The following is a 72089-nucleotide window of genomic DNA, read 5'->3' on the forward strand; positions in this document are numbered from 1 at the left end:
ATGATTTATATTATTCTTTAACACACTCTCAAATGAAAGCCATTTGAACTTGAAACTTGTACAGACTCACACTACTTTGTGCTTAATTTTTATAAAATAAAATGAAGATGGCGAAATTCGAAATCATGATCGCTTGGTCATCAAGGTTTTGATACCATGTCAAAGAACCATCTCAACCCAATATATGATTTATATTATTCTCTAACAAACATATAATACAATTTTGAATGGTAAAGACATTTTTTTGGGTAGAAACTTTCTTTCTTAAAATCCTAATGTCTCATGTTAAAGAAGACAACCATTTGTAACAAAGAAGAAACATTTCATGTCCCAAGAAACAAAAAACCATACATAAAACAACACAACCATTCATTCCCATGAAAACTAGAAATGGGCATTTTGAAATGAGAATACATGAAGTTGAAATTAGCATCATAGCTGGAAAATCAGTTAAACCTAAAAATAAAGCATAGCGAATTTTGCTGACAATATCAAGGTCAACACGAGAAACAAATCAGATAACATTGTAATATAAGGTGCAACTAAAGTGAAAGCAAGCAAACCATATATCTTAACACTACAAGATTTAATAGTTTTACTAACAGAATTTTCTGTTAGTATTTACACTAATAGTCTGTTTGTGATTATTTTATTGATGGGATCATGGACAAAAAATTCCATCAACAAAATGCTCATCGGTAATCTCTGGTATGTGAGTGAGTCCATTGTTAATAAATTTACCGATGGCTTTAAAGATAGGACATGTGTGTCAAAAAAAATTACCCGTTTCATTCCATCGATAATTTCCTTGGTAAAATTTAGCATATCACCAACAATTGAACGATATGTAATTCCATCGATAAAATTACATATCACTGATAGAATGCCATCGGTAATTCCGTTGATGAGTCAATAGTTGTAGTGGTATTTACAATAATTCTTTTTCAACTCTCTGGAATATACCGACAAACTTATTCCATCGGTGAGTTAATAGTAGCAATGGCATTTGCTATAATTCCTTTTCAACTTTTTGAAATATACACGAACATATTCCATCAGTGAGTTAACAATAGCAATGACATTTGATATAATTCTTTTCAAATTCTTTGGAATATACCGACAGGCTTCTTCCATTAATAATACCATCTTTAATTATTTAAAAATATATTGAAAAAGGTATAAAAATAATTAAAAATAATATAAAAATCAAATATATATATATATATATATATATATATATATATAAATAAATTATCTTAAAAAAATCAAATATTCATTATAAATTTAAATATTTGTACATTTGAATACAATAAAACTAAAATAGAGGCGGCATTGGAGAAGGAGGAGGCAAGTTGTCGCTAAGATCGTGTGGCCACTTAGATGCAAAAAGCTCTACTTACTTTTTTTTTATAAATATCTTTTCAAGGTATGATCAAATTAAAATGGCCATAGAAGATTGGAAAAAGACTACAATTTTTAAGCTATTATAGAAGAAGAATCTTAGAGTCTTGTATAAGGATTATCAAGAAACCTTTGATAAAATCAGCAGCACCTCCTAAACCTACCTCTCTTGTTACCACCAGTCCTTGGAAACCTCTTATCTTATACCTAACAGTGAATGAAATAGCTATGAGTTATGTGTTAGGGAAGAATGACGATATTGGAATAAAAAATTAGGTTATTTACTACATCATGAAGAAGTTTATGGATTAAAAAGCTTGTTACTGTATGCTTGAAAAGTTGTGTTGTGGTTTAGTATAGAGTGCTACAAGGCTAGATTAGTACGTTTTGCACCACACCACTTAGCTTATCTCCAAGATGGATCTTTTTAGCAATATATTTGAGAAACCATACATGTCAAGTCGTATAACATGGTGGTAAGTTTTGTTATACAAATACAAAATTAACTAAATGACTAGCAAGGTTTTAATAGGAAGCACAATTATTGATCATCTATCTAATAATTCCATCAAAAATTAAGAATATTTAAACTTTGACTTTCCATGTGAAGATGTGCTAGCAATTAAGAAGGAAAAAAGGAAAGATTGGTGGATGATATACTTTGACAGATCAGTGAATGCATATGACAACAACTTATAGGCTATTATAATTTTCCTAGATGATAAATAGTATCCCATCTCAATCAAGTTGTAATTTGGTTGCATTAATAACATAACTGAGTATGAAATATACATCCATTGTTTAGAAGTGGCATTGGAAATGAAAGTAAAAAAGTTAGATGTGCATAAGGATTCAATATTGATAATATGTCTAGTGAAGGGAGAATGACAAACCAAACATGAAAATCTGTGGCCATATTAGAAACACTACTAGAAATTCGCTTAATACCAATGTCTTTACCAACATAATACTTCTGTCGGTAATTTGAAGTCACAATTACCGATGGAATTTTTTCCATTCATCATTTCATCGGTATATACCGACAGACACATTCGGTTGGTAGTTACCAACGGAATTATGGATGAAACGTTCAGAATTATAAAAAAAAAAAGGCGGTTTGCTGGAAGTGGAGGTTTTGGCAGGTGATTTTTATTGACAGAATCATTAAGGGATTCAAAACGGTAGCTCTGTACGGTGACATGCCTTGTTTACTGTCAGAACAGCCGGCGCAATCACAAACAGAATAATTTTGTCAGTGAATCCGTCGGATAAAGTTTATATATGCCCACTCTATCGACCCTCTCCTCCCCTATTTCTCCATCTTCTTTCCCATCCCAACTCTCTCCAACTGCAAACAACCAGCCCCCCCCCCAAAAAAAAATCTCCCTCTTCTTAGCACAACAAGTTATACTTCTTGAAGTTTTGTGGTTAAAACATCCATGTTTCAATTTACCAACGGTTTTATCAGTTTTTGTAAGTAATTCTATTTTTTAAAATTTTAACATTTAAATGTTAATTTTATTATTTTTTTAGTATATGTATTTTGTTATTAGATGTACATGTTTTATTGTTATTTCTCAAACAAACTTGTAGTATATGAATGTATAATTTTATACTTGTTATGGTTTGTTTTATATTTTATAAGATTGTATATGTTTGTAAATTGTTGAAACTTTATTGAATTACATGTGTTGTTTTGAAATAATTAATAACTTGTTTAATGGGTCTGTTTCAATTTTTATCAATGGTATTGTGTTGTAATTTTTGTAAATTTATATGTATTAATTTGTATGAACATTGATAATTGATAATGAATATTTAATATTTATGAGAAGTTGTAATTGGTTTATTGGATAATCTCGAGGTAAACCAATATTTTTGCAAGTTTATTTACCTAACATAGTTAATTAATGCATGTTGTTATCATAATTTTATAGATGTTTGATATAAGTCATGGATGATCATTCATGGATGTATTGAGATTCACCCCAAGAATTACGGAGGATGGATTATTGTAACGAGGTTTAGGGCTTTATTAATTTCGCAACATCTATTCCCAAAAATTTTACTGGAAGTGGTATTAGGTGTCCATGCAGGAAGTGTCAAAATTAAAAGTATTTGCATCCAGATGTTGTAATGATGCATCTTCTACACAAAGGGTTTATGGAGAACTACCAGTGTTGGTATGCCTACGGAGAAGTATTTGTTAGTAAGAAGAGAATGAGAGAAAGGGTGGTTGGGTCAACTTCTGGTGCTAGTAACGTGCATAAAGCGACAAATGACAACACTAATCCTTACAAGAATATGGTTAGGGATACAATGAGAATGAATCAAGGTAATGTCAGTCAATGTCCAATTGTAGAAGAAGAACCTAATGCAGATGCAGCTAGGTTTTTTGATTTGTTGAAAGATTTTAACGAACTATAATAGGATGGTTGCACAAACCATAATAAATTATCAGCTATAGCACATGTGTTCACCATCAAGTCAAATCATTGATTGAGTGAGGTCGGGTATGAAAAAATTATTGAATGGGCGAGAAGCATTTTACCTGAAGGGAACGGGTTGAAAGTGAACTTCTATGCTACAAAGTCCATGATGAAATCCCTCGGTTTAGGATACCAGAAAATTGACATGTGCTCTAACTTCTGCATGTTATACTACCTTGAAAATGCTGAGATGACCGAATGCATGACATGCAAGCATTCCTATTACAAACCTAGAACTGGTAGGGAAAAGACTCTAGTGGCATATAAAAAACTTAGATACTTCCCAATCACACCTAGATTGCAAAGGTTATTCATGTCACAAAGGACTACTGAGCACATGATATGGCACCAATCACATGATGTGGTTGATGGAGTGATGGTGCATCCTTCTAACAGTGAAGCGTGGAAACACTTTAACAGTATGCATCCACACTTTCTGATGGAGATTCCATTATTTCAATAGAGTCAGATATCCAGACATCTTGAATGGATACCTCAAATCAATGCATGGTTTGACAGATTTGAGGTTGGTGTTGATTTATAATTTCCAGCTTATTTCTAATAAATTATTATTTTTATTTAAAATTAATTATTTATACACATGAAAAATTCGACTGGGACATTGCACATGATACTGTTGTGAGGAGGGTGTGGGAAAATCATGCGGCAACTAGGTAACATAAAAAACAATACAATATTTTTTTAGAAAAAAATTATGTTTCAAAATCTAATTTCATGTCATAGAAGTAGGCTACGTGATTTTTGGTATGAAGTATAAAAAAATACAAAAAAACCCGCGAGAGATAATGGTCTCCAAAGCTGGAACGACGTGGCGGTTTGGAGAGATTTTAAACCAATATACATCCCAAAAAATATATGACCGCTCTATCTTGAGCATGTGACGTCTGAGCGATTCACACGATGCTTACAATCTGGAGCTAACAACCAGAATCAGCCAATTCATGGCTGGGTGACAACGCACACCGACGATTCCGTTTCGTTTGCTGCACATGGAAAGGGATGGTAAGATTAATTTAAATGAAATATATTGTTAAATTAATTTGTTGTTAATTATTTTTTTTAATTATAGGCTATGTCTCTTGGACGTTAGTCAAGCCTGATGGAGCTGTTTGTTGAGACGCACATGCGAAGTCAAGACCGCCAAAAGGAGGCGCAACAGTTCGTTGTTAACCATGCTTAACACTTTGTAGTATGTTTGTTCAACCATTTTATTTTGTAAGTTATTATTTTTATTGAATTGAATATGATGATTACTTTTTTCACTGGTTGAGGGAGAGATATAAGGACGATCCTTTGACCCATCCAGAATTTAATTTGGATTTGTGGATGGAGGTTGGATCGTCCAGTGGACCTGATAAAAATCAGTTTTACAGGATCTCCAACACTATGGCCGAGAACTCGCGGGCGGCCTGTAGTGTCTCAATCGTTGGAAGCTCTCAATTAGTGTCGAGCACCTAATCTAAGGAGTTCATGGCTTTGAAGCAAAACACGACTCAGCTCACTAAAAAATACAACTACCTATCGGCGAAGTATACTGAACTCAAAGTGAATCATGAACAGCTTCGTCAAATAATTATGAACATGGTATCACAAAGTGGTGATCCATGTGCGCCTCCTCCTTTTTGGTCGTATAACAACCAACCTCCTCCTCCAGCTCCACCATTATGTTAATTTGTAATAAATATTATTTAATTTTAATAGTTAATTTAATTTTTTTTTGAAACACATTTAGTTTGTAATGAATATTATTTAACTTTATTTTTTTTATGTTTAATAAAAATTTTATTTGCATAATTGGTTTTTTTACTATTAATTTATATAATTTTATATTTATGTATTCTAAATAATTTTTTAAAAAAATATTTAAAAAATACTCATTAAGGGTGTTACCGACAGAATGTATTCGTCGCCATTTGAAAGAGAGCAGTGAAATGTCAATCTTAGGGATGAATTTACATACAAAATTAATCCGTCGACATTTCACAGTAGCTTAGTGGAAATTTCACAATCACCAACGAGGTTACCGACATAAATAGTCTGTCGGTATTTCACACACTCACCGACAGAATAAATTCGCCGGTATATTTCAAACATGAACCTTTTTTTTTGTGTGCAATTTCCGTCTATAAAACCGTCAAAATTTTTTTACCGACCGATTTAACGATGGAATGAGGTGTTACCGACGAAAGGAAAGCCGACCAACAGTTTTCGTCGATGATGTCATTAGTAAAAAAATTATTGACAAACTATGAATCACATACTGATGGAATATGTCCGTCGGTAAAACTGTGAAATACCTTTCTAAGCTACTAGAAAACATTAAAGAAATAAAGTTTATGCATTTGGAAAGCGATAAAAACCAATTCATAGATACTCTAGCAATGTTGACTTCCATGACCTAGATTAATTGCGCAACTCAAATACAACCTATGTGCATAGAAATAAAAAAAAACTCCCCTGTTTATTGTTGTTCAATAGAAAAAGAGTTAGACAAGAAGCCTTAGTATTATGATATAAAGAAATTTATTTAGTGTTGAGAATACCCCATGGGAGCATCCAAGTTGGACCAAAAGACATTGGGAAGATTGTCAATAGACTATTACCTAAAAAAAGGAGATCTCGTATAAAAAATCATTTGATGAAACTTTGTTAAGATGTTTGACTATGAAAGAGGTTAAGAAAGCACTGCATGAACTACATGAAGGGATTTGTCCTACATATGTAAGTGGACACATGATAACCAGGAAGATATAAATTGTCATATATTTTTGGATGATCATAGATAAAGACTATGTGGATTATGTAAGAAAGTGTCATAAGTGTCAGATACATGTAAGTGGGCTATTTTTGTAATTTTTGAATTGGATTTGATTTATTTGAATTTTTGTTATGTTGTAACATGTAATGGTGAATGAAAATATAATAAAAATGATTTTATGTTGTTTTTTTTTATGGATGTTTTTTTTAGGACCGCAAAGATAAATAATAATTTAATTTTTTGATTTGCTCACGGTCAAGAATTATGAACTTACACGTAAGTCGTATTTCTAATATCTGATGAAAAGATAATTTTTAAAACTTCTTTAACACATCAAAGGCACGAAGCAACTTTTTTCTAGTACCACAACCAGTTCCTTACCCGTGAATCTCTAACAAGACCAATACATCTGGGTTTCCTAGTAACCCTTAATGAAATACTAGGTGGCGACTCCCAATGAACCAATCAAGCAAGCAAAACAAAAGGTCGTTAGTAGACGCCGCGTGGATGACATGCAATATCCTAAATAAATCCTAACATATGATGAATACATTAAAACAACAAAAAAGATCTCTATAAAAAAAAACTATAAAACACTTAAATATACAAGAAAATTATAAATAATATAAAAATATTTTAATGAATTAACCTAAATTATAAATGGGTTAAAACATGTAGGTTTACTTACTAGGTGTAGCGAAGGTGTATAAAAAATGGAACGAAAAGAGGGATGTTAACATTATGTAGCAATTTAGGGTGGTTGGATTTGTGAGAAAATAGAGGAAGAGGGCTACTATTATTGTACATGGTGGACAGTTGAGGTTCTGAATGTTTATGGTGTATGCTGGGGCCGGAAACTATGAGGCTAGTGTTTGTGCTCATTAATTACTACTTCGGGGGAATATGTTGATTTTATTTTTGCAGGAGACATTTCTATTGGATGAGAAGGAGATGACAATGGAAGGCGATGGATATTTTATTGCTAGAATATGCAGCATAGTGATCGTTAATTTTATGTTATTTCTTATTGGTTTCTCCTGTAACAGTTTTCCGTTTGTCTTCTTTGTTCTGTCCCACCATTGGGGTTGGTTTTTGCATTCATTAGGCTTGTGTTTATGTGGCTTATCAATAAATAAATAATTATTATTATTATTATAAAGAACAAAGAAAATAGGGAGGGGCTGCTGATTCGGTAAAGGTGATTATTTTAAGTTAGATTTAATTTTTATAAAAAAAAAATAAATTGGTTTTTTTAAACCGAAACCAGTTCAAACCAACTAGTTTTGGTTAAGTTCGGTTATTTTATAACAAAAATCAGTTTAAACCGACCAGTTTGGTTAGGTTAGATTTGGTTTGACTTGGTATTTTTTTTGTTTGGCCAATTTGTTTTGTTTGGCTCAGTTGTTTTTTCAAGATCTGGTTATCTTCTTAGCTTTTAAGGATAATAAAGTAATTTCACTACCTATAATAACATAAATTTACAAAATTATTGAGATCAATTAAGAAATGATATTTTGATTCTTTAAAAAAGACAAATCTGCTTCTATAGCCAAGGCAATTATTTAGTGCATTGAAGAATGAAATTATCAATACACTAGTTGAATGGAATCTGCAGTATTTCTCCAAACAAGAAAAAGCAATGTCCTTTTAGTTTTATTTTTTAACCTGTAATAAGCTAGCACGTGGGGATGCCGCGAAGCCCAATTAGTAAGCTAAAATCAACACAAAGTCTAAAGACAAAAAGAAGTGGTTTAACCTTCTTTGAACTAATTATTACCAACCCTGCAATATTGAAACTTTGAAGAGAAAGAGGGGGGAAGCTGCAACAAACTAACTCTTGGCTTTTGTCCTTTTTACCATGTTGGAAAAATCCAGCCTCCCGACGAAGCATCCTAAGTTGCGGTATGCATGTATTTTCGAGCTCAGGGTTTCTGCTAAAGGTAAGTCCTTGAAACTCTTACACAGTGCTTGAAAATCCCTCTCAAGCCATTAGTCAACCCTTTATAGCTGTTGCTTACCACATGAATTATTACACAATTCTTTCAAGGTTACTGCTATACGTAATCTTAGATATAAAATACTAATCCCCTCAAGCAAGGATGCTAAAATTGCGGTTCCCACGACGTGCCGTGCCATCTCAGATACTGTTGCTTCTTCCACACTATATTAATAATAGCAATAAATTGATTACTGAAGTACATTTCTTGCAAGACCAGCCATGTAATTCTGTGAGAATAGTATAATAAAGAGTACAAACCAAGTATAAAGAATTCGAGTAAATTAACAAGTAGACAAAATAACATAGACATCCACTCAGATACTAAAAGAATCATAAACAAATATACTGAAAGTAAGAAACAGTTGATCCCTCTATATATGAAGTATGAATAAATCTGAATTAGGATTTCCCAATTTCAAAATTAACAAGTATAGAATCACACAACTAATTTCATAGATCCGTTCCAGCACTAGAGATTGGATTTTTTTAAGAAGAAGAAGAAGAAGAAGACATAAGGTGGTTACATTAATGAACATGAATAATACAAAGAGGGTATCTAATAAAAATTACAACCTCAATGGTGCAGTGGGTTTGGACCAGTTGGAACAAGTCGTTTTTCAACGCCATAAAGTGGATCAACGTCCTCACCTCTGGCTGGGTCGGGGTGCATCGACATATGCCTCTGGTGATGCTGGTGCCTGCTCATAATAGCAGCCAAGTCAACATTGCTAATCAACACTTTTCTATTGCTCAATGTGCGAGGAGATACATGTACGCTGTTACTGTTGTGGATGATGTTATTGCTGTTGAGGAAGAAATAGCACCAGCCGTGGAAGAAGAAGAGGAAAAGAAAGAGCCAAGCAATGATACTAAAGGAATATTGAGGGATTTTCATGGTTATATTCATGATGAACAGGCTGGTTCAAGATGAAATGTGATGGCATGGATAGAGAAGAGACTTTATTATTGAAGAGATAGAAAGAACTGCAATTAGATTGACAGCTTGAATGTGCTGCTATAGCTAGAGTAGCAGCACAATAAATGTTGAAAAAGGTTGACATCGGACTGTGCTTGCTTCCATGAGACAAACGGTTTATGCTAATTTATTTCTTTGAGAGAGAGAAGGAAGGAGAGAGGTCCAGTAGAAGCGGAGACGAAGCAGAATTGTCGAGCATTCTTCATCCAATGGAACTCCCTTTGCGTTCAAGGAACCAAGGGTCATTAAAAGCACAGATTGTCAAACCTTGAGTTATTTATTGGAAGGAGTAAGTAGTATATTTATAAAAAGGATGTCTTACTAATACTATATTACATTTATACACCTACTAATACATAATCTAGACTTACGCCCGATCTGTACAAGAAAAAGGTAAAATATATCCATGTATATCCTTGAAAGTGGAGGTGTTGACAATCTGGCTTTTAGTTTGACGGTACACTTGATCACTAATTATCGTATAAGGATGTGTTTATGCTCAAATTTATACACATATATGTATATGCAAATTGCCCTCTCAAATATTGGCAGAATATTTCCCCTGCCTCTCCTTTAATATACATCTAACCACTCATGTCGCTAGCCCACATCCTCCTCACCCTTTGAAGCATGGAATGAGTCTACTTTTTTTATATGATTGTACACGATCCATTTTGAAATTAACTTGCTAATCAGAGAGCGATTTGGTATTTGATAAAACCATCTCAGAAAACACGGTTTATGCTGATGTTTTAGGACGTAGATGTATATGCAATCCTGGAGCCAGCTTGATTATATATGATACAATTAACTATTTATTGGATTTAGATTATACTATAGTACATATCTTGGATTTGGCCATAGAATATCTCCTCTTTACCTGATAAGAAAATGAAACTTATTTTAATTTGTGTATGGATATTTTTAATTTTATCCAAAACTCACGTTACGCGGCAGTCCAAGTTGCAGGTTTTCAGGCATCAAATCCAGTCGTGATGGCTGCCTTAAGAAACACACTATTGAACCAGGAGAACCCCTCCCCTTCCCCTTCTAAAATATTAAAATAATACAAAGACAACTCAACGCATAAATTTGAATTCAGGAGATGCATCATGGATTTGTGTTTTGTCTGTATATATATATCCATAGCAATATAGAATGCATTAATGTGTGCTGAGTTGACCTTCAGCGCTATGATTATCAAAAGTATCCCACCTTTGATTAATTGAATATTCAACTATCTATAGAATGCTCGGAAAAGAGATTGTTATTACATGATGAGTTGCATACAGAATAGAAATTAATTTGATTGGTAAATTAGTACCCGATCTCATTCTAAGAGGATATCTTGCGGGACTTCAAATTAAGACCTCTATTACCTGCCTTGTCCTCCTACACCTAATTACTAGAATAAGAACCCGTCATGTGCAATCCAAGCTTTATAATTTATTTCTTTTTATATTTTTAATGTCTTTTTAAAATAAAAACACTTTATAATATTACCGCTAATCACTATATCAAACACACGTCAGAATTAGAGTAAAGGATTAAAAAAAAGGGGGGGTTGTAAAGTTTGATGACTTTTACACAATGTAAACGCAGTACTAATTAATTAATTAGTAACAAAATCTCATTTTTACGCTTGGTCATAGGTATGCATGTTCTATTCTACTACAACTTTAAAAAAATACATTGGGCTGCCAAGTCTATGGGGGCAGGGGCAGCCCTATTCAACGACAACGACGACGACTTCAAAGCTTAAAGCTCCATCCCTTGATGTTGTTCACATGACTCCATGCAAGAAGAGGAGGACAAAGATCCATAATGGTCGTGTGTGTTCGCATTAGCTCCAATGGCAGGTTGAGACAAATCCCAAAGGTCGTGAGACTTGCATATCTTCCGGAAGTGGTAATGACAAGGAAATTGGAATGCCTTTTTTTCAAATGGAGAAAGGAAGCCCTTTCTGGATAGCAGATCTCCCCTCGTTTCCTCAATCGTGTCCACTTTCCATCTACAAGCTATGGATAGTGGACAGCACTTGCCTTCGGATTTAAAAAGTGTCAAAAGAGTAGTTGGCCATCACAAGAAAAAAGAAAGATCATTACCAAATATGCATCAAAAGTCCACCCGTGCAATTTAAATGAAGGTGTGCTGATGTGCTAATTGATGTATGAATGCTAAGGATAGGTGAAGAAACTTGTTTTTTTTTTTTTTTTTCATGATTGAGATATTTATTATCATAAATTAGATTATAAAATATATCTAAATTTAAATTTAATGGTTGATGTTTAATTATCTTTAAGAAAAACTTCTTATAATTTAAGTTAAAATTCTTTCTCTGTATATTTTACATTATGCATCTTATTTTTTCATAATTGATTTTTTTTTTTTTGGCTTCTAAGTTGTTTTTAGTTAGTTTAGATCATAAACAAAATCTACCTTTTAATTACTTATTATTTAAATTATATATTAGTTGATTATGTTAGATTAGTATATTTAGTACATCTTAACTTGGAATGCTTTAATCTAAATTGAAGTAGTTTATCTTGATTAAGTAGTGAAGTTCTAATACTTGTATATCTATAGGACGGTACCTTTACTTTCTATAATACAAATAATTAATTTTAAAGGTTTAAATTTGATCAACTTCGATACTCATCAAATTTTTAAAGGTGTTTATCATATGGCAACCCAACATAAAAAAAACAACAACAAAAATTTAGATTTGCTTTTCTCTTTTATTTTCTTTTTTATTTTTGGTGTGTTTATGCATGTTTTACCTAGTTTAGTCGATTCTATTTGTGTTTTTTCTTTACATGTGTGATTTCTTTTAGTTTAGGAATGAGTGCTTGTTTTCAATAAAAACATTCAGCCAGAATTTTTCTTTAAGACCTAAATATTTGATTTTATCTTTTGATCTCCTCATAGTTGATGAGAATATATGTATTATGGGTTTGAACTAGTTGAATTTGATGAAGGTATAAGCTGATTAAATGAGTTTACTTTTAATATCTAAAACTTTATTGGTTTACAAATTGACTTTATTAGTATGTTATGCTAACTTAGTATATGATTTTATCTTTTATGAGCTTTTGAGCCTCTAACATTATTATTTCATGAGTGTTATTCATTCAAAGGTTATGTATTTTCATAACTTGCTTAATATCTTGTAGAAACTATTTATACATTACATGTGTGAGTGAATAGGATAAAGGCATGTAGGAATGTAACCATTTGAACCCAAAAATCCAACCTAAAGCATGTTATTTTATTTATCTTTCCCTTGCTTTTCATATGTTTTATGAGCCTTAACTTTTCATATGTTTTCTTTTCCTTGGCCAAAGACTAGGAGAATATGTGTGATGTTCATATGGGTTTATGGTTGAAAATTTTGAAAAAAAAATGGTTATGTGATGCAATTTAATGTTGAATTTGAGTATAATTAGTTTTGGTTGAATCAAGTACATAAAAAAAATAACAAAAAAGAAAAACAACTATAAGAAAAAAAGGCCAAAATATGATGGTGCTAGAAGAAATAAAATAAAATATTCCCATGTTTTTTTATTTGAAAAATATAAGTGTTGATTAAATTAGTTTATCATGCATATTTAATTATAATGAATCAATTGCACATTTTGATCTTAATGCTATCACATGATTAAATCTTATGTGTTTAATAAAAGTTATTATATGATCATGGTTAATTGATGCACGGATATTTTAGGTTAAGTATAAAGGATATATAGAAAAAAAAAACTTGATTATTTATTATTACAAATTAGATTAGAAAACATATTTAAATTTAATTATTGATGTTTAATTATCCTTAAGGAATACTTCTTATAATTGATGTTAAAACAATTTCTCTCTATATTTTGCATTTTGCATCTTACTTTTCATATTTGATTTCATTTTATTTCTTAGCTTGATAAGTTGTTTTTAAATAGTTTAGATTATAAATAAAATCCCCTTTTTCATTTTTTGTCATTTAAATTTTATATTGGCTGACTCTATCAAATTAGTATATTTAGTAGATCTTGATTTTGTTTACTTTAATCTAAATTTAAATAGCTTGTCTTGATTAAGTAACGAAGTTCTAATACTTATATCTCTATAGGACAATACCTTTACTTTCTATACTATAAATCATTAATTTTAAAGGTTTAAATTTACATTACTTCGACACTCATCACCTTATTATTTGGCTTCTAGTATGAAAAATATTTTACATTTGTTGTTTTAACTCATCCTCTTTGACTTGAACACTCAATGCACACCTAACCATAAGTAACTCACTCTCAACCAGATACTCTACCTCATCATCACTAGTGTTCTTAAGTGGTGTTATTTTTTCATCATTGTTGTTGTTTTTAGTTTTCGCACCCCTACAATCACACAAGATCATAACTATTTTGTGTGAACATTGAGAAGCTATATAACATATTCCTAAATAATGAGAAAATTTTAATATCATGATTAAAAGGTGGTTGTTCTTCAAATTTACCTCTAATGTTAGTGGAGACTTTTTTTTTCTCTCTTTGGTGTTTTCGATGTACTCTTCTAGGTAATCTGATTGTCCTACTTCTAGTTCAGCATCTATGAAGAAAATTAACCAAAATTTTGACTTAACTTTGAATTCCCCTTCATTTTAAGTTGTCATTTTACTTTTATATCCATATGCACCATGTCTTCATGATTACACTCAAACATGTGTCACTCTATTTGTGTTTCACTCATAATTACGCTTTTCTCGATGTTATTCTCAAACTCTCTTGTCTTTTACCACTCTTAAATCCCCTCTTTAGTTTTTTTTATTAAACAAACTAAAAATCAATAAAAAAAAATTAGATCATAGAGTTCAAACCACTAAATTTAAAATTAGAAAGACAAACTACAAATGAAAAGGAACTAAGGAATTTAGGAATAACTCAACAAACCCATAATTAATATGGACTTCTGATTTGTGATTTTTTTTTTTTTTTGGAATAGATCTCAATCTGGTAGATTTTTTTTTTTATTTCAACAAATCACAATCTAGTAGGTATTTAAAAAAAAATCAATGAAATTGTAAATTGGAAATGTAAGAAAAACCTAATTCTTGACCATGATAATTTTAAATATTGGGATATTTATTGTTAAAGATCAACTTTGTCTTTTTTAAAACTTTGCATGATATCTTCCTTTTTTTCTTGACCATGATTGACATAGGCCAATTATAATCTTTATCACTTTTTGTTTGAATCTCTATTATGCTATGTGATACTTCTTTATATTAGTTCCTTTTTTTCCTTGATTATCATTTAAATCCCCAATCTTTATTATTTTTTATTTGCATTTTTTATTGTTTTTTTTTAATTATTTTTATAAAACTTGTCATACAAAATAAAATAAGTGAAAGTGTAAAAAAAAATCAATAACTGACCATAAAATTGATTGAATTGCATTTAGAATATTGTTTTTGGATTTGTATTTAAAAAAAAAAAAACGTTAGATAATGGGATAAAAAAGGATTCTGACCCAACCGATGACCGTTAGGTGAAATGTTCAACCTACTGAGTATATGGAGGATTGTTCAACCTACTGAGTATATGGAGGATGGATGAGAGTAAAACATATAGCTTTATGTTATAAAAAGTAAACACAGCTTTTTACGAACATAAAAGTCAAATCCAATCAAAATCCAATTGATCAGCGACGCCCCCTCTCGTAAAAAGTTTAAAGAGTGAATTAGCAGTTGATGGACAGACCTGCAAAATCTCAAGAAGAACAGAATCCATCTCGTCACTTTCAATTTTAAAACGAGATCATCTGTCGTATTTCAGCACTTACAAAACAACTAATTTTAAAAGAAACTAACCAATTTATTTGACTCATCGATCGGATAACCAAAGACACAACTAAGATCAATGATCTTCAAGTATACCGTTTCATCAACTGTTTTAATTTTTTTATTTTAATAACGTGGATATCCGTATCAGCTTGCGTGTATTTCAATTAATCTTATGAGTTCTGAAGTTAATGACCATATAAATTTCTAATGGTCATGAAATTTATAAAATTCAAACTAATAATTTTTAAAAAACAAATTAAAAATTTAATCAGTTAAACTATACTACTTAGAATTAACTGAATTAACTATTGTAACTTTAAATTGTTCCGGTGGTTGTGGCAGCTGCGGCAACGCATCTGCCTCCAGTACTTTATTGGCAATACCGGGTTGTTCTTCCACGAAGGTAGTGTTAATTTTACCTTGTCTTGAACGAGCTCATTTAACCTAGCCCTGTAATACATGACATCATGTTACTTTCCCATCCTTAGAAGCTTCATGGATCCTTCTTTTCAACTTGTGGTGCTGAAAACAAGCCATATCGAAAAGCCCGCACCTATAAAATGAAATGAAGATATCACAAAAATAATAAACTCATAGATTAATTAGGTTAATCACATCTCTGACTGAATATCATACAAGTAACGTTGGACAAGTCGTCGCAGGAAGGTGTTGTATATCAGACCGAATTACGTGGAGTCAAGATAATAAATAAGGAACCTACAGACAGCAGCATGCTTATCCCGCGAAATTGCATCCATTATTAGCATGTTGTCACTACACAAGGATAGCCCCTCCCCAGTTACAACCGCTTGTTTTTTTAATATTGCACAAAGCCGGTAAGTAATACAATGGTAATGTTTTACCACAAGTTGGGTTTTCTGCGCAGTAGAAATAATACCTTTTTAAAAAAAAAGGTATTATGGTTTTTATTTAAATTTTATATGGAAAATTGCATAAACATCAAGTTTTTTTTTTCTTTGAATAATTACTTCAAAGTTAAGTTGTCGTAAATCACAAATCGTTTAAGTATTTAACCTCTAATGGTAATTCACATAAACCACCAGTAAAAAGTTTCTTAAACTCTTTTAGAAGAGATTGATTGTGATGCTTTTGAGCGCTAAAACCAGAAAAATATAAATTTTTCTCCTGAATAATATCATGTATATTATTTGAAAATAATTTTAAAAATTTATTCAATCAAATCCTTGCTTAATTTTTTCCAAGTCTAGAATTATAATTATGTATAAATTATATTTTAATCGTTAATTTCTAAAACTTATTTACAATTAAGTCACACTTGACTAATCTTCCCATTTTTAATTTTTTATTTTTATGTGTGTGGCCCATTGGACTCTCTAATAAGTTGACCCAAATATAAACTATAATCTTAAATAAAATAAGATTAAATTAATTAATTTACTAACAATTCAATAATTGATTGATTTATATTTAAAAGATTAAGTAAAATATCTAGCAACCTGTCATGGTCGTTCAAATATTAGAAAAGTCATAAATGGTTTGACTTTACATTTCAATTACTAGTTTCTTAGTACTATTATTATCCTTTTATTAATAATATTTTGATTTAAACATTATAGCATGGAGTGTGTCTATAAACCTCTATGTAAATCTATATGAATTTCAAATTAAATAGTATGTTATGCAAGTAAATGTAATATTTACACTAAGAGAATATAATAGATTTTGGAAATTTGAAATAAAATGTTTATGTTTTAGTTTAAAATAAAACTATGAAAAATGGCTGAAAAACTAGAAAAAATATAGAAACACGAATAAAAACTAAGTGAAAGAAATATATCCGAAAAGAAATGTTGTGGAATATAATTTAAAAAATTTAAGCACTACTTAGGTTAAATTTGGTATAATCAAGCTTTTGGATATGAAACATATTGCTCAGGAAACATAAAAGAAAACACATAGTGGGAATCAATAAAATTTCTCCCCATATATTTGTATGTGTGGTTGCCTTATAATGGAGAAAGAAGAATGAAAATTCTTCATTTCTTTTAGCTTGATTTTAGGAAAACTTGAAAGAAACCAAGGAATTAAGAGAACGCTTGTGAGATTTTGTGAGTTTAAACACCTAAACACTTGAATCAAGAGAGGTTAGTGAGAGGAAAGTAAGATTTTAGTGAGAAGCAAAGAAAAGTGAAGAAATAAGGAGAAAGCTTGAAGAAGTTTTGTTTGGTTAGCATTTGGAGTTTATATTGTTGTTTTATAAGTAGTTCCACACTTGAATTATCAAGTTTGATGGAAGTTTACATCAATTTTGAATAAATATGATATATTATAGATTAGGGTTTTTAATTTGAAAATTTAGGGTTGTGTTAAATTAGTTGTTAGGAATGTTAGTATATGTAAAAAGAATTGTACTAAAGGTAAAAGTTGATTTTATATAGATAAAAAAAACATGGAGAAATATTGAGGGTAGTGGTTGGCCAAGAGTAGAAAAAAAAGAAGGAAGTTATTATTTTGATGAATAGGGCTTTTGAATTTTAAAATTTATCAAACAATATACGAATCCTTTTATTTATGAAAGGGTCACAACCCATCTTTCTTTCTAATGTGATTTGGGGTGCAACCATGATAAGAACTTGGAAATGCTTCTTTACAGCGACTAGACAAAGTCACGGTGGCTTCTTGGTGGTCGGTTGGTGGTCTTGGCAATGTGTGGTTGTGCTAATTGCTTAAGGCAAAGCTAGAGGACGAAATGGTAATGGTGTTGGTTTCTTGTGGCAGAGGAAGAAAGAAGAAAAAAATCTACATCAGGGAGAGAGAGGACCTCGCAGTGGCTGCCCCTATTGCCAATGAGGATTTGGGTTCGTGAGGAGGCTGAGCATCCATCTGTTGGTGGAGGAGAAAGGTTTATGTGGGGTCTTCAACGGATGAAGACACGGTGGTGGGAGAAAGCGAGAAGAAATATGCAGAAACTGGAGAAAGCTAGTTTTTTTGTTGACTTTGGACCCGATCTTCTCCTCCCTCAACCATGAAATACACCTCTATTTATAGGAGATCGAAGAGGGTAATCCTGTCTACATAGAAAAAAATTTCTTACCCTGATTCTGTTGGGAAAGATCCCAACCGTTGGCTCAAAGTGTGCATCGTGAGTTGTCAAATCTATAGAAAAAGACTACCTGAGTTGGCCTGTTTAGGCCAGTGCCGGCACCGTCTCGTTGCCATTCAAACTGAAATATTCACTTTGAGTTGTAGAGAAACTACATAGGATCATTTGCATGCACGTTTTGTTAGATTTGATGAAGAAATGAAGCACTAAATACACCTGAAAAGTAGCCACCAGAGCAGCATTCTCTGGCAAAATCGGGGAAGACAATGAACAGTAACCAGACAATGCGTCATCTAGCTCTATACACACACACACATTCAAAACAGCGTCATTTTAGATTGAATTAGAGATTTTTAGTGATTTTCAATTTAGTCATTTATCTTTCAATTGATTTCAATAGAACCCCTATTTGTCCCTAAACTTTTGATTTAATGCAACTAAGCACGTGATGAATTACTGTTTGAGGCCCGGATTTACGCGCCTTTTGTAATTTGGTCATTGGTCTCATATTTATGCAATTTAACCCCTAATTGACCATTAAACTTTCAATTTCTTCAATTTCATCCTCGAATTTTGTCAATTAAACCCCTATAGTTTGATGTCTTTTGTGGATTAGTCATTGGCTGCAAATTTTGTCAATTTAACCCCTAATTACCCCAAAACTTCAATTTTCTTGCAATTTGCCCCCTGATTTCAATCAATTAACTTGGTAAAAATTAAATTTGGTCTCTTGAAATTCTAATCTTCTAAATGAAGCCCAAATTAGGCCCACAAACTTAATTTTTCACCAATTAAGCCCCAAATAAAATTAAGTTGACCTATTGAAAGTATAATTAAGTCCTTACACTTAACTAAATCCTTTAATTGCACCCAAAGTAATTCTTAAACATAATTAAAATTTAATTTGGCCCATGATTAAACAAATTGGCCTATTAAAAATTTAATTATGTCCTTGGACTTAATTTTTATGCAAATTCATCCAATAATCATTCAATTTAGCCTTGAATTTATATTTTTCTCTATTTTGGGCATAATGGGGTACAATTAAGCTTTAAAAATTCATCCAAAATTGCTGCTTAATTTCCCAGTCTGCTTTCTCCACGTTGCCAACCTTTATTTTATTTTATTTTGAAAAAAAAGTGAATTTTGGGGAATAACCCAGAATTGGGTTATGACATAAGGTACAACTAATACATATTGATATCAAAAATTTCTTAGCTCATTGTTGCTCACTTAAATCATATGCGAACCCTTGATACTATGATATAAAGAACTTTATGCAAAATCAAGAATATCTTATGGAAGCCTTCGAAATAGATTGGCTATGAATTTCTATTTAGACAAAGAAGTATTGTATAAAAAGATCATTCGATGAAACCTTGTTAAGGTGTTTGAATAAGGCTAGTGCTAAAAATGCATTGCGAGAAATCCATGAAAGGATTTGTTCAACTCACGTTAGTGGACATATGATGGAAAGGAAAATACAAAAGGTTGGTTATTTTTGGATGACGTTAGAAAGAGACTATATTGATTATATTAAGAAATGCCATAAGTGTTAGGTGTATGGTGATAAAATCAATGCACCTCCAACTCCTCTGTTTAATCTAAAATCTCCATGGGAATTTACAATGTGGAGAATTGATGTGATTAGGCCTATTAATCTGAAAGCCAGCAATGGGCATAGGTTTTTTTCTCGTGGCTATCGACTACTTTAAAAAATAGGTAAAAATTGATTCATATGCTCATGTAACATAAAAGGTGGTGAAGAGGTTTATAGAAAAGGACTTGATATACCGATATGGTCTACCAGAAAAGATAATGACCGATAATACTTAGAACTTCAATGGCAAGATGATAATGGAGATCTTTACTAAATGAAAAATCAAGCATTCCAATTCCTCACCGTATAGGTCGAAGATGAACGACACATTATAGAAGTTGCCAACAACAATGTCAAGAAGTTTATTTAGAAAATGATAATCACTTACAAAGATTGGCATGAGATGTTACCATTTTCCCTTTACGCATATCACACTGCATTCAGAACTTCAACGGGAGCTACCTTGTATTTTTTAACATATAAAATGGTGTTCGTGATGCCTTTAAAAGTGGAGAACCCCTTGTAAAAAGTATTGATAGATTATTGATAGAAAAGGCTATGTGGGCCAAAGTGGGATATCAACAACTAAACCTGATTTGTTTGTTATTGCTTAGCTGTCAAACTTCTTTGCTCCATGAATTACATAGCGTCAATTGATATATTGTTGCTATTATTACTCATTCAGTTAGGATCTTGTAAGGCTATAAGATTCCAGACATAGTTGCTTTCAAGAGAGAATTATTCACTCACCATTTATCTTGAGTTCTTAATCCTCAATTCTTGACAAAATAGTATCATAGCTCCTACTAGGCTTGAGAAAAAGAAAGCCACAACTTTTTGAGTAACTTGCAAAATAAAGAAGAATAAGAGAGAGAGAGATGGTGAATAAGGGCAATAACAACTTCATCCAACCATCCATACCATGTTTTAATGTCTTATTATTTTTATCTTATTAATTCTTAATACATTGCTTCTTAAATGATTAATCTAGATTTATGTTGTATAATACTTGGTACATCAAATACTTGATTCTTCATAGTCTTTGGCTGACATCTTTATTATGAGAGGAACTTAATTTGTTGTCAACATAAGTTAGCATCATGAATACTTGATAAAATTTATAAGTATGGTATTACATAAATAGAATGATTAATATGATCATGTTGATAATTTATAAAGAGTTTATACTTTACTTATCTCTAATACTAACATTTTTTTTTTTATTATTGTTTAAACCTCACATTAATCTTACAATCTCAAAGTCCTTTTTAACTTATTATTGTTGTTGTTCATAATTTATATAGTTAACCTCCTTATAGTTCGACCCCGGTCTTACTAGGTTATTTATTACTTTAACACTCCTGCAGTTGGGATAAGACATCAACTCTTTGATCGTGTCACCAAACATAGTTGCTTTTAAGAGAGAATTATTCATTTACTATTTATCTTGAGTTCTTGATCCTCAATTCTTGACACAAATAACAATGAAAAAATATATAATATGTTCATTTTAATATTAATTGGGACACATCATTAATTTGTTTGTGTACAAAGTTTAGAATTCATATATTAGATGAAATAAGATGTAAATAAAGATAATTATATCAATTGACTAAATGTTTCAACAAGATTATGACACAACATATTATTACAATACAAAACTTGTTTAATTGCATATAGACGGATTATCAAAATCAAATCACCCCATATTTTATGGAGGAATTTTGTTTTATTAACGTTGATGTCTAGGCCAACCTGCGCGCACCTCGATTAATTTCACGGGCTCTGAAATTAACAATCATGTAAACCTCTAGTGGCCTTGAAAGTACTCAAACTCATGACTATTGAGAAACAAACTTAAAATTTGATTACTTGAGTTATCTCCCAGGATTTTTACTGAGAGATTGTTAAATAATATAATAGGGAGAAGCGAAGAAAACTTGACAGAAAATAGTATACAGACAAGTGTACATTGGCAATGATTTCGAAATGGATGAAGATAAAATTTGACTATGAGATTGATAGCAAAGCAATAAAGATCAAAATGGATCATATATAAGCAGACCACCAACTAGTTCTTATTACGAGCCAGTACTTGTGATAGAAATAAGAAACTAGATTGTAAATAACAAGATTATCATGCATGAGACTAAGTGCTTCGATTATCTTTGTGGCCACGAGGAAACCACTACGATAGTGTATCTCGTGATCTCCTCTCTAGTTCCATGTACACTAATACTTGAGGCCAAAAATTAAGATTCTCTCTTTTGAATACCGTTCACTTTTGGAGATTCAAATTTGGCATGACATGATAAGGATGAATTCATAACGTATGCACGAGCAATCTTTAATAATTTAAAGACCTAGGAAGGAAAATATTATTGGGTTTTCTAGAACAATTCTCTTTTATGCTATTTCAAATCATTTCTTAAATAACCTCTTTATTAACATCAAGACTACTATTATCATTAAAAAAAGAAATTGTAAAAAGAAATTAATAAATGTTTTGTTTTATAAAATGGGTGTTTAAAAAATTTATCAATATTAGATAATAAATATCGTGTTTTTGACATTCAAAAAAATCCCATTATATCTAATATCAGATCAAAACTCAAGATAGTTCTCCAAGTGAAGTTAATTGGACATGGATATACCATATTCCTAGGAAGTCAGAGTTTCAACCCAATCTCTCATATTAGATGATATACCATCCCTTAATATTATTTAGAACATAAAATTATTAAAATTAAATTATGTTAAATGTTTGTATTTGGATACAAAAATGTTGATCAATGTGCACTATTGGGTGCAATTCTTTGGTTTTTTTTTTTTTTTAGAGAGAGTTTTTAGGTTCAGTCTTAATATTGTCTAGTTCTATTTTTATTCCTTGTGAACAAATTTCCATACAGAAAAAAGAAATCTTTCTTCAAAAAAAAAAAAAAAAACAATTTCTTTCTGTTGATTTAAAGTTCCAAAGAATTTTAAACTACACAATGAAATAACCATTTATTAATACAAAATTATAACAATTAAGAAATTTTGAGATGTGTTTTATCTCACTAAACAAAATTAATGAATACAATACAAAAGTATGTATGTCAGATGAAAACATAGTAAATTTCATATAGATTTTAAAAAGAAGGATGGTTTGTTTTAATGTTTCAAAAGTGTTTTTAAAATAAATTTTTTTTATTTTTTTTTTAAATTAATATTTTTTTAGTATTTTAAAATTATTTTACAATATTAATATTAAAAATAATTTTAAAATATAAAAAATATTATTTAAATATACTTTTAAATAAAAAATATTTTTAAAAACAGCCTTACAACCAAGCCAGTGCTGTCCATTGCAGCCGCGAAACACGCACGTACGTAAACCTATGTCTGATAAAACCTGGATTCAAGAAAGAAAAAGAGTCCCTAAGATACCTCGTAAAAATAAAAATAAAAATAAAGAACAGCAACCAATGAGAAAAAGTCTATATTTTCTGCGTGTCAGAGTCCCTGTAGCCCTTCTTTTCAATTTTCGTATCCTATATAGCAAAGTATATGGTGTCACAATTACACTCGCACATAATCAATCAGCGCCACACCTCCTTCAGTATTTGTCACTTTCAAATATTTGTCCTATTTAGCATCCGTCAATGTCCTTTTCAATTCTTTCTCATTTCTACTAGCATGCTAAGTACCCTCTTCTTTTTCTTTTTTCTTCTTTTTTCCTGTGGTCGAAGTTGAAGAAATAGGGTCAGCTTCGGTTATAATAACATTTGGGAAACACGGTAAAAATATATTTTATAAAAATATAAATTATTAAAATTTTTTTTTATATGTTTAGGATCGTTTTGATACGCTATTTTAAAAATAATTTTTAAAAAATAAAAAAATATATCATTTTAATATATTTCAGTACGAAAAACACTTAAAAAACAACCACAATTATACTCTAATATATATATATATATATATATATATATATATATAAATAATATCACTCAGCATTTCACTACAGATCAAAATATATTGTAACATTAAAATATTAAGGGTAACAATATTATTTTTTCATAAAAATCTACCAATCATTTATAAATTCAAAGAAACAAATTAGTTTTTTATATTTTTAAAATATAGTAAAATAACTAAATTATTTAAAAAAAATTATTTAACTAAAAGCTAAGAGCTTTTCACTTTCTAAAGTAAAGTAACATGGTTAGATAACCTTTCAAAGAAAATTTCTTTTGCTAGTATCGAGGTTTTTTGTAATTTTATTTTGTTTTTTTTTTTTTGTTAAAATCAAATTGACCAAGAGCTATTTATTATTTTTAAAAATGTTAAATACTATTTAAGGCCCAAAAGTTGCTAGCGCGAGCAAGTAAATGGGAGAAACTCGTGCTTTTTGAGTTGGCGTGAAGGGTCTCCCCATGGCCAAATGTCTCCTTTCATGACGGTGATGGAAACGTCCCTATGTCCTTTTCACGGTGGCCAAGTGCATCTAAATGGTGGAGAAACGATTGAGCTGCGATGAACTTTTTTTTTTCTTCTTGTCCCTCTTTTCTCTCTCATCACTGTAGGATACGTTCTTGTCTTTTAAAAAATTTAATGTGTCATGTCAATTTATACTTGTATAAGTTTTGGTCCATCATTTTTTTTTTTCTATTTGCATTTAATGTTTTATGAAGTTGATCGATTTTGTTTTTTAATTTCATCTATCATCATTTTTTATTTCATGTATTTTCTTGTATCCAATTTGGTTTTTATTCTTTTTATAGCTATTTTTTGTTTTTTTAATCCTTGATCTTGTTTTTTCAATTTTGTCCATTGATATTTGAATAATTTAGAGTTTTTCTTTGTAATATTTTTGTGTTAGCCTTATGTGAGGTAATCTCGATCTCATGAATTTAATCACGGGTTTCAAAGATTAGTCTAGTTAATCTAGGTTGACTTGAATTTTTTTTTTCAATGTTTTTTTTAGTTTTGTCTTTCATTATTTGGTTTGCTTGAGTGTTAACCTCTACTATTTTATTCTATTTTTTTTGTATGAGGTTATTTTAGTCTCATACTCAAGCTGTGAATTTGGCATGCTAACTCGAGTTAGGTTTTTTTCCTTTTTAAAAATTGAATTTTTTTTTTAATTTGTCATTGAATATTTGATTTGTTAGTAATTGAGCTTAACTAGGTTTTTTTTTATTATTATTATGAATTTATCATATTCTTATTTAATTTTTATTTTATCATTGAATAAAATCGTTGAGATCTTTTAAGAATATTTAAAAAATATCTTTTTATAATATTGGTATGAGTTTATTTTTCTCCATTAATTGTCATTTTTTTTACAATTATATTATTAAATTAAACTAGTTTATTTACCGACTCCGACCGTAGCGCGGCTGAATATTAGGGTGTGTGTCCATATATATATATATATATACAAAAGATGACTGAGACGGCCCTTTTGACGTCCGCCTTCTTTTTGGTTTTTTGTTTTCTCTCTCTCTTTTCTGGGATGGTGTCTTCGTTTTATATTCTAGAGAGAACCATGCGTGAGGTGCTAGAAATAAGAGGAAGAAGTTGCAGGATTCAAGGTTAGTCAGTGAAATTAACCTTGGATAACATGATCAGATTGTCTCTCCTGTGTGTGTGTGTGTGTGTGTGTGTGTGTGTGTGTATCTATATATATATATATATATATATATATATATATATATATATATATATATATATATGTTTTTGACGGATCAGATCTCATTATATATGATATATCTATCTGAGGCAAAATTCTTCTTCTACATCAGAATATATCTCTTCAGCAGAATTTGGCCGTTTCCTCATTCAACGCCCTCTTGCATTTTCGTTTCTTTCGCTTCTCTTTCAAAGGAAGCGGTGAATGCAAACACGTGAATTTCAATATAGATGATGGTGAATGTTAATTTGTAGGTGCAGTTTTGGAGGTAATCGTGTTCCATGGCAGCATCATTTCTTGGGAGAGAATGCAATAACGGGACGATCCTCTAGAGTCCAAGGTAACCTGGGCAGCCTGATTTGATTTTTCTCTTGCTTTCCGCATATATTCATTTGATCTATATCCTCTCCACTGCAAATTCAGATGCTCAATCGTAGAAATATTTCCCAGAACGCAAAAAAGAAAAGACCGTGAAAATGCCAAGGAGTAGAATCATCAGGCAAATGAACATGAAAATGCATTTTATTACAAGCCATGCCATTGGGTGGCGTCGCTCTTAACGACCACCACTCTTTTTACTGCCCAGTAGCGTCCAGTAGCTGGAAAAAAATGAAATGAAGGGTGAGGAGAGTTGCCTTGTAGGGTAAACCTCAAACGTTCTTCCTTGGGCTTTGATCTGGTAAAACAAGGCACGTTAGAACGGGGGTTTCGTGCAAAATGCTCAGTCAAAACGGGAGGTGGCATGAGTTTTTCATAGGTCCTAGGTTCGGAGGTTTTACATTTGCAGGTCTGAAAAGATAAAGAAACGCTAGCATGCACACACGTGGCAAGCGGAATAAATCCTCACAGTTGGCCCCCCCTCCCTCCCTCCCTCCATCTGCTTAAAAGATTTGTTTTGTTTCGAGAGGAGGAGGCAAAAAGGAAAATGTCCTTTTCAATTTGCTTTAGGCATTCAAGAGTCAGGCCCATCAAAAGCTTTTGTGGGCTAATTTATCCTTAATGTCTAGCCCATCATTATTTACTTTTGGGCCCATGAAAGAGGGACTTCTCTTTAAGTTTGTCCACTGCGCTCTGTTTCACAAGGACTTTTCCTGTCATAGTCCATGGGTCTGTCCACTTAGAAATTTAATAGCTAATAATAGCCAAGGACCCAACATAATATGATGGATTTGATCTCATGAAACACACAAAAAAAAAAAAAAAAACTTAAACAATAGCTTAGACTTGTTTCGAAATTCAGGAGTTTTGTTTAACTGAAAAAACTAATTAGGCTTCTACCTTTCTTGTCCTTTTCCTTTTTTTTTTAACCTCTATTTTTTTTTTTAATCTTTATTTTTATAATTTACTGAATGAATTTGTATCTAACTATTTCTTGCAGGCCTATATATTTTAACACTAACCTTATTATTATAGTCATTATGGTAGTCATTAACGATATTATCATCATTATCATTATTATCATTATAATCATCATCTTCGTGTCATCATCTTGTGCTATGAAAAAGTTAATTAATTTCCATGTATGTCGTTCATTGTATTGCATTTCTAACCATTTGAATAAGAAGAAGAAGTTTCTTGATTTACGGTGCAATAATAAGCTGGTTACTGAGATTTTTAAATGAGTTTATAAGAAAAAGGCGATGCTAATCCAAGAAAACCCATTTGCTAGGTTATTGGAAATTGCGTGGAGATCAAAGGACATGAAAATTTAGATAAAACTTTGAAAGCTGAGTGATGATTGAGGTACTTGTCTTTTCCTTCGTATTAGCTTTCTTGTGAAGTTCGTCAACAATCAAATCTCAAAATGCCATTGATGCTTTTAGTCGTTGCATTTAATGTTAAGAATACCTGTTTTCAACCCTAGCGTTGCTTCTGAATCATTTATAAACTCAATATCTAAATACTCTAATTTAATTTAAAAAATTAAGTGTTTTATTGGTTTTCAGAATAAATTTTAGCGTAATTCAATAAATATATAAAAAATACAATATAGTAATTAAATAAAAAATTTAATGAATAACTATTTTTTTTTCTTCAAAATGAACAAATATAACCGACATGACATTGGTAAAATTATGCACTAGCTCGCAATAAGGAAAGAAAATATAATATTTTTAGAAAAATCTCTTTTAAATATATTTTGAAGTTAATTATAATATAAGTGTTAAATTGCAAATTTTTAATACCCATGTACTATTTCTAATAATAATTAAATAGACATATATGATGATATTTGTTAATAAACTCTTACGTTTTTAAATATATTTTGAAGTTAATTATAATCAAGATGTAAATATTTGAAGCTTTTGTAAGTTTTAGTAAACCAAGTACAAGTATAAGATAAAGAGTATATTACCAAATTCTCTTGAGTAAATGAAATGTATGGATATATGTTTATACTTTGACATGCATGTATGGGTTAAAATGAAATACTTTAATATTGTATGAACTTAGGATGAATTTTAAATATACCAAACTACACTAATTTAAAACCAAATCCATGTAGAAAACTATAGTTGAAATTTTACGTATACTAGACTCGCATCCTACTGTGTTAAATTGGCGTCAAACAAATAAATTAACTAGCCCCAACAATTCCTATCTATTCAATATATATATATATATATATATCTGTGTGTGTGTGTGTGTGAAAGGATACAAATTAAAAGAAAAAATATATTTTATTAATTCCCAATCTTTGTATCAAGTGTTTCTCTCTTTTGATTTAGAATTTGGGTACATTGTAAAAATGTTGAGATGATCAATTGTGTCTACTCCAAACATGTCTAATCTTCAACCAAAAATATGGGCTTTTATTCAAAATATAAATGCTCAGATTAATTATTTCATGTCAAAAATTCTTTGAACAGTCATTTCTTGTCAAAAGACTTCACATGGTGCTATTATTTCTTTCACAAACACTATTTTGTTGACATATATATGCTACAATCAATTCCCTTTTAATTTCAAGTGTTTCACAAAAACTTGTGAATTCATATGAGTTATTATCTCTTCCACAATCTATTCGAAGAGTTTTTATTGGTTTGTTAGCTTCATTTTCAATAAGTATTTTATACTCTATATTTATTATCAAATTTTATATAATTAGAAGATTGATTAACAAATATATCAAAATTTTGAGGTGCCAAAATAATAATTAATTTTATTTTATTATATATTTTAACCGGAGTAAACTTTCATATTTTTTTTATTATAACTTTTAGCTACCTAGTATGTTTTTTATATTCGTTAATTGTACTATTCTTTTCAAAAAAAGATTTTTACATTCATTTCACACTAATATATGGTCTTTGTTTTTTTTTTTTTGGCAGCTTTGTCAACTCTCAAAAATTAGTTTTTTCAATAATGTTAATTTCATAGTCATTTACCTCTTACCATTTTGTTTCTTTAATGAAATTTTCAAAAGTAATAGAAGGAGATAGAATATTATTTAAAGGATAAAGAGACAATTTTTGAGCTTGAAAATAGAAGCAAGTTTAAACACGTTACTTAAAACAGAAAAAAAAGGTGTAACGAATTGCTTTAGAAATGAAAAATTAAAAGTATTTTCAATTTTCTACTTTCCATTAAGCCATAGCCATGCGTTGTCAAATTAATTGTTTTAATTTCTTACACATATTTATATAGCTAGTGTTAATCAAATGACCATATTTTCCTTGCACCTACTTTGATTCCCAGCTTAAATCTATCCCGATCCTATACTGCTGCATCGCCATGTCTGTTAAGATATTAGTTTGTTGAGATACTAGTTGAAATTTTAGTTTATGGAGGAATTTTTTGATAAAAAGAGATTTGTGTTTATAATTTTTATTTAATTAATTGATTAAAATCTCTGTTAGATTATGATAGTCTAAGCTTGTAATCTCTTTATAAATATAAGGACCAACATATTTTGAGTGTTAAAAATCATCAATAAGTATTTGAGATTTTAAATACTTAAGTATTTAGTAGTTTCAATAATTAATACCAAAGCAAAATGAATAAGCAGATCATCAAATTGATCGATTCTAGTTATCTCATAATCTCTTATTCATATAGGTTTTTTTCCAGCATATTATAATCTTTGCTTATTAGTTGTGTTTTGATTATTTACTGATTGTGGTGCGTTTTTCGAAGGTTTTTTTTTTTTTCATCATCTTTATCATCTAAATCTTGTTGAGATATATAAACTACAATAAATTCCCTCATGATTTCATATGTCTCACAAAAACTTGTGAATTCATATGAGTTATTATCTGTTTCACAATCTTTTCAAAGAGTTTTTATTGGTTTGTTAGCTTTATTTTCAGTAAGTATTTTATACCTTATAGTTCATTATTAAATTTTATATAACCGGGAGGTTAATCAATAAATATTTGTTCTTGAAGGTGTTCATATATAAAAACTAACTTCACATTGAACTAGAAAATATATCATGAACTTTTGAGTTAAAAACAATAATCAATCTTATTTTATTATATATTTCAGCTGGAGCAAGCTTCCATACTTTTTTATTAGAACTTTTAAGCTATCAACATGTTTTATATTTGTCACCTTTATCATTCTTTTTGAAAAAAAAAAATTTACATTCTTTTCACATTTAATGGTCTTTTGTGTTTTTTGAAAGCTTTGTCAACTCTCAAAAATTAGTTTTTTCAATAATATTAATTTCATCGTCCATGACCCTTTACCATTTTGTTTTTTTAATGACATTTTCAAAAGTAATAGGTCACAATCTAAGGATAAAGAAAAATGATAAAAGGAGTGGAGATAGAAAATTATATATTTAAAGGATAAAGAGACAATTTTTGAGCTAGAAAATAAAAGCAAGTTTAAACACGTTACTTCTTGTAGAGAAAAAAACAGAAAAAAAAAAAGGTGTAACAAATTGCTTTAGAAATGAAAAATCCAGAACGTTTTTTTATACTTTCCATTAAGCCATAGCCATGCGTTGTTAAATTAATTGTTTTATACCGCTGCATTTCCATGTCTGTTAAGATATTAGCTTATTGAGATATTAGTTGAAATTCTATTCTATGGAGGATTTTTTGATAAAAAAGAAGAAGATTTGTGTTTATAATTTTTATTTATTTAATTAATTAAAATCCCTGTTAGATTATGATAATCTGAGCTTGTAATCTCTTTATAAATATAAGAACCAATATATTTTGAATTCAAAAAAATATTAAAAATCATCAATAAATATTTGAGATGTTAAATACTTGAGTATTTATTATTTTCAACAATTAATATCAAAGTAAAATGAGTAAGCGGATCGATTCTAATTATCTCATAATCTCTTATCCATATAGGTTTTTTTCCAGCATATTATAATCTTTGCTTATTAGATATGCTTTGATTATATATTGATTATGGTGTGTTTTCCAAAAGGCTTTGTTTTTTTTTTTTTTTTATCCTCGTCATTTTCATAATCTAAATCTTTTAAGGTACTTTATTTAACACCATCATTGCTCCGTGTCTAAAATTTAACTTTATAAAAATTAACATCATAACTAATAATAATTTTCTTGGTAGTATAATTTAAAAGGATAAAGAGAGGACTTAAGGAATGAAGGATAAAAAAAACACCATAACTAGTGAAAAGATAGAAAGTTTTTTAAAGGATAAAGATAATTTTTGAGATAGAAAATAAAAAGCAAGTTTAAACATATTACTTCTCTTAGGAGAAAAGGAGTTGGAATAAATTGCTTTAGAAATGAAGAAACTTGATGTTGAGAGAATGGAGATAAATTTTGACTGTGAAGGCAGGGGATCAAGAACGGGCAATGCTGAATAAGTCCTTCGAGAGACTAAAGGAAATAGTTACATGGAGAGAGAGGAGATTTATGTTTAGATTTAGCAGCTAAATTTTTTTTTTTTTTTGATAAATTAAAACTTGCCTTGGATGATATGGAAGTGGCAAAGATGCAATAATCCAATATGGAGTCAAGCTGATAGAAAATATGTACAATAAAAAGTTTGAAGCAACAAAATACTGATTTGGTTTCATATAGAAAATTAGATATTGCCAACAATGTGGGTGGATTCAACTCTCCTACACAACAAGGTGTTGCTTCTCCCATTACCTCTGATCGTTTTTCTTAGATAAAGCGTTGCACTGAATTGATCTTCAAAAACTTCCCTAAGAATCCATTGACGAAGAGTGAGGAATTTGGGATGTCTGGCCATGAAGATACAAGTTTGCCAGCTGAAAAGCTGGATTCTTCCAATGGATACCGTGGGCAAAAGCTCAAGTTTTTGACAAGAGTTGAAATTTTTGATAATTAGTTCAAATCTTAATTTAAATAGAAATCGTTGATAATAAAAAGAGAAATGATATATATTTAGAAATCTTGTTTTACTATTGAGTCAGAATCTTGTTGTTTAAGTTTATAATCTTCTTGCACTCATCAGAATTTGTTGGGAATCAATTGATAAAAGCTTTTTTGAAAGCTAAATAGTGTTTTCAACAGCATTCCCGGTTGCAAGACTATTTACCAGGACAAACATGGAATCCATGCGGCACTTGTTCGTTTAATCCACTACTAAACCACCGTCGAGCATCTGTGGCTATAACTGTATAGATGAATCTGTCACCGACAAGAGGTACGTAGCCTTCCTCGTCATGTATTTGGGGGCATAGGAACTGAAGACTTAGTCGAAAGTGTGTGTCCCCATCACGAAACACAGCTATCATGGTCCTCCCTAGAGGAAAGTAGGTCCCCAGCTAAACAAAAAGACTAGAAAATATCAAAATCATAAGTGGCACAGTGGAGGTTAGATAGAAATGAAGGAGAGTGTGAGAGATTGGACGAATGATCCAAAAGGCAGGCCTGTGGTGCAGTTAATTTTCTTGCACAAATAATGAGTTACATTGCATATTCCCACATAAAATGAAGGGGCAGTCATTTCATTCTATCCTCTGCACGCATTGTGTACTACTTTGCGTTACCCTTTTCTTTTTATCTCTCTTTAGTTGGTCTGATAATTGAGGCGCTCTTTTTTGGTGTTTTCCACTTCTTCAAAAATGGTCCAACCACTTAAAGAAAAAAAGAGATATCTGTCAAGACATGGCTACGAAATTCCAACTATGATTCCTGTCATTCATGGTGCAACTCAACCTTTGCCTCCACTCAGAGATGCTTTCTTCTTCTCTCTCCTAGGGTTTTCTTTTTTCTTTTCTTTTTTTCTTTTTTTCCTGCAAGTGAGGTACCAGAATGTGATTCCCCACCCAACACTCACTCGCTCCCTCTAGGGCTTCTTCTTTTTATTATTCAAGAATTCCTCGAATCTAAACATGTTTGATGGTATCTGCAGTCTCATTGAAAATCCGAATCTTTTATCAGTTTAACACTCGAGGGTTTGCAAGGCGCCCGCAGCCTCTCTCGCTCTCCCTCTCCCTCTGTATGGGTGGAAATCATTCTGCGGAAAAGGTTTAATTCTTAAGTCGGGTCATGTTTTGTTGGCTTGATCAATGCTTGCGTATTTGGCTTATGCCCATCGGATTCATCTGTTTTTTAAGGACATCTTGCAGCAGATCTGCTTTCTATACAAGTTAGGGTTTTGGCCGAGTACTGGGATTTCAGAGATTTAGCTTTTCTGGGAATTTTAAAGCCATGATGAAATGGTAGAGATCTGTACTGTAGGGTATTAATAATATCTATATATACAATGAACATTTCCAACTTTAAATCTGGGCTTAATTATGATTTCCCCCCTCCATTTTTTGGTTTAGGGCTACCTCCTGCACTATTTTCCTCTTCCTTCTGGCTCACGGAGCTAGATAACGATAGAGATCCAGCTCTCACAATAGCTGGGAACGGGTCGTTTTAACACCTGGGTATATACAGCTGCTTGTATATGTATGCCACTTGCTTCTATCTGTCGTGTTTAAGCTTTGAGAAGCCTTTTAACAAGTTTATTTTTGTCAAGATCAGAAATTAAACGAAGCCTCGCATACTTTGGGGGAGAACCTTAATTAGGTGCATTTTCTGCCATTTAGGTCTCGTCTCAGTCATGATCTGAGTCACAGCCAAGAGATAATAAGGATTGAAGAGTTTAAAATACAAGGAATGGATGGAGGACTGATTTGGAAATGACGACCTAAATAATATTTTCTGATGGCTAGTAAATGGCAGAAAAACTATGTTTGGGCTGGTTTGTTGTTTTGTTTTAAAAATTTTTTTATAAAAATTAAATATTAAAAATATTTATTTTAATATTTTAATATTAAAAATAAAATTTTAAAAATAAAAAAATATATTTTAATATATTTCTTAAAAAATAACATTTTATCCAATATATTCACCCCCATAATTCATCTTTAATTGATTAACCTGAGTAACGTTTTTAGATATGAGTTATTCGGTACTTTAGCTGCTTAATTTGGTCATCACACCAATTAGTTTTTATGCCTTTTCTATATATTGCTGGGATCCAAATTCTTTTTTTAAAATATCCTTGTTATCATTAACTCCAAAAATATAATCACTTTGAATTTTTCTTTTCATAACGATAAATTTTTTTCTATATATCTTTTTTTTATCATCTTAGCCAACACAATATTTTTAACTAGAAACATTATTTCAGTTTTAAAAAATTTATTATTATTATTATTAAAGCAAGTCAAATAAAGAACAAAATAACATGTCCATATTTTCTCTAATTGAAAGCTAAAAAAATTAATGAATGTTATAAAATCATGTTTCAAATTTATTTAAATATTTTAATAATTCAATAGAATTTTCATAAAAAATTTATTATTAATAGTATTATTTTTAAAGATAGTGAAGATGTATACACCACATAATTAAATTACTATTTGTCAATTTGTTTAAATAATTAAAGGACTTTTGTTAAAGATTGTGAATTAGATGCTTAATTAAAGGTTTGATTTTTAACATTTCAAAATACCAAAACACATATATAATATGAAAGTGTACAAGGTAATTGAGATAGAGATTTAAAAAGACACATCAGTTTATAGTGGTTTAGAAAACCATCTACTTTACTCTTTAAACTATTATTCAATTATTAACTAACAACAAACGGTTTTCTTTACGAGCGAAGGACTTATCGATACACTAATTATTTTATGGGTTCAATAATATAAAACCTTTCACTCTCAATCTTTTTCAATGATCAAGTTCTTAACCTTTCCAATGACCTACGACAAAAACTTTTTCAAGTGGTTCAAATGCCGCTTATACTTTAATAATAGATTATCTTTCACAATAATTTATCATAATTTATATAAAAAAAAAATTACAATAAATTAAACTCAACACTTTATAAAAAGTAATCTAGCACAAGAATATGAGAAAGAGAATTGATGCAAATAAAGTTCAAAGCTCGAAGAGGATTATGAAAGTAATGAGAGCTTTTCATACTATAGAGATTGCAAGCATCAAGTGTATTTTCATATGAAATAAACAAGTAGTATTTATAGACAAAATCAAGCACTTACCCGGTGCTCTAACTAGACAATTTAAGGGATCATAATTTTGAATTTTTAAAGTTGCCCATAAATTATAAACGAACTATATTTGAAAGAAAATGAGTTGTTTATGATAAGATATGGGACAAACTTATCTAAGCATTTTTCCTAGACAACTCATACTAAAAAGTGAATTATTTTTACAAATAAAAAAAATAAAATATTTATTTATGAAAATAAAAAAAATAATCAAATTACCTTACATCAATTATTTTTAAAAATAAATAAGATTAATTAAATATTTAAATTTATAAATAAAATTATTATTTGAAAATAAATAAATTATCATTGAAAATAATTAATAAATAAAAGAAATGTTTAAATTTTTATAAATTATTTATTTTTTAAAATAATTTTATAAACGTATTGTAAATATGTTTTTATTGATAATAATGAATATTTTATCTCATTATATAAAATGAAATTTAAGATAATATTTCCAATTCTATCATGATATTATTTAATTTTCTTAAAAATTTTACAATAAATATTTTTTGTAAGCCAAGTGGTTATATAGAAAGAACTTGATGCAAGAGATTTTAGCCTTATGATAATGGCTATAATTTTCAATCTGATTGTTTGATTGAGCTAAAATTTGATGAAAAGATTCTAAAAGCTTTATTTTATATAGAGTTAAACTTTTGTAACCTTTCAATGTCGATGAGACCCCTAAATTAAGCCAAAAACTTACCATTCATGATTGATCATATTTTTCTATTTAGTTTAGAATTCTTTTATCATTTTTTTGTTCTATTTAATATATGATTTTGCATTAAGTAACCTGTAATATCATGTTTTGATTATTGAGATTAAAATTCAGAATATTTTTCTCTTATTATAAGAATTGTGTACAATTAGGATTTCTCAAGTTGTTTTTGTATATCCCTTCCTATTAACTGTTCAACCTTAATTTGTTATTGTTGATGTTGTTATTGTTATCGTCGTCGTCGTCGTAATCTTCATCATCTGGTATCAAAATTTAATATGCTAGTGTTTTATTGTTATGTGTTGTTGAAAAATCATGTCTAGAAAAAGACACAAGACATAGTGTGTTCATGTAGAAAGTGATGATGAGGTCACATCTCGGGATTGAGACATCCAAGAGTGCAACACTAACAAACTAAAAATTAAGGATTTACAAAGATAAATTTCAAAATTAACTCATTGATTGTAAAAAGAGACTAATAGAGGCAAGTTATAGAATTAACTCATTAATTAGAAGAGAAAAACAGAATTGTGAGCATGAATTCATAGCTAGTTTTGAGAACTTGTTTTAGAGGCATAAGTAGAGGACACAGCCTTTTGTTCGGGATGAATGTGATATTGAAATTGAATTATTTTTTTTTTTATGATTCTAGTTTCTTTATGGATTGGAATTAACTAGAAAAATTTAAAGAGAAAGAAGCTCAAGATGTCATTGAGCTTAAGGATTGTAGAAATCTTACAATTTCTATAAATCAAGATCTACAAATATTCTCTAATGAAATTGAAGATTTCTTTGATACTCTAAAAGAGTTCTTCGGAGTTAACATTTAAGATAACAAAATATTAGACATTTCCATCACTAAAAAAGCCAATGGACCACTATTCTTCGCCAATAATCAAATGACCAAAATTAACGCTTAAAGAATTTCAAAGTGGTTTTGGTATGGTCAACACAGCTATGTTGCCAAAAGAGAATATCCTAATTGCTATCAACAACAATAACCTCATGCTAGTTTCTAAGTTTAATGCTAGACAAGGAATTTTGTTTTGGCATGTGCATTTGATAATAAGAAGACATCCTATAAAGAGCTAACAAGAATTTTTTTTTTTTTTCTAGGCCTAGAAAGACTCCTATGTTAAATTTCTTTGCCCTAATGATTCACCAGAGTTAGCGTCTTAATGGTTGATGAGTGCTAGTGAACCTCAAAACCAATTCCACTAATGAAGCAACATCTACTGGTGATGTATGAAAAAGTGATTGTTGGCAAACCCCTATATATTACTCTTTCAACATCAAAGAAAGATAAAAGAATTGGGACGTAAGCTCAAATTCTTTAAATGCGACTAGATACAAGTTCAACCTTTATTAGAAATCCACGAGACCAAAGTAAAAACAATATAAATTTAAGAACGAGTTCTTTCCAACAAGCGAAGACTAATACATGGGATTTTGGTCAAGCATGCAATTTTATGATAATAGGCATAATGTTCAATCCGTTCATTGAATTGAGATAAAGTTTTTTTTTTTGGATATTATAGAAGCCTTGCTTTCCATATGATTAAATTCTCATAGCCATCTAAGAACGATGAGGCCTCAAACTAGGCCTAAATGTTAAAAATTTAGGATTGGTCATATTTTCCTATTTAGTTTATAATTGTTTTATTATTTTTCATATTTGATTTAGGATTTTTTAACTTGTATTATTCAAGCATCCTAGGAGAACTATAATTTGGCATTATCTAATGAAGGCTATTACTATAAAAATTTATTGAATGAACATAATGTGACATTATTATACCAATAGAAAACTCAATAAAACATTTTTACTAGTAGAAATAAACTATATCAAAATTCTTACGATGTTTTTTAGCAAACAAAAGCAAAACTGGTGTATAATGTTTTATATATCTCAAGACGCATCTATGTTATGTCCTATAACAACTCAACTAGCAGAAAAAAATAAAAAACAAAAAGAATAAAAAAACTTTAGGTGGGACAGTGCTAGCTCCCAAGAATAGCTATCTAAAAAGCCAAGATGGTTGCATGATACTATGTAGACAAAACAAATGAAAGAAATTCTATGTGTTTATCAAAAAAAAAAAAAGAAAAAGAAAAGAGAATAAGAAAGAAACTTTCATTTGCGTGATAACCCATAGTAAGACACTTCTACCAAAAGAGATTAATTTAAATAAAATAAATAAATAAAAAGAGTATCATATGATCTTACTAGCTCGTTTTATTTTCATTAATTTCTTAAGTTATTATGAAAAATTAGGCGGCTACATTTGTCTTCTTCTTGAATGTTGAATTTCATATAATAAGTTGCTTTCATGTTGTGAATATAATTGTTCAATGCAAAGAATTTTCATCAGGACAATAAAAAAAAAGAAAGAAAAAGTTTAATTTTAGATAACTCTTTTGATATGTCCATTTTATACCTATTTTAATCTTCATGAGAATTGCATCCACATGAGTAAATTTTCTTTTCTTTTTTAGGTTTATATTATATTAAGAATAAAAATTGTAGTGTATTGTCTCTTTAACACTCTAAATTGAAAGAAATTCTATATGTATATCTTTATGATAATTGCATCCACATGTGTTGTTTTGATATATTGTCTCTTTAACACTCTAATTATTACTTTATTTTTAATTGTTTCAATATAAGGGAAAATATGAATTGTAGTTTCAACGTTCAGTTATAAAGTTGCTAACTCCTGATATGATGACTCATTTAGTATATGAAAGTCATGTGCTTCCTGACATATGGTGCAAAAATTTCTTCTTTTTTTCCTCTTCCTTCTCTTATTTCAATTTTTGTTTTTCCTTCACGATATATATGGTTGCTTAACTTGTAGCTTTAACATTTATAAAAACACGGCATACATCTGGTGTTTTCCTTTCTGAGCTGTTTTAAGCAACATAGATATAGTTCATATAATCTATAACAAGAAAATGAAGTATTGTTTGCGTATTGCATCTTGACAAGATTCACACAAATTGGAAGATGTATTTCTTTAAAAGTGTCTTGAAATCATAATCACACTTTTGCAACACAAGCAAATCAATACGATTATATTCATCTAATTCTTGATCTTTTTTTTTTCTCTTTGTTTTTTGTTTGAAATGTCATCATTAAAGAGCTTAAGATAATGTTTCCACCAAACTTTTTGACTATAAGAAAACAATCATGTTAAAGATGACTTGTTACTTACTTCTACTTAATGTTATCTATAATATTTGGCATACCTTTTAAAAAAAAAATGAACAATAACTAGGTTACTCAATCAAAATCTATACATGTCCAATGTTTTTGCATCCTCACAACTTCACAGGTCAAAACCATATGGATAACCCTCTTAAGAAGTACACATGAGTGGAATCTATACCTATTTCATTAGAATTTAAGTGTCCTGTCTCATTATTATTTTTTTGTTCTTTTGGTATTGAGTTCAGCATAAGTATAAATATGTCTTGACTTTTTATGCATAGTGCTCGTCCTTTCTAAGAGCTTTATTATTTTGCATTTTATCTCAAGATTCCATCATACCTCCTCTTCACCCATATTAACTACAAAAAAGATATATAATTCATACCTTCATTGATAATAATTTGACAACAGTTATAAGTCCATATGTTATTTATCCTGTTTTGCTATCAATTTGGATTTTTCAAAAACAAAAAAGAGTAAATAATGCTTTGTACCTCCCTCTCTCCCTCGAGAAATTAATATCTTCATCCCTAACAACTTTGTTTTATATCCCTTTCTTCTTACAAGCTAATTGGAAGATTAGCATTTAGACTTGTAATTGCTTTTCTTTGTTTTGTTTCCTTTAACCATCGAATTCATTTAACGTTATTGATTTCAATTGAAAGTTTCTTATTATATATATGTTCATTTCTGATCATATCATCACCAAACGACGACCAAAACTCTCAATAGTCTGTTGTATATACCTTGCGTGGCTTTATTAGAAAATACTATTATAGTAATATATGAACTAGTTGAACCTTTCTTAAAAGCACTAATTCTCTTATCCAAACCTGCACAACATAAGCAATTATACTGGGCACCAATATGCTTAGTGCATAAATGCTAGATACCACTCTCTTATTTGTCTGATAATCTATAAAGGTGATTGACACATATGTCTTTATGTTTGTATTGGTGAACAAAAAAAGGACAAAAACTCTACATAGAGGCTTAAGCTATAGTGATTAACCGGGCAATGTTATCATGACCATATTTACCTTCCCATTTCACATGCCAACCAAAAAAACTTGAAAATGACAAGCCTTAATCATGCAATGATTTTTTTTTAGTCATCATGCCTGATTGAAAGATAAAATTCATTTGGCAAACTATTAGTACTAAGGATATATCAAATTTTTATTTTGATGTTTTTTAAATCATTGTAATCACATTTCACTCACTTTACCCAATCAAATGGAAGGTTTTCTTCTTTTAAAAGAGATAAGAAATCATTTAGTAATTATAGAATATTAGTTGCAGTTATTCGAAAAAAATCCATAATTATCTAATTAATTAATCATGTATATATATATATATAGTCACACACACACGAGAAATTGTTTACCAAATTAATTCCACTTTTTACTAATTAATGGCATTAATTAAGAATAACGAATTGTGATAGGTTTCATTTTTCTTTTTATGAATGTGACCATTATTGTTATACTAAGAAATATATAGTGTTTTTATTCAGTTTCTCCTATTATATTTTATTCATTAGAGCAATAAAAAAAGGTGTTTACCATTGCCTAGCATTTTGGTGCTAGAACAACTTGCTAATCTATGAAATATAATAATATTGGTGAGATAAAATTATATACTATTTAACTCTAATTAAGGGCTTTTCATGAGATTATGTTTTCAATTATTTGATTTACAATTTCACAATTTACATTGCTTAGATAGTTACATTGTAATTCATTAGTGAAAGTCATGTTCACACCGAGATGTTATTCTCTCGAATATTTTTAACTAGAAGCAGCAACATCCTTGTTAACTAGTCTAAAGAGTTCGAACATGAAGAAAATACCTTAAGAGCTTGATGTTTTCTACGTTGGTCACTTTCCAAAGTATTTGTAGTTAAGGTCTTCAAACTTTTCATTCCAAAGGTTATTGGGTGTGCATGTCATAAACATTATCTAAACTGTAATATGGTTAGGTTTCACAATAGATAAAATTTAGAGCAAGATCATATTCATTGTGATTAAATCCTTCCTCAAAATGATGATGAAAGAGTTTTGGACATAGTTCATTACATGTTATGTACTTGTTTCCTTTTACTAGATACTTGAGATCACATGTAATTAGTTCATGGATACACTTTATCCTTTTTGTTTTTCTTGTTCATTTCGACTGCATGTATAACAACAACCATAAAATAAAGAAAAGGAACCCTTGAATTTAGATTTCCTTTCAAGCATCTACTTAATTTCCATTATTGTATAATAAATATATCAGGGACGCTTGTCATCAAAATATGGTAGAAACCAATCATAATTTCTTTTGCTATAGATTACAAAAATTTTCTTGAAATTTATGAAATCCAAATATTACAAATGAGATTCATTTGTTAATTAGTTGTAATGTTCCAACATAGGTTCAGGTAGAAAAATTCACTGTTTAGCATTTTTATTCTAAGAAAATTAATGTGGTAGGAGTTTATGGACAACAATGAAACAAGTAAATAAAAGAACAAGAAGAAGACTTAAAAGGAAAGAATGTTTCATTAAGTGTTTTCTTTTCAATACACATTTTCTCTTTATTACACTTATGTTTTATGCTTTTGATTATAAGTTTATTTATAGGCCTAAAGTCCTAAACAATCAATGAACTAAACTCATAAAAGGATAACAAATTCTGAACAAGAAAAGTAATTATGTCGACTTAATTGGTTTACCATTCATTTCATTCAACTAGTAGACCAATCCATTTCATTTAACTAGTTCCAAACTAATAGACTAGTTTCTTTGTTTTTCAAAGAAATAAAAAAAATCTAATTTATTTTCAACATCCCCTCTAAACTTGATTTCTTATAACCCTAACATATCTGTTATCATGTCAAAACATCATGTTTGAGTGGTTTTGTGAAAATATATGTGACTTGGTCATAGATCTTCACATACTTAACTTTAACTTTCTTGTTTATAATGCAATCTCATAGGTAATGAAATCTTGTGTCAATGTGCTTACCTCTGTCATAAAACACATGATTCTTTGTTAAGGTAATTAATGATGAGTTGTCTATATGAATTTATGTAGGCTTCTCATGTAATATTCACAACTCTTTCAATATTCTTCTTAGTCATATAGAATGACAAACACATGATGTGGCAGCTACATATTCAGCTTCAAAAGTTGATAATGTGACTATAAATTGCTTATTCAAACTCTATGTGAATGTTATGTCTCCAATGCAGAAGACAAAACTTATAATGCTCTTTCTATCATCCAAGTCTCCACCTCAATCATGGAATAAGCCAAAATCTATGGTAGCTTTGATGTATCAAAGATTTTGCTTCAAAGCTTTGAGATTTGTCATAGTTAGTGTCTTCATGAACCTACTCACAAGTCCTACTTCAAAGAGAATATATGGACATAACTCTTCTCTAACAATTGTCATAAACTCAATATATTGTTTTTTAAAGTTAGAATATAATAGACATCACCAATAAATTAATGACTATCATTTTTCAATCTAATAAGAATCATATATTTCTCTTTGATGAAAACCTTTGAATGATCTATGAATGTGACATTACCTTTAATTGATTCATCAAGCTCCAGTAACTTGTATTTTTTTCTCTTTTTCTACAACTAGATTGACATCCTCTTCAACCCTTCTAGTTGGATCCACCAATTCCTAGCATAATGACCCATCTTTTTAAAATTGTAACTTTTAACTTTTGTTTTGTCAAATTGGTTATCGGATTGCCTCTGTTAATTGAACTGGTCAATCGGTTTGTTTCATTCAGTATCGTCTTTCAAATCTGACTCTTGTATCTATTGAAACTGTCCTGGTCTTTTTTTTCAAATCTATCTCCCCCGCCTTTTTCTCTGCCTTGCCTATGTCCTCTACTCCCTTGGGTATATCTATTTTATCAAACGAGGACATTAAAGTAGGAAGTTTGTATTGACCATGTCAAATAATAAAAAATAAGTTTTGATACCACTTGTTGGAAGAAAATTAGTGTGGTAGGAGTTTATAGACATCAATGCAACAAGAAAAACTAAAGAACAAGAAGAAAATTCTACCAGCTTAACTGGTCGACTGGCTCTCAACTAATAAACCGGTTCATTTAATTTCACTAGTTGATCGGTTTCTCTTATTTTCAAAAAATTGATAAATCTAGTTTATTTTCAGCAATTTGAATCCTGTAACTAAGTTACAAAAGAGTCTATATATGAGTGTGCGTATTCTGACTCCAACATAACTTATATGCATGGTGAGGAAAACAAAACAAAACAAAACAAAGGGCAGAGAAATCTGTGATGTTTTATTATTGTGAAGTCCTCTTTTGAAGTTTCAACGAATATTTATATATATGCTTTCATACCATGTGAAGCTAAGACACAAGAAACACACAACTCTTGATTTCATTAAAAATAAACTACTTAACAATCATTGAGAAAGCACATCGCTGGAAAATCTCCTGATGCAAAGCTAAAACACATACATAATATATAAATAAATAAATATATGTGTGTATATATGCGCGCGCGCGCTCCAACCAGATAAACAAACCATACATAGTATTCTTCAAATCTTTGTCCACTTGACAACTCAAGGGTGGTGAGAGAGATGAATATCCATGCTAGCATATGCTGCCAATGGTGCATGCCTGATCCCATGTCTTGTATTGAAAGTCTGAGAATTGATGCTGCAACCAGTTATATATGGGATGGTCAGAAATCTGAATAACAAGTATTTTTTTTAACATAGAGTAAGCAATACATATAGCAAATTAAATAAAATATACATATCATCAATACCGAACATCTTTGAAGACAAAGAAACCTCTCTTTGGAACTTACCTCCTCAGGAGTTCCAGTGCTGTGCAGATGACTCCAGTACTTGCCCATAATCACCAAGTTTTCATCGATCATGCCCTCTGGAGTACCTAATTTCTCTCGCTCGTGATAGATTGCCACATCAACTTCAGCCAGCTGAACTTCTAAGGAAGGATTAAAATTCTGAATGTCAGATTCTTGATCACCAGTTTCTAATGGAGTATCCCAACAACCTGCGAATTGATTCAATTCATTGTTTGATGATTCTTCAGAAAACTTCAATTTGTCGATTCTTCGACTGCACAAGTACTTTTCTTTCGTTCTCTCCCTCGCTCTTGCTCTTGCCTTCTCCCTTGATTCCTTTGCAAAAGGGTTGAATGGAGTTTTACGCGATGATGCTCTCCTAGTCCTCTCTTTCTTGACACACGGTGAGGATCTACCCTTGGAAACATTCCTCCCTTTCGTGGTAGTTTCAATATTGATTTCGGACAGCATTTCAGTACAATCATAAGTAGAAGATGCACTCTTGGTGCCATCACTGCCGCTATAATTCATATGGGCGGAGCCACTGGATAGTTTCTTGATTTCATTCTTTGCCTGTATGAGTAACCATTCAACAGTCTTGCTAGCTTTATCAAAGCGTAGCTTGTCTTGCAGATCAAAGAACTCTCTGGCAACCTTTAGTGACAATCTCATTCTCCGATCTCTTGGTCCTTGAGCCGTGTTAATCTTGCTATGCCGATCTCTCTTTGAAGATCTCTTTCTTAGGATCTGATCAGTGCTGTTGTTGGATCTCTTGTTGCAGATTCCGGTTAGCTCAATAACGTCACTTTTATTGGAATCCGCCATGTTATTAACAACAGTACTCTGGGATAGATTAGTACTAGTGGCTGTAGCTCTCAAGGGTTGCTCCTGAAAAAAAAGGTCATAGTTTTGTTGGAGAAAAATAAGATGGTCTTCAAATTCTTGCTGATCACAAGGGATAAAAGGAGAGGGCAAGCAGAGAGATAAAGGAGGAGGCACATCTTGTTTGGGATAGGAAATGATATCACTGAACAAGGGCATGTTATAAGCTTGTTGATCACTACAGGAGATGGCGTCGTTGGCATTGTAGCTTAATGGAAACATTTGAGCTTTGCGATATCACCAAACAATACCTAGCTAGCCGCCGTAGAGCTCCCTTGAGAGGACTAGTCGCTTGAGAATGACATGTGCACCAAACTGTTACCTAACATGCCTCCTTGTGCATAGAGTATTCTCTACTTCTCTAGCTAGTTCAAGTCCATGTATCCTTTTCAAGTTCACTTTCTCTGCAAACAATGGAAATCATAAGTGAGAGACAGCAAATTGTTACTACTGTTTACTTGTCATTTTCTTCTTCTTCTTTTTTCTCCTTCCCTCCCTCAATCAGAGATCAGCGAGTTTGCATATGCGTATGTGTTTGGTGAGTTTAAGATGGAGAGAAACAGGGAATATCCATTTACCTCCCCGACTAGAGCACGAGAAAGACAGCACAGCACAAGTACTACATGTCCATGGGGGGTGCAAGAATGGGAGATAAGGGGGAAGTTATGCGGGGATTTGAATAATGATGGTGGGAGTCAAGGCACCCTAGGAGAGGGGATTTTATGGGAGACAAGGAACTATCTTTTTTTTTTTTTTTTTCTTTTGTATAAAAAGTTGGATTAAAAAGCATGAAAGGGAAAGAGAGAAAGAAAACAGCATCGTTGTGGGAAGTGAGTGGACAGGAAACACCTAGTATTAGTGCTCCTTCACGTGGTTGCTAGCAGGTGAGACTTTGATAGTGAACTACTCCCTCCATCCATCCCTCCCTTGAACAACCCAAGAGAGTTTGCATGGACATCATATGTTTTCAATCCAATATTGTCTTAAAATTTACAAGATGAGTGAGTTTAATGTGGGATAGGGTTGGTTTTTCTGTCTCAGGACAAGATTGATCTTATGGTGTATGAATAGTTGTATTTCATTTTCAATCTTGCAGCGGATGTGTGTAGCCCTAGAAAGGAAGGACAATTATTTCCTTCACCCAAAGGGCCTGTACTGTGAGAGCCTGTCATGAGTCATTAGAGCCAACTCTGCTTTGACTGTGAATGTATAGATACATGTCGCTTTCAATTAAAAGAAAAAACCCCATCACTCTCTCTCTCTCTCTCTCTCTCTCTCTCTCTCTCACTCCTCAATTGTGTCTTTCTATCAAGTCTCTGAAAATGTTGTTTGGTTCCTTCCAACCCCATGCGTGCTTATCGGTTCAGGAGCTAAACAAGGAAGGAAAGCTCTCTCTCTCTCTCTCTCTCTCTCTCTCTCTCTCTCTCTCTCAACAACATCACCATCACAAACTCATTGTCAAGGAGGGTTTTTTGCTGGTGCTTTATACCATGTCATCCACCATGCTATCATCAAAACTACCCTAGCCAATCCCCTGATGCCATCATAACTACAGAGCCCCATGTGTCATCTTATTTGGAAATGGTACAAGTCCTATTTACAAAACTATTTTCTCAGGCTTAATTTCATTTATCTCCCCCTCCCTTGCGTACTTTCTTTCTTTCCATTTATACATGCGCTCTCTCTCTAGCTGAGCACGACCCGTATAGGCTGGCAAGATTAGGAGGACCACATCATATGAAGAGCTACCTCGCTAGTTGTTCTGAGGTTGCTATCAAGGAGTTGATAAGTATGAATAAAAGGTGATAAAATGTACCATTTTCAAGTGTGGGTGATGAAGAGAGCATAAAACCCTCAAAAGTCTTGCTTGGACTTAGTGCTTTCATTTCCATAATGAGCTCTCCGCCAGTACAAAAATTCCATTTGTGGTTGAAATCAAAAGAACCTTGGGGGAAAAAAACACATTTCTGTGAGTAATTAACCCTATTGTTTTTTGCTGTTTTACTCCTTCCCAAGTTCAATCTGGAATCTATATGTTAGGGGATGAACCATATATTTTCATGAAAAGCAAATCTCGCTGACTTGTTTGTCTATATTTAGTTATTAATTTCTCCTACATAAAATCATCAATTATTCAGAAATCATTGGAAACTACCTCGTTAAATATTTAAGTTCCCTTTTTTTTCTTATCTTTTTTTTTCCCCTTTTTATACTGCTAGGTGAATGTTGAATTGCAGAATCCATTAGATAAAGCATGTGTTTTTACATGATCATAGCTATGTAGAACAAAGCAAGACTTTATTTCGAGTTTTTTTATTAATTATTATAATTTGTTTTTCACATTTGGTGCGACAAATCCATCGTATCCATTCACTATCGAGCCAGTAATGATGCCCTAACAGTGCCCATTAATTATTTACCAACGTTTTATCACCTCCCCCCCCTCCATGTTCCTATTATTGAAGTACAAATATTGGTAGAACAGAAAATCCGAATTCGTGACAAATATTGGGAGAAACGTCTTTCTTCATGTGAATGATAAGAAACAAGATAGCTTTACCGAATGCATTATTTAATCCTTTTGTTATGATTTGATTAGATATCCCATAAAGTCTTTGACATAACATGGTAACTATTTTAATCTTTTTTAATGCCAATATTGGAGGGGCCCTTGATTTGATGCTTCGATTCACGCGAGATGAATACATACTTGGCACAAATAATGTCGTTTTACTGATGTGGATGGTCCAATACGACATACGTTGATCACGAGCTATCCCATATCCTATGATGCAAGAAAAGAAAGACAAGAAAATGAATTACGATCCCTCACTGCTCAGCCATATGCGTTTGCCTCCGTCTGAATCATTTGTATATTCAACATCGACATGCCTGCTTTCTGTGTGTGATTAAGGTCGAATAAATGTAACGTAGGACAGTACCTTTTGGGAGTGTTTTTTTTTTTTTTTTTACCAGCACAGAACATAACATTAAACCACCTTTTCTACAAAAGCTGGACAGCAGTAATGCAAATAATTGAATCATAGGAAGTTTAAGGGGTATAATTTAATTGATTAAGTTTTAAATTTATATTTTAAAAATTATTAATTTGAATTTTTCAAACTTCAGAACTATTGAAAATTTACATAACTGTTAATTTCAGAATCCATAAAATTAGTTGAGATGCACATTAATTGATATAAATACTCACATTAACAATAATAAAAAAAATTGACTTGTTGTGCTAAGATCCTGTTTAATGAGAGAAAGAATTAGAAAAGAATAAAAAGGAAACATGTCTGTCTGCCTAATTATTTCATCAATTTATGGTGGAGCAACTATATAGAAGTATTCCCAGAACGATTAAAAATATAAAATCTAACCATTGTTTTTTAAAATGTTTGTTCTTGTGATATCTTTTCTCTTGTTGTTTTGCGTTGAAGTCTTGGTGATGATACCGAGGAAATATCTAGCGTTAGTTATGTAATAAGCATCCACTCCTAATTTAATTATATAAGAAACTTGAACGTGTTTACCATAATATTGAAAGGTGTCCTCTCCGTACCGAGAAAACTCCAAAGTTAATAAATCTTCTTCTATTTAAGCATTATATGTCTTTGAGCTTCTTACTTTTAATTATATTATTATTTTAATAAATCGGTGATGTGATAGTTATCTATAAAGAATTGAGTTTTGCTAAACCAATAATCTACAATATTTAAATTTATCATCCACTCCCATCTCAAATCTAATTGGACCAAATTAGATTAAGAGATTTCTTCACGTAGCGGGTATCCACTCATGATATCCAAGTTCTATATTAATAAAAAAAAAATTTCAAAAAAATCCATCTCGTGCATTACGTACAAAACGATAAAATAAAGTCTAAACTTTAAATTCATGTATAAAAAACCCTTCATAAAATTACAAATTTATAACCAAGAAAATAAGTTTTTTTAAAAAAATTGCAACTTGAAACCTATTAAAATTACAAAAATATACTTTGATTGTATTAAAATTCAATTCAGCTAGATCATATGACACTAGATGCCACATATATAATACTGAAATTGGCCTCCCTAATTATTTGGTGTAACATGGAAAAATATTGGTCCAAAGGAGAGCATATTTTTAGCATCTAACCCTTTATTAAATCTCCTTTTAAGTTAAGGTGCAATTCTATTTATTGGGTACCTTAACATTTATTTTAGCTTACGTAGTAGTACTCAACGCAATAAATATTGAACAAGTAATGACATGGCTGTTATTTTATTTCATGTGGAAAAATAAATGGGTCTAAAAAAGAAGAATTAATATTGTCAAAAACAAATCTAAAAACTTGGGACCAAGAGATTTGCTCCCTCTATGGTCTCAAGTTCGAGCCCTAGGTTGCTCATATGATGGCCACTGGAGGCTTATGTAGTCGTTAACTTCAGGGCCCGTGGGATTAGTCGAGGTGCGCGCAAGCTGGCCCGGACACCCACGTTAAACTAAAAAAAAAAAAATCTAATCATAAGAAATTCAAAATAAAATAAAATGTAGGTAAATTATGATTAATTTTAGAAATAAGAGATCATTTTCAAACCTCTTTTCTCTCTCCTTTTGATCAAAACTACTCGGGGCTTGCAAAATTAACCAAGATATACGCAAACTGATCGAACACCCACATTAATAAAAATAATTAATTATTTCAATTGAGATCAATGACCGTAAAAATGGCATTCAATTCATATTAATAGTGGTGGATCAATCATGGTATTGTAGTTCTCGATCTACTGAGATAATGATGGTCAATAGATGATTTGATTTCCAAACTTCTTTTTTTAAAAAACATACAAAATAGAGAGAAGCATTATATGATAAATAGAGAAGTAAAATTGCTATTTTTATGTTTTCAGGTTAGCTTGTTTATCAACTACAATTAAATTTATATCTTTTTTTATTATTATTATTTTAAGAGCACATCTCCTTCATTATGATGAATCAAGAGAAATTTAAGGACCAAGTTTGTACCTAGAAAATTAAAGAATTAAACATTTATACCTTTTTAATGATTAAATAGAATATTTACTGTTATTGTTAACACATTCAAATAATTACGTGATGTCTTATGCTTTCAAATTAGTTATAGGATATGGTTTTTAATATATATATATATATATATATATATATATATATATATATATATATATATATTTTAGACCCGATACAAAGATTAACATGAAAAAAATAGGATAATGAGTCATCGGTCAATTCATGGATCATCAAAATTGATAATGATAATTTGTGATCTAAGAATCTAGATGAATGTGTTTCTACTACTTCTACATCAAATGCTTTTAGCTACTCATAGTTGATTATTTTCTACCATGTGTGATTTACTCTAGCAGGTGTTTGAGCTTAGCATCTGCAATCCAAAAGAGCCATCGACAAGAAAAAAGGTTACCTTCAACAATGATTTGCATGCACAGCATAATCGTTGCCTTAGAACACTCGGCAGCTGCCTTTTCATGGTAAAGGATATTCTTCACTTGACTATAGAAGATGGTGGACGAGAATTTATTGAAGCGTACGTCAAATTTTGGTGAGTTACAGCTTTATCTTTTAATAAAATTTTAACACCCTTCCTCGGGATAGTAATGTTCTCTTATTATGCTTTGTGTCTAGGTTAAGATTAGAATGTAATATGAAATGTGCAATTATAGACAACTTCAGAGTTCTAGACATTGCTACTCCCAATGGTTTAATTAGCCTATAAAAAATGGTATAAAAAGAGAAAATCATTAGAATGACAAGGTACCAGTAGTTGTGACAGAAAACATTCTATATGCACAGTAGAGTCAAACAATTCATCAAAATTAACAATAGTATTATTGATATGAACAGTGAATATATATGAAAGAGTGTTACATAATAATTACCCAATATTATTGGAATATAAATCTCTATCTAACAATTAGCGAATCATGAATGAGAATTATAAGACATCATGAAAACAATTGTTATTTGATAAGTCAAATTGAGTTCTTTCAATAGATGAAAAGCATAAGTATCCTCACACACACAAACATAAGGTTGTGGCAAAAATAACAATATTCATTCAACTGAAATAAGTTGTTATAATGGAGTATTTATACTCCCCAAATAACTCTAATGGTTTATGAATCCAAGGCTCAAAACAAAGCCTAACAAAAACTAAAACCCAAAACACTTAATAACCCTAAACAATGACTAATGGACTGTCATGAACCAAAATTAAAGTAAAAGTCTAAATTCAAGCTAAAACAAGTCCAAAATAATAAAAATAACACAAAACCCAAATAATAAATATAGTTCTTCATCAAACAAGCTTAAATAACTCATAACAACTGCCTTTATTACATAGAATCCTTTATGGTTGAATTTAGCATCCTAAAATACCTAGGATAATTGTAATCTTTTAATGTCCTAAATTAGCTAATAAAACTCTTGTTTTGATTGTTGAATCAAATCCCTTATTTTGTCACCTTTTAGCTTTATTATACAATATGAAATCATTATAATTCACAGAAAGAAAATGACACATATTAATTCTCTTCATTGCCACCTCATTTAGTCTTTTTTTTTTTTACAAGAAAATTGCCTAAAACAAACAAGGTGATCTACCATTAAATATCATCAGCCCTTATATCCTTGTGTAGCTAGAATAATTAAGGAATCCTTGTAAGAAAATGATTTTGGAACATTAAAAGAATCCTAACCACACTTGAAAACTATGTTATTACTCATTAAAGATCCTTGTAGAATTAGAAAAATCTCAAAAATAAACTGTTGAATATCCTTGTATCATTAGGAAAAGAATCATTTTCAAATAAGAAGTACACAAATCAAAAGACAACAAATAACAATATATATATAGCATTTTTTGACATGTATTGTGATGCCTTATCAAACTCTAATTGACCTGAAATGTTAATTCAATATATAAAAATACCTTTTGTAATTTCTAGTAAGATTTCAACCCAATCTAATAGTCAAATTAAGAGCTGTACTTGTTAGCTTAAAATTGGACAATAGATAACATTAAGTTAAAACTCGAATTTGATTGCTCAACCCTTACATGGGTTATATCATTCCTATTTTCTTCAAGAAGATTCATCCTTGAGTATTTAATAGGAACAATGGATACTTCATGAGCTTCTTGTTAAGCTTTCCAAGCTCTTTTCTTGCCAACATTCACTTCCAACAACATTGTATGAAAGTAGTAGTAGCCTTTCTCTTTCATCTTGCATTCTTTCAATGTTAATGCTATTCTTTTTCTAAAGCTTGCCTAGAATTAATTAATTCTTTTAACTAATGAAGTTACTTCTGCACCACCCCTAGAATATAGGTTAGGCTTTTGTGTTCTTTAGTTAGAACCCTTATATGTTTGTCCCTCTCCCTTATTGATCATGTTTCATTAAAATACATGTTATAATTTTACAAAATTCATGTCGATGGTAAAAAGAAAAAAATTATATCCTCACTAGCTTCCTCACTTGTTTACACTCTACTCATGTTTCACTCAAAAATCCTTTTAAGGAACTATCAATTTAGGTGTTAAAAGTTTAATGGTAGTGTTCAATTCAATAATGAAACAAAACAAGATGAAATGAGACAATATATGAAATAACATTAGAAAATTAAGGAATATTGACCTAGATTTTCAATCTAACTCAATGAACTGAAATTGATCTCAGGTGACAAGTCTTATAACAACCCAAAACAGAACCAAATTACAATGGAAGAAACTGATTTTAAAAGCCAACAAACCCACTTTGTAATTTTAACAAATAACCAATTGTACCAACCGTTTAAAATTGATTTGTGATCTGTTTGTTTCTTATCTTTACCTTAGAGTAATGGTGACAGTAAAAAATCAACTTCACTTTATTTTCTCACTCTAAATAAGGTTCTGGATTGTTTTTTCCTTGAAAAGCCAGGATCTTCATCCTAATACTGGCCAAATCTCTATCCAAACCATCCTAAAATCCATCCTCCTTATCTACTCTCCTATGGCCTAATTGCTCAAGAGGTTAAACTCCATATTCCTTTGGTTTCTATATGGCTAAAACCTACCACCATTGTTATCATCAAAATTATTAGCCTCCTCATCTGTATTTCTGGCTATAGATTCTTTTAAAAGTTAATTAATTCATCTTATAGACCTTCTTCCTTCCAAAACCCATATGGTTTGTCCCATCTCAAAAACTAGCTACATCGGTTCTCAAATTAGGCATCTCACTCATTACTTAGGCAAACCATGTATGTAAAACCCCAGGCTTTTATTATAAGAAGAATATTACAAAATAAATCGTAGCTATCAAGCTACAATATGAATGGCTCTTTTTAAAGCATTGGATGGAAGGAAATGCCGCATTTTGGTATCCTAGGAGGAAGTAGGAAACAAGAATTGATGGGGCCTAAATTGGTACAGATTACTACTGATAAGGTTAAAGTGATCAAGGAAAGAATAAAGATGGCTTAGAACCGACAAAAAAGTTATGTTAATAATAGAAGAAGACCTTTAGAGTTTGATGTGTGGGATTCGGTGTTTCTAAAGATTGCATCATGGAAGAATATCATTTGATCCGGAATGTAGGGTAAGTTGGCACCGAGGTATATAGGATCGTTTGAAGCCATAAGGAGAATTGAACCAGTAGCCTATCAATTGATAGTTCCCCTAATAATGTCAAAGGAGCATGATGTGTTTCATGTGTCTTTACTTCAGAAAGCCATGCTAGATCCATTAGGGACATAGCATAGAAATGGAGCTGGTAAGAATTGTGGATAAAGAGGAAAAGGAGTTAAGGAATAAGAAATTTTCCTTGGTAAAAGTGTTTCCCGAGATTTTATTATAAAAAGAATATTGTAAAATAAATAATGTTTACTTTGAAAGGTCTAAAAAAGATAGACCAAAATGGTTAAGTAAAGGGGATTGTGGTTGAAAATAAGAAATGCAAATTAGAATGGGGAGTAAAATGAGTGTAAGGAAAGGGTTATAAAAAGAAAATAATAATAAAAAGAAATAAAAGGGAAGCAAAAGTCTTTCTTGAAAGAAAAGAAGAACTGGACACTTCAAATACAAGAGAGAAGGAAAGAGAGAGCTCTTCTGTAACTTTTAATCTAGAGAGAGAGCGCGCATTCAAACAAAAAACCAATAAAAGAAAAAACTAAAATAACAAATTAAAAAAGAATGAAGATAAGAACAAAAAAAAAAAAATTGATGAAGTGTAAGTAATAGATATTTAAAGAATAAAAAATAATTTTTTAAAAAAATATATAAAGAAAAAAATGAAAAAACTAAAAAATATTAAAAAATAAAGATAAAAAACAAAATGGTAATAAATAAAAATGACAAGCATAAAGAGAAAAAATATAACAACAATTTATTTTCTAAAAAAATGCTATACAAAAACATTATCAAGTTAATTATAAGAGTGATTGGAAATATGGTTTATTTTTAAAGTATTTTTTATTTGAAAAAATATTAAAATAATAATTTTTTATTTTTTGAAAAATAATTTTTGATGTTATTACAGTAGAACTAAAAAATTAATTTAAAATAAAAAAAAATTAATTATTTTTTATAACAATTTTAAAATAAAAAATCAAAATCACAGGAAGATTTGGAACTCTCTCTCTCTCTCTCTGATCAGAGAATTGATTGTGGAGATTCGGTATAGAGTCTTAGGAAAGATGGGTTTCTGTTGAAGGGTGTTCAAAAGAAGGAAAATTGACATGTGGGTTTTTAAAGAAGGAGGTCTGGAGTGATATTCTTGTGCTTTATGATACCGAGGTTGTTGTGGTTGTCTTCTCCACAAAAATAAAGCTCTGAGTGTGATGTTGATTCTTGGAACCTCGAACTCATCGACTTATTCTTTTTTTATTACTTTTTTTTTTTAACGTCTATCTATAATCCTAAATTAAGTGTTTGCATAAGTTTATTATTTGTGCTTTCTTGGACGACACTGTTTAAGTGATTTACTATTTATGATTTTGAATCAGGTTTGTGTTTTCTTCTCTCTTTTATGATACGTCTTGTTCTGTTTTGTCTTGGCTTGTCGATGTCGATGTTTTTGCTAGTGATGTTTAGCTGGAGGGTTTTGTGCTTGGATCTGTGCTAGGTGCAAGTGATATTTGATTTCCTTGGTATGCATTTAGCTGAGCTAATATGACAGTGAAGGTTGTGTCTATTCTAGGGTTGCAGTATGGTTTTAATGCATCTTTTTTTGAATTGTGGCTGGAGGTTGGGTTTTGGGTTCGTAAATTATGGATTTTTTCTATCGGGTTTGTTTAATGATGATTGTGCCTAGCTTTTACAGAAGCACAAGCTAAAGCAGCAATGGTAGTCGATGCGTAGTGGGTGGATGATCCACCATCAGCTAGGTATGCAGGGAAAGTTGATATTTTTCCTATATTTAACAAAAAGAAGATCTCCCTTGATTTCTTTTTCTAAGCTTTTCTTTTTTAAATCTGTAGATTGTGTTTTATATCTTTACATTTATTCCCCTTTGCTTTATATTGTCTCTTGCTTTCTGTTGATTCATGAACTGCCTATTTGCAATTTTCCTTGCAAGGTACTATAAAGATATCCAACAGCCTTTCGCGTTCACTGCTCTTACAGGTACACATTCTTTTGGTCTTGCCTTGCATGCTGCTTATTTTTACAACTCTTCGCTATTAGATTTCCTTCGTTTCATTCCAACAACATTAACTGTTCTTTCGGTTCTAGCTGAATCATTTCTTAATTTCATGTTCTCTCCATCTTCTAAGTTATTCTTTCCCATTTTGTTTTACAAATCAATTAATTTTTTATGCCTTCTAGCTTGATGCTTCCCTTTTTAACACGCATGTTCTTTCTTTATATATACCAGTCATTCTCCCTTGTGAGCTTTCTAACTTTTCTCTTTACTCTCTGTTCCCTTTAGGTTCGAAGTTGACATCTTACACTTCTGGTATCAATTCATTCTATCTTTTATAGTTGTTCAGTTTTTTTATTTCGTTCATGTTTTTTTTTTTTTTTCCTAGTCTTACTTTGCTTTTATTTACTGTGGTTGCTGTTTACTTATCGTATATGTTTTTTCTTTCCTTTATAATTTTGCTTGCAATTCACTCACTTGTACAATTCATCTTGCAGTTAGAAAATTTTCGCTCGGTTTGTGCTGCAAGATTTGGTTTGCATGCATAGCTGTTCCCTCCTTCTATGGCCTTAGTTCTGTTGTTTTTACCTTTGTGAAATTGCAATGCTTTTGATCTCTTTTTTCTGCCCTTTTTATTTCCCTCCCCGTTCATACTCCTTTTTTGGAATTTCCTTTCTTGTTGGGCCAGGCCATTTGTCCTTGAAATTAGATTATTTTTCTTTTTTATATAAGCTGGTGAAACTGTTTTTTCTCCATTGTTTTAACTAGTTTTTTCTACTTCACCTATTTTTATCATTTGGTATTTCTTTCCTTTCCCGCCCTTTTCCTCAGCTTTGTGTTCCACACGATGTCTATGTACCTGTCATTTGCTAAGTTTTTTTGCCATATGATTTGCCAGGTTCGTTAGCGTTGTCATGGTAGTTGACTTTTTGATGTTTTTTTTGTCAATTCTAGCAGTCTGCTATTTCCATCTGCCTAAGCATAGGTTTGTAGTTGGAAGTCATTATGTCCTTCTGTTCTTTTTTTCCACTACTTTTCTAGCTTTCTTTGAGGTTTGTTTCTAAAGTTGTTCTGCTTCACTGCTTTGGTTTTGTTTTGCTAATGTTGCAGTTAGTTTTTCCCAACTACCACTCTTGCTTTTCCTAATGTTTTTCCAGTTTGTTTCTCTTTCTTTTTATTTTGTTTATTCTTTGACACCCTTTCATTAAGCGTGACCAAAATACTGTTTTCTGACGGCCTTGTGACATTGATATTTTTGTTTTTTATTGCATGATGTACTAGGAATCGATTTTTTGTTATGATAACAAGCCATTCAAGGTATTATAAAGAACTAATTATTTATCAATCGGTGATTAAAAGAATAAAATTACTAAGCTCATTTCCATGTGTTAACTGGCAAAATCATTTGTGGAAAGGTAAGCAAAAATGATAGTGAAAATGCTGAGAGCATAAAAGCTATATGCTTCACAAGGAAGGCCAATTATACTCTCACAGTTTTCAAGTACATTACATGAATTTATGCAGTTTTTTTTCTTGTTTTCATGCTGTAACATCTTTATAGTCCATTTTAATGATATTTGTAAACATGTAGATTGAAAATGAATATGGAAATGTAGAGGCAGCATTTCATGAGAAAAGGCCACCTTATGTTAAATGGGCAGCAAAGATGGTTGTGGGGCTTCATATACTGGTGTTCCCTAGGTAATGTGCAAGCAAGATGATGCTCCTAACCTAGTGGTTGGTCTTCGTTTTGCCTATAACAGATTTAATAATTCTTTATAAATTTAGATTGTAAATGGAGGAGGTTTAAATATTAGTGAAGGAGAATCAGTGGGACTGGAAATTAGCAACTTTAGATGTGAAGTAAAATTACTATATATCCAGGTCCGAGGTTTGATCAGAGGGTGCCCCCCTAAGGAGATTTATATGAAGTAGACTAATGCTATCCATATTTGCTTCTCTGAACGTTCTCTCATGGTTAAATGCATATTTTAAGGACCTTGACATGATCTTGGAGAAGCCCAATTGCTCTACTGATCCCCTTGACATGGTTTTCATCTTGAGAATTTTCATAAAGAGTTTGCTTTATGCCAACCTGTTCATAATGTTCAGCAAAGTGGGACTCAAGGGTCCAAATTACCAGAACAAAAAAGTATCGATAAGCAATAAACTTTGTCAAGAAAGGATGTTTGTTTGCCAAACATTGAAGGTTTAGATTTTGGTGTTTTCCCCTCCAATGGATCTTTGTTGTATACAAAAGAGCTCATCGAAAGTAAAGATGAACTTGAGTTTATGGGGACTGGAGCTGTGATTTTCGCTCTTGAAGCAGTTGTGACCCAAATGTCAGATGCTCGTTTCAACATGAATTTGCCCCCTCAAGAGTTCAAATGATGATCCTAGAAGGATTCGCTCGTGTTATCCTCAAGTAATTAACTCACTTTTCAAGTTCATGTCATGTTTTTCCCTAACCCGGAATTGTAATTATCAGAGATATATATATATATATGTGTGTGTGTGTGTGTGTGTGTGTGTGTGTGTGTGTGTGTAGATCTTTGAAATTCCTCTGGCTTGCTGAAATAATGAACTGGTATTGCATTTGCAGATGAATTTCACCGAGGAAGCTTGCAATATGGACAGAGAACTGGAAAAATGTGCATGTGTTTACTCAAATCCTTTATGTTCATTATAAAATAACCACTTTGAATTTGAATTTATCTAGGAATATAATTTCTTAATTCAAATACATAAAATTAATATATCTTTATACCTCATGATTCAAGCATACGCATGCCATTTGCTGGCAATGCAGTTTATTTCCATCTCAATATCAACTCCCGAGACATCCACTCCTTTTTTACACTCCACGTGTAAGTAATAACACTTACTTACACGTGGAGGCTTTCAAGATATTTTTTACATGACAGCTCGCAACCGCTCATGATGGTGTCGCGCTCAATGTTATTCTATCTTTTTTTCTTCCACAAACACGACTTCAATTGATGATTGGGGCATTTTTTTTTTTTTATCATTAATTAAACTAATTTTATGTTATAAATTTATTATAATTTGGTTAATAGACTACATTATCAATAAATTAAACATGGTAAAATATAATGATTAAAAAGTTAAATTTAATATCCTAATTAAAAGAAGAAAATAATTCTACTATTGGTTATGAGTGTTTGTAAACTCCCTGAACTTGAACTTTTCATACGGTCATTGTTGTGTATGTGAAAAATTAAGGAATTTTTTTTTTTTTCATGAGATAACCTTAAACTTACCACTTTTATCTATGCATAATAAAGATACGTAATATTTAATACAAGATAATAAATTTCTGATATTTTTTTAATACATAATTTTCTTAACAAGGTATTCATCCTTTTTTTTATTATTTTACAATCCACACATCATTGCTGTCTTAATAGATATACAATAATTTATTATAAAAGATTATCAATTTTTATTATTTTTTTCTTAAAATAAAATAATCTTTAAAGATTTGAACATACTCTCTTGGATGGATAAAAATCCGCCTGTATAACACACATAGGAATATAAAATAAAATTTTTCATTATACAAATATTCATTACTTTATCAAATCTAGAAATAATAAAACACAAGTATTGTTTTATCATTAATTTCATCAGTCTTTAGTAAAACCCTTAATATTTAGAGTCATTACCTCAATTCATCATTTACTTCACATATTTCCATCTATAAATCTCCTTTTAAGCGACTGATTTTGTACTCCATTTAACATCAATAGTGTTGTTTCTGACCCATTTACTTCTACTTGTTTAATTTAACATTCCTTCTGTCACTTATGGTTTGTTAATATCACTTTTTAATTCTTACATATAATATATCAATCAAATCTCAACCATATTTTTTTTTTTCATTCTCTATTATTATTCATGCTCATTCATGGTTTATTTGTCTAATTTTCATCCTTGTTCAATATACTTTTTTATAACTCATTTATATATTTTCATATTCATATGATATTTTATTTTTGCTCATTTATGGCCCATCTGTATATTTTTTCAGCCCATCTATATATTTATCATATACAAATATTCTTTTGTTCCATTATAACTAAATTTTTGGCTAAATCATATATTTCAAGTCTCAAATATATCTTATGTCCATTATCTTGGCATATTCAATTATTTTTCCATGTTAAGAAGCTCTTATGCCCATTTCAACATTGTCAATTTTTTTTTCATTTTAAATATTTTTTCTATCTAGGACCTTAGTTGTGACTGAATCAAATTGTTCATATTAAATTTTGTCATTGCCATCAATTTTATTAAATTCCTACCATTGTGGTTTATTTTCATTTCTCATATTAAATTCTACTATTACTGTCAATTTAATTTTTATACATTAGACTCCACCATTTTGGTCCATTTACTTCACAAAATATTAAATTCTTGTGATGAATAACATTTCTTTTCATATCATTGTTGTCCGCCCTAGAGTCATATTTTTCACTTAAAACATTTATTTATTGCTCCGTAGGCATAATTCATACCATATTTCAATCGAGCGACATATCCATATATTTGTATTCATACTCTCCGTCCAAAGAATCTATAGTTTTATTGATAAAAATTTATGTCAGTATTTATATTCACATTTCATCGGAATGTATATTACTGATGGGCTCATGAACGAAAATAATTTGTTAAAAAAAAAATCTTATCAGTAATTTATGTTATGTCGAAGAGTCCTATCGGTAATAAAAATAATGATAGATTTACAGATGGACAAAGCATGCAAAAAAAAATTATCCGTTTCATTCTGTCAATATCTCAATCAGTAAATTTAACATATCATTGACAGAAAAACCGTATGTAGTGCCATCAATATTTTTATTTATTTGTCGATATATCCATCGATAAATATGACATATCACCGACTACCATATGTAATTTCGTCGGTGAGTTAACAGTAGTAGTGATATTTGTAGTAATTCTTTTCTAAATCTCTTTGAAATATACTGACGAAGTTAATCTGTCAGTAATATTTTAAAAATATTTTTTTAAAAAAATATTGAACAAAAGCAGAAAATTAATTAAAATAAATTAAGATAATATAAAATCAAATATTTATTATAAATTTAAACACAGTCAGGATCCTGGGGCCAATTAGAAGGTGTACATGTACCACTGATATGTGATCTCATCTCCATTGCCAATCGGCAGAGTTCCTCATAATCAACATTGAGTAGTTCATATTTTTTATTAAGATAGGTTGTTTGAGCCTAGTTTGAGTACTTGGAATTGATTGTGAGCATCCAACGATCAAAACATTATAGGTTGTCCGCAAGTTCTTAGCCATAATGTTGAAAGTTCATACACCAAATTTTTATCGAATCCACTAGACAATCTTGCCTCCAATCAAAAATCCGAATCGAGGTATGGATTGGTCAAAGGATCATCCATGTATCTCTCCTTCAACTAGCTATTACATGCATCCAAGAAAAAAAAAAAAATGCATCAAAATCAAGGAAATAATAACTTAAGAAAAAAATGGTTGCAAACCAACATACCACAAAGAGCAGAGTTCGGTTATCCACGAACTGTTGCACCAAGAACCGTAGACTCCTTATATGTATTTCAACAAAATGCTCCATCAGGCTTGGATTGAGCGTCCAAGAACCGTAACCTTTAAAATAAAAATATTGTTAGTTAAATATATTTATAAAAAAATAACTAATAAAAAATTTAATGTAATAAAAAAAATATTGTCATTTGCTTCGCATGGGAAACGAATAGGACGAAGCTACTAGTGTGTGTGGTAATGAAATCTAAAACAAGTCGTTTCTGATTTTCTACACCGGACCTTGACTATCGCATGAAACACGTGGATGTCACATGCTGAATGTATTCTGCCCATACAGTCTCTAAGACATATGGCAATCTAAAATCCTTCTAAACCGCCATGTAATTCCAACCTAAAAGCTCTCTCTTTTTTTTTCTTTTTTTTTTTCATATTTTGTAGACTTTTTTTGTGCCTCGTACCAAAAAATCATGCAACCTATATGATACAAATTAATTATTTGTTAGTAAATGAAAAATAAAATTTTAATATTTAGAATAAAAAAATTTATCTTGAATTCGATCTTATCTAATTGCAGCGTGATTCTCCCAAACCCTTATCACAATATTATTATCAGCTCTCTCACATTCAAATTTTCCCTTGCAGTAAAAATTTATAAAAGAAAAATTTCAGTAATTTCAATAAACTAATTAAATTAACATAAAAATAATTAAGTTAATACTAACCTTGAAAACCATGCATCAACTTGCGGTTTCCATTCAAGATGTTTGGAAACTTGACTTCATTGAAACAATGAAATTTCAATTGATGATTTAAAGGTCGATATTATTATTCTCGCAGCTCAATGTTTATAAACCTGAAATTGCAATCGTAAAAAATTATTAAACATGTTGTTATAAAAGCAAAACAAACCTACATTGAAAGGTCTTCTTTCTAGTAAGTCTCGTACTTATAGGTAAATAGATCCCATTGTGAAGGGAAACCCCCTCGACATTGCAGCATTGCACTAGATGAACCTACATCGCGAGTTGATATTTATGCCTCAAATACTTGTTCTTGGTTAGTAGCTAATGACTCGTGAATGTCAACATCGCTACTAGAAGAACTAGCCAAAATCATATTCTCATGACGTTCAATTGACTTTCCCCTAGGCATCTATATAAATTAATAGATAAAGAAAATTAAATAATTTTTATTTAAAAAAATTCAGCAACACCTTCTCTATATAGGAGATTACTCAAAATTTTTAAACTTGCAAATGCAAAATATATATGCCACCAACTAGTTGATTTTATTCGATTTATTCTAACAATTTAGCATAATTCAATTTCGTAGAAAGTTCTCATTTTCTACGTGATAATATTTTTAATCCTAAATTTATAAAAAATTATTCTAAATTTAAAAAAATTCAAAATAATAATTAAATTAATCCAATATATTTAATTAAAATTAAATAACAAAATTGAAAAGAAAACAACAACTAAAATTCAACAAAATATTGCAAAACGTATTACAACAACAACTAAAATTCAACACAATTATTTGTAAGTGATAATATTTTTAAATGGAATAAATACAAAAAAATAATTAAAATTAATGCTACACATTTACTTGAAATTGAACAAAAAATTTGAAAAAAAAAAACTAAAATTCAACAAAATAATGAAAAAATTATTTCAATAACAACTAAAATTCAATATATTTATTAATTCATAAAATTATTAAAAACACAAAATTAAACAAAAATAATGATAAAAAAACAAAACAAAAACAAAATAAATAAGAAAAATGAATGAAAAATTTTTACCCCTTTAAGGACATGCTCAATTTTGGTTTATAATAAAAAAAACAAAAGAAAATATTTAAAACAAACTTTGTTAAATTGATAGTGTGTTGACAGAATTCATCAAAAGCAACAATCATTAGCATTTCTCTTTATTAAATATTTAAAACAAACTTTTTTTCTATTTTTTAATTGTTTTCCCTCATCTTAATTAGCTAGTGGATGAATTGAGAGAATATATACAGCATATTTGGCATTCAAACTTTTCATATTTTTTTACTTGATTTTTTTCTATTTGAGTATGTGAAATTTAGGAATCCTTATAATTTCCCTGTGAAATTATGTCAAATAAATACTAACATATACGTCAAATTAACACGTCAGGTTGACATCGCTAGCTGTTGCGTGTGCATGAACGTTTCACTTTTATTTTTTAATTAAGTGTTTGTGTTTTTATTCTTTATTTGAGTGTCTGAGATTTTATTTTATTTTTATATATTCGAGAGTTTTTATTTTGTAATATCATGTAGGCGGCCATGTTTGTTATTAACTTTGGAATCTAACAAATATCCACTTCGTAATCTTACATAGGTCATGCGTGTATATATGACCTAGTTCACTATATATATATGGTCAAGACTTAAAACAACATAATAATATTAATTTATTCAAATTAAAAGAACATTATCAAAAAATGTGTCTAACAAATTAACCATAGCTAACAAGGTAAGAAAAAAAAAATTAAAAAAGCAACAAAATACTAAGCTTGTTTTGGAAGTATGATTGCGATTGTTTTTCAAAATGTTTTTAGTGTCGAAATGCATCAAAATGATACCTTTTCATTTTTAAAAGATTATTTTTTAGATCAACACATCAAAACAATCCAAAATATATAAAAATTAATTTTTAACAAAAACAAAAATTAAATTTTTTAAGAATATAGGTATAACCAATGTTTCCAGACGTTTTATTATTGTTGTTGTTGTTGTTGTTATTGTAACCTGGTATATATTGAAACTTGGTATATGTTACTGTGAGTGAATTCAAAACATATGTAAAACTATACAAAAGAAGAAGAAGAAGAAGTTTTGTTGTTTAATGAATTTATGTTTCCAATTCTAATTCTGTAAAAATAATTGTTTTTGTGTCCTTTAAAATTAGTGGTGGAAATTTGTTTGATTTTGTGAGAGTGGGAAGAAATTGAGGAATCTGAGTTTTCGTTTTTGTTTTCCAGCAAGCCAAGCCATCTTTTATTCTTATTTTTTCTTAAATCGTTTTCATTAAATTTTGTTGTTTTTAAATTTCTAATTTTATTTAACTCATGGACTACATAATTATATATGCAAAATGGATATTTGTTAGCTTTTAAAATTGCAAGTACTTAATTGATAACTAATTAAAATTGTAGATACCCAAATAGAAAGAATAAAAGTATATTAGCAAAAAAGCAAAATGGTGCAGTGGGCGGCCTCTTTCTCGATTGTTTATTTTTAAGTGTTTTTTTTTGAAAAATTATTAAAATAATATTTTTTTATTTCTTAAAATTTATTTTTAAAATAGAATATTAAAAAAATTTAAAAATATTAAAAAAAAATTAAAATAATAATTTTTTTTTAACAAAAATAGATTGTATATGACTCTCAGATGTGCAATGATTCTTACATATATATTACTCTCAGATGTGCAAAAATAGATTGATGGGTTTCTTTTTGGATTTGATACTGAGTTCGATTCTGACCAGGTTGTTAGGTTACGGTTGCCTAATCTCTCTTCTGACTTGGTTGGGTTGTTGGTAGTTTTCATTCTTCCTTTTGATTTCATTGGTTTGTTTTTTTTTTTACTTCGAGGCTTTTCCATGTCTGTTTTTTTCTGAGTTTGATATAGATGTTTGTGGTAAATTAAAGATACCTTGCTTGGTGCTTTTTTTTTTTTTTAAATAAAAAAATTCCCTTGGAATTGGGGTGTCATTGGGTATATATATATGTAAGCTCTTAAGATCTTTATTTGTAGAAATACTGGGCTGTAAGATTATTTCCTTTCTTATACGTTCTGTGTGCTTTTTTCCCAGGGTTTATATGCCCGTACCTGTGTCCCTGCTTCTTGGTTGAAGTCTGAATTATTCCAGTTTATGTTTTATTTTGTTTCTTGCATTGTATGAATCTGTTCTGCATGGTTTTTTCATTCTCAGACACCTTCTGTTTCCGGTATTTGTCTAGAATGGTTGCTGTCAACAAATAATACACTCATCATGAATTGGGTGAATGCGATGTAGAATTAATTACACTCATCAAACAAATATTTTCAGTCATCTTACGTTGTTGCTGTCTGGTTTTTATCTCTCAGGTAAGAAACTGTAATAATTGCTATGTGTTTTCTTTTGTTTTAGGGGTCTGTCCTCCATAGGATTTCAGCACTGGGTTGTTTTGTTCCCCGGCCTCACCGCTTTTCATTGATCTTTCAAGGTCCTTGGAAGTTTGTGTTGTGTTTTTTCTTCTGTTTTTTTTTTTTTTTCCTGCACAATTGCTTAAGTTAACATTATTCCCCTTCTTGCTCTCTAGCAGTCCCCATGCATATATAGGTCTGTAATTTCTAGAGCAGTGATTAAGGAATTATAAGATTTTTTGCCTAAGATGGAGTGCTTGTGCTTCTACTTCTTTTAAAGGCTTATAAGAGAAAATGCATGATTTATGCTGCTAAGATGGTTCCTTTTGAATCAGCTAAAACAATCAAGGAGAGCACCTAAGAAACTCGACAAAAACTAAACAACTCTTTGTGTATGCATGCATGTGGTTTCTGGGCTTGCCGCCTGTTTGCATGAACTTAATTGGGATTAGGGACTTGATCAGGCCTCAGATTACTTTGATTATGAAAGAAAGCTCTTTCTACGCAAAGCTTTTAGATTGTTCAAAACTGAGATATCTTATAAACAAGGTTGGAAAAAGAAGAAGAAAAAAGTTCTTGTTATGGAGATGATACAATGTTACTCTCTCTCTCTCTCTTTCCAACTAAACTAGGTTGCTTCCTGGTTTAGTTGGAAAAACATTCATTTCGTGGGCTACCATTTCTTACAAGAAGTTTGTGGATACATCCCAGAGCCCAATAATTATTGTTAACAAAATGATGCCTTATTTTCTACTATTAAATTAAGAATGTGTTTAATATTGTGTTTTAAAAATATATTTTAAAAAAATTAAAATTTTTTTTATTTTAAATTTAAATTTTTTTTTATATTTTCAGATAATTTGATGTATTAATATCAAAAATAATTTTTTAAAAATAAAAAAATATTATTTTGATATATTTTAAAATAATTTTTTTTTTAAAATAATAGTTTCTAAAAATACTTTAATGTTGTACTAAATTGTGGTTTAACCATTAAAAAAAAAAAAAAACTTAGTTCAAAGTCACGAAAAACTCTATTTTTTTATCATCTGTTTATAAAAGGAAAGGCTTGTACGCAAGGGCCTTTCCCTTTTTAAAAATTTTATCCACTCAAATTTTAATTTTTTTATAAGAAAATAAACAGAAAGTGCATTGCATGTGTTTTTTTTTTTTTTTTTTTTCCTAGTTCAGTCGACTACTCTCATGATAATTATTACTGCACTATGGGTCGAACCAAAAACAATTTGGACCTAAGAAAAGAATGTTTAAGTTGTGAAAAAATCTATATATATATATATATATATATATATATATATTATCATCTATCTATTTATAAAAGGAAACTAAGGCCCCTGCATATAGATTGTTTGTTTTTTAACAATAATTATTGTTACTGAAAAATATAGTCAATTAATAGAATACATTAACATCAAAATTAATCTTTTTTATTATTAAAATATAATTCATTAATGATTTTTTCTTTTCTTTATTTTTTTTCTAGCGATTATCTTTCTCAAACTCAAGAAATGATATATGAATAATATGAAGTTTTAGAACAAAATATACTTTTATTAAAAAGACCAAAAATAAAGTTGGCAAAAGCTACATGCTATTTTTATAGAAAAAACGTTGGATGAACAATGTAAAAAAAAATCTCCTGTTTTTTTTCATTATCAATTTTGATCCTTTTATTTTTAATTTTTTAAAAACAATCAAATATTTTTTTTAAATCAAACATCAACCTAGATATTTTTTGACACCATACTAACTTTATATAAAACATTATGATAAATTATCAAGTTTATTCTTCAATTAACACAACTTGCAAATATAAAATTGAATTTTTTTCAATAACAAGAACAATAAAAAAAATTATAGAACAAAAAAAAAAAAAAACAAGGCAAGCACAGTAAAAATAATAACAAAAGGGAAAACCATTATTTTTGCCTCATTGTCAATTCTGTTCCTCTTATTCTCAGTTTTTTTGTAAAAATAAAACTTTTTTTTTTATTAATATAAACTTAAACAAACTATCAAAATCTAATTTACTCAATGTAATGTGTAAAGATATATTTTTTTTAAATCAATTAAAAAAAAAAAACATTGTTTCAATCTAATCTAAAATGTTGTGTGTTTATGAAACCGTGTTTTCCCACGCTTTTAAGGTTCTTGTTAATTAATGTTTGGAAGACGAAACAAAATTAGAGCCATTTCCGAGCGTGATTACACGCGCCCACAAAAGCCCGCCAGTTTGTCCCTTCCTCTCCCGCCATTACAACACCAGATTATATAAGGCCACACTTCAGTTTCTTGAACTTTTTATAAACCCCAACAACGAAACCCTAATTTTTTGATAATCAAATGGGTGAAAATAACAATTTTGAAGAACAGAACAAGCTCCCTGAGCTCAAGCTAGGTAAAATAATTAGTGTTTTCGTTTTTTTTTTTTTTTTTTTTTCCCGGGGTTGAGAAATGATTTGATTCTTGAAATTTTTGTATCAGATGCTAAGCAGGCTCAAGGGTTTCTCTCTTTCTTCAAAACCCTACCCCATGTAAGTCCTAATTAATCTCTTAATTGCTTGGAAAATTAAGCATTTCTTAAAGAAAATAATTTTGAGTTCTGGGTTATTTATTTATAGTTTTGTTTTAGTGTTTAGAATTTATTTATTAATTACTTATTTTATTTGGGCGTGTTTCGTTTTTGCGTTTGATGTTGCAGGACCCTAGGGCGGTTCGGGTCTTTGATAGGCGGGTCAGTTCATGTTTGGCCTCTTATTGAACCTCTGAATTATTTCTATCTTGATCTGATATGGAATGAGTTCATCTCCATTTGGCATTAAGTGTTGGATTTTCATCTTTAATTGTGAAACTTAACTGTTTTAGTACGGAATTAGTAGTATGATTTAGGGAATCCTTTAAAGGGATCAATGAACACTGTTTCCTTTTGAGGAATTCAGTATTCTTACAATCCAATGACGATACTGCTTTTAGAGGAAATTTATCCTTGTTGTTTCTTGCATTCTATTACCTATTCAATTTTTTTTTGCCATCAATATTACAACACCAAGTCATTCACAAGGAAAACAATATGCCTGTGTTAGAAATGATCTTGATGTCCACCACTGGTGGCATCTCCGAAGAAGTTTGTTTCCTAAGTAAGGATGCTATTTCAAACTAGCTCAGATACACACATGTATAGATTATTAAAATGCAAGCCAGAATTATAAGGTTTTCTATAAATGCTACCCCTTTTCTTATGACATGCATGTTTTTTTTTTGGTTATTGTGATGACTATGATCTCACAAATTACCAGCTATTGTTCTTCATAAGTAGAATTTATAAGTATTTCATTTTGGTTTCTTTGTTTGTCAACTTAACAATTGTCAACTTTGTTATTAATCTTGTTTAAATATGCAGGACTATTATACAGTTCATGCTGAAAATGCGACCTTCATTGCAAAGACATACTACCACACTACAACTGCTTTGCGCCAGTTGGGGAGTGGATCTAATGGTCTTTCTAGTGTGAGCATTAGTAAGAACATGTTTGAAACAATTGCCCGGGATCTTCTTTTGGAGAGAACAGACCATACTCTTGAGCTCTATGAAGGGAGTGGATCCAATTGGAAACTAGTGAAAAGTGGGACTCCTGGAAATCTTGGCAGTTTTGAAGATGTTTTGTTTGCAAACAATGACATGCAGGATTCTCCTGTGGTTGTTGCACTCTTGTTAAACTTCCGTGAAAATGGGTGCACTGTTGGGTTGAGTTATGTTGATTTAACAAAAAGAGTTATTGGGCTGGCTGAATTTCTAGATGATAGCCACTTTACAAATGTCGAGTCAGCTTTAGTTGCCCTCAGTTGCAAGGAATGCCTTTTGCCCATGGAGAGTGGCAAGTCCAATGACTGCAGAACTCTGCATGATGTTTTGACCAAATGCGGTGTGATGTTAACTGAGAGAAAGAAAAATGAATTCAAAACAAGAGATTTGGTGCAGGATCTTGGTAGGCTTGTCAAAGGTCCCCTTGAACCAGTCCGAGATTTAGTTTCTGGTTTTGAATTTGCACCTGGTGCTTTGGGAGCATTATTGTCCTATGCAGAATTACTTGCAGACGAGAACAATTATGGTAATTATAGAATTAGAAAGTACAATCTTGACAGCTACATGAGACTTGATTCTGCTGCCACGAGGGCACTGAATGTCCTTGAAAGCAAAACTGATGCAAACAAAAATTTTAGTTTATTTGGTCTCATGAATAGAACTTGTACAGCTGGGATGGGAAAAAGATTGCTTCATATGTGGCTAAAACAGCCTTTATTGGAAGTAGATGCAATCAACTCCAGGCTAGATTTGGTGCAGGCATTTGTGGACGATACCGGGCTTCGCCAAGATCTAAGACAGCATCTGAAAAGAATCTCAGATATTGAACGACTGATGCACATTGTTGAGAAAGGAAGAGCTGGCTTGCACCATATTGTGAAACTTTATCAGGTGAAATTCAACTTTCTGTTTCCTGTACTCATTCCTTAATGCATGTGCTTGATGTAGGATGGCTGGGTTAGTGATTATTTGACTAGACAATTAGTTAAAACGCTGACTCTTCTCCATTTTCTACCAAGCTGGTTAATATTTCATGCCTATTTCTGCTTATTCTCACTCTCCATCCTTGGTTGAGGAAAATTATATGGTACTTTTAGAGTAGAGTAGCTCCTGGTATGGAAAGTGTAGGTTGTTTTCAGATGAAAAGCTCGCTAGTGTTTGTATTCTTCCTTTTTTGGCACTCTCTTTCCCTTGATGCTACAGAGAAGTAGTATCGAAGGTGGCCTAGTGTTACATGGAACTTGTAGAGTGGAGTTGCAACCTGTTATGGAACTGAAATGCTGATCAATCTTCAGAAAAGAACTTGCTGGTGTCATCTGCAGTTGAACTTTTTGTTTGTTTTCTTTCTTTCTCGGCCTTTTTTGCTCTTTTCTTCTTATGCTATGTAGAAGTGTCCATGCTGCGAAGTTCATACTATCCTTTAAATAATTATTCATGTTGCTTTTTTTAACTAATTAATTATCACATGCACTGTGTTCTACGCTATTTTTATAAAATAATTGTATTTTAATCTCTCAGTTAATGTGCCTCTGTTTTTCTTTTTAACTTGATACATTTTTGGGATGCAGTCCATCATAAGACTGCCATACATTAAAGGTGCTCTGGAACGATACGATGGCCAATTTTCATCCCTTATCAAGGAAAAGTATTTGGAGTTCCTTGAGGTGTGGACTGATGATAACCACTTGAATAAGTTCATTGCACTTGTTGAAACTGCTGTTGACCTAGATCAACTTGACAATGGGGAATACATGATTTCACCTGGTTATGAAGCTGCCTTAGGTGCACTAAAAGCTGAACAGGAGTCATTGGAGCACCAGATACACAATTTGCATAAACAAACTGCTTCTGATCTTGACCTTCCTCTAGATAAGGGATTGAAGTTAGATAAGGGAACGCAATACGGTCATGTCTTCCGAATTACAAAGAAGGAAGAGCCAAAAATACGGAAAAAGCTGACCACCCAGTTTATTGTCCTTGAAACTCGTAAGGATGGGGTAAAATTCACAAACACGAAACTTAAAAAATTAGGTGACCAGTACCAAAAGATAGTTGAGAACTATAAGAGTCATCAGAAGGAGCTTGTCAGTCGAGTGGTTCAAATTACAGCAACTTTCTCTGAGGTATTCATCCTTTATCATGTACTGACTTCGACAGAGCTCTTATTCTTGATTAATGCAAGTTCTATGCTGCAGGTGTTTGAGAACTTATCTGGCTTGCTTTCTGAAATGGATGTCTTACTTAGTTTTGCTGATTTGGCTTCTAGTTGTCCTACTCCATACACAAGGCCTGACATCACTCCATCTGTAATTATTTGCTCCATTCACTTCCTTCCTTTAATCTATCTTCTTGTTTTGGAAAAGCTTTATGGTATGATATTTACCCTCTTGGCTGTTATAGGACGTGGGAGATATTATATTAGAAGGGAGTAGACATCCATGTGTGGAAGCTCAGGATTGGGTGAATTTTATTCCAAATGATTGCAAACTTGTGAGTATTCAATTGATGAAGGAGAGCATGCTCCTTCTGGACTTCTAATATCCAAGTGCCCCATTAATGTTTCTTTGTTATCTTTCCATGAATCAGGTCAGGGGAAAGAGTTGGTTCCAAATAATCACAGGGCCTAATATGGGTGGGAAATCCACATTTATTCGGCAAGTATGGATGTTTTTATGATTCGGTGTGATGCCGCTATTCGTTACTTATTTTGTCTTTCATTATATCACTCTCACCTCTAGAATTTTTAGATCTTATTGATATTTCAGTCTGTCAATGCATTTGACTCAACACAAATTGAGTTGATGTTCATCAATGGGAGACACCGAACTCCCTCTCAATTTCTTGTTTCACAAGATCTTCAATCTATCAAGTTAATTGACAATTTTCCAAGATTGCTATATCTGTATAATTTGGTTTCATTTGCAGATAGGTGTGAATATTCTCATGGCCCAAGTTGGTTCTTTCATTCCCTGTGACAAGGCTACTATTTCTGTACGTGATTGCATTTTTGCACGTGTGGGTGCTGGTGATTGTCAAGTGAGTCAGTGAAACAGCCTTTTAAAGTTCAAACTCTTGAAAATAAATGTCGTGGATGCAACGAATTTGGAA

General features: G+C 30.7%; 2 protein-coding genes and 1 long non-coding RNA gene across 6 annotated transcripts in view; 2 read left to right on the forward strand and 1 right to left on the reverse strand.

Annotated features, from left to right (window-relative positions):
* Positions 1-25604: 25604 nt before the first annotated feature.
* Positions 25605-58402, forward strand: LOC118030218 (uncharacterized). 4 transcript variants are annotated; one of them, XR_012167527.1, is made up of 7 exons: positions 25605-25738; positions 26091-26176; positions 27506-27579; positions 50376-50569; positions 55329-55392; positions 55584-55630; positions 57238-58402. It is a non-coding gene; the product is annotated as an uncharacterized lncRNA (long non-coding RNA). The 4 variants fall into 4 exon arrangements; XR_012167528.1 differs by lacking the exon at positions 27506-27579; XR_012167525.1 differs by lacking the exons at positions 25605-25738; positions 26091-26176; positions 27506-27579; positions 50376-50569 and adding an exon at positions 55935-55961 and having other exon boundaries at positions 54605-55392.
* On the reverse strand, positions 43648-45978 carry LOC118030217 (uncharacterized). Its single transcript, XM_073403621.1, has 3 exons — positions 45564-45978; positions 44104-45389; positions 43648-43949 (listed from the first exon to the last, which is right to left on the reverse strand). Exons 2-3 carry the CDS (start codon positions 45205-45207, stop codon positions 43884-43886), a joined length of 1170 nt encoding a protein of 389 aa, XP_073259722.1. The 5' UTR covers positions 45208-45389; positions 45564-45978; the 3' UTR covers positions 43648-43883.
* A 9135-nt stretch (positions 58403-67537) lies between the features above and the next one.
* LOC118030219 (DNA mismatch repair protein MSH2) overlaps positions 67538-72089 on the forward strand; it is an 8466-nt gene continuing 3914 nt past the window's right edge. Inside the window, exons 1-9 of the mRNA XM_035034231.2 lie at positions 67538-67796; positions 67883-67932; positions 68100-68132; positions 68799-69872; positions 70550-71104; positions 71177-71287; positions 71382-71471; positions 71568-71639; positions 71907-72017. Of these exons, the coding sequence (XP_034890122.1) occupies positions 67742-67796; positions 67883-67932; positions 68100-68132; positions 68799-69872; positions 70550-71104; positions 71177-71287; positions 71382-71471; positions 71568-71639; positions 71907-72017 (2151 nt within the window). The 5' untranslated portion in view covers positions 67538-67741. The remainder of the gene's footprint in view (positions 67797-67882; positions 67933-68099; positions 68133-68798; positions 69873-70549; positions 71105-71176; positions 71288-71381; positions 71472-71567; positions 71640-71906; positions 72018-72089) is intronic.

Source organism: Populus alba, chromosome 12, assembly GCF_005239225.2.
Source record: "Populus alba chromosome 12, ASM523922v2, whole genome shotgun sequence".
NCBI classification, from domain to species: domain Eukaryota; kingdom Viridiplantae; phylum Streptophyta; class Magnoliopsida; order Malpighiales; family Salicaceae; genus Populus; species Populus alba.

Bases quoted from the DNA above. Each gene is read 5' to 3' on its own strand.
- LOC118030217 (XM_073403621.1), bottom strand. From the start codon at position 45,207: ATGTTTCCATTAAGCTACAATGCCAACGACGCCATCTCCTGTAGTGAT. The intron at 43,950-44,103 runs GTAAGTTCCAAA...AACTGGTTGCAG, and splicing joins GCACTGGAACTCCTGAGGAG to CATCAATTCTCAGACTTTCA.